General features: G+C 38.0%; 5 protein-coding genes and 1 long non-coding RNA gene across 6 annotated transcripts; 5 read left to right on the plus strand and 1 right to left on the minus strand.

Annotated features, from left to right (window-relative positions):
- Positions 1-11,245: 11,245 nt before the first annotated feature.
- LOC118488398 lies at positions 11,246-13,342 on the plus strand. Its single transcript, XR_004884589.1, has 4 exons — positions 11,246-12,645; positions 12,786-12,975; positions 13,076-13,138; positions 13,245-13,342. It is a non-coding gene; the product is annotated as an uncharacterized LOC118488398 (long non-coding RNA).
- Positions 13,343-33,184: 19,842 nt separating this feature from the next.
- On the plus strand, positions 33,185-40,624 carry LOC110915785 (putative ABC transporter C family member 15). The gene is made up of 12 exons (XM_022160541.2): positions 33,185-33,402; positions 34,467-35,884; positions 36,024-36,947; positions 37,051-37,137; positions 37,203-37,841; positions 37,954-38,118; positions 38,194-38,488; positions 38,851-39,065; positions 39,187-39,492; positions 39,623-39,686; positions 39,782-40,021; positions 40,305-40,624. Exons 1-12 carry the CDS (start codon positions 33,387-33,389, stop codon positions 40,412-40,414), a joined length of 4,479 nt encoding a protein of 1,492 aa, XP_022016233.1. The 5' UTR covers positions 33,185-33,386; the 3' UTR covers positions 40,415-40,624.
- A 673-nt stretch (positions 40,625-41,297) lies between these two features.
- LOC110919117 (receptor-like protein EIX1) lies at positions 41,298-43,361 on the plus strand. The gene has a single exon (XM_022163396.1). It carries the CDS (start codon positions 41,298-41,300, stop codon positions 43,359-43,361), a length of 2,064 nt encoding a protein of 687 aa, XP_022019088.1.
- A 184-nt stretch (positions 43,362-43,545) lies between these two features.
- Positions 43,546-44,232, plus strand: LOC110919119 (receptor-like protein EIX2). The gene has a single exon (XM_022163397.1). The coding sequence runs from the start codon at positions 43,546-43,548 to the stop codon at positions 44,230-44,232; it is 687 nt and encodes a 228-aa protein (XP_022019089.1).
- Positions 44,233-45,478: 1,246 nt separating this feature from the next.
- LOC110915796 (probable carboxylesterase 6) lies at positions 45,479-46,703 on the plus strand. The gene has a single exon (XM_022160549.2). It carries the CDS (start codon positions 45,654-45,656, stop codon positions 46,581-46,583), a length of 930 nt encoding a protein of 309 aa, XP_022016241.1. The 5' UTR covers positions 45,479-45,653; the 3' UTR covers positions 46,584-46,703.
- Positions 46,513-48,986, minus strand: LOC110915797 (protein BUNDLE SHEATH DEFECTIVE 2, chloroplastic). The gene is made up of 5 exons (XM_022160550.2): positions 48,851-48,986; positions 48,705-48,775; positions 47,909-47,975; positions 46,983-47,079; positions 46,513-46,793 (listed from the first exon to the last, which is right to left on the minus strand). Exons 1-5 carry the CDS (start codon positions 48,906-48,908, stop codon positions 46,715-46,717), a joined length of 372 nt encoding a protein of 123 aa, XP_022016242.1. The 5' UTR covers positions 48,909-48,986; the 3' UTR covers positions 46,513-46,714.
- Between the last annotated feature and the right edge of the window lie 23,103 nt (positions 48,987-72,089).

Genomic DNA, 72,089 nt, shown 5'->3' on the forward strand with positions numbered 1-72,089 from the left:
GATGACTTATTTTAGTAGGTTTATTACGTGAACCAAAATTCTTTTAAAATATGTATTTGATAATATTCTTTATATTTTGTGTGTTGTCAAGCATGTAAATAAAACTATAAAAAATGTTATTATTTATTTATGATAAAACTTATATGTACGTAATGTATATTTAATTTGTCATTGTTATACAAGTAAAAAATTATACAATAATTATAATAGTGAAAAAGAAATGTATTTGAAAATTCTAATTAGTATCTTTTAACAAATTAACGGATATATCTGATACCTGACGGGTAATTATCTGAGAAGTATCCGATGGGTTTACGATCGAGGTATGTGACACAATTTTACAACAAAGTATGGGTATGAAATTATTAATATCAGGTCCAAACCCGACCCATTACCATCCCTATGAAACAATAGTAGTCCATTTTTTTTTTAAATTTGTATGTATATGGTTTTGAAAAGAACCTACTAGTTATGTTAAAATGAAAAAAACTATAAAAAATAATTCATTCAATTTAATATAAGAGAAATAAATCACAAATTATTATACCTGCGGGTATACTTGATACCCGACAGGTAATTACCTGACAAATATCCAACGGATTTACGATCGGGGTATGGGACACGATTTTGCAACCAAGTATGGGTATGAAATTATCAATACCAAACCCGAACCCGAACCCGACTCATTACCATCCCTATGAAAAAATAGTAGTCCATTTTTTTTTAAATTTGTATGTATATAGTTTTGAAGAGAACCTACTAGTTATATTAAAATGAAAAAAAAAAAACTATAAAAAAACAATTCTTTTAATTTAATTCTAAGAGAAATAAATCACAAATCATTATACCCACAATTTATGTATATTGATATTTAACTAGTAAACTATTCTCCACCGTAGAAGAAACCATCCAAAATCCAAAAGATAAAATCTACATCGCTTACTCGTGTTGTCTCATCCATTGTTTGTTTGTATTATATATATAGAGAGAGAGGGGGGGAGGGGGGCCGGTTATCATACAATATGCCTAATCGTACATTGTGTACGTTATAACCACGGCTGTCGGATCATTTCAAATAACCCCGTGTTTAATTATTAAATTAATCAAATAAAAATATATATATGAAACCGCCAAGGTTAAAATCGTCCTTTACGAAATCAAAAAACCCTGATAATCAGCAAATAAAACCTCAAAATCATATTGTAAGATTCTAATCAAAACCCTGTTCGAAAATAGAACAGTTAATCAAAAATCGATCGATTCCTATTCGACAAATCCTTCTGCGAATTGAACTTCTGCTGAATTTGAAAATTCAGAACTGAAACAAATCGATGGACCAACTATTGAAGAAGATGATGCATGGTGAAAATCAAATAAGAATATGCGAAATACATAACAAACCTGCGAAAAACACATCAGACAAAAAGAAAGGATGTGTTTTTTGTAAAGTTTGCGAATTGTTTTCGATTCAAATGCGATTTTGAATAAAACACTGCAAATACTTAAGATGACATATAATGTGCGAATTCGTGACATTACACATGTGATTTCAATAAAAAGTTAATAATCTTTGCAATTTCTTATAGTTTGCGAATTCATGCTTTTACACATGCGATTTCAGAAAAAAAAAAAAAAAAAAAGTTAATTATCTTTAGATTTCTTAAAGTTTGCGAAATTGTTTTCGATTCAAATGCGATTTTGAATAAAACACTGCAAATACTTTCAAATTACTTTGTCCTAAAAATGCAAAAAAAAAAATAGAAGTATTTTATGTAAAAAAAATTAATTTATTACCGATGTGACTGTAATTTGACATGTAATGATCAATTTTACAATAAATACTACTGAACTTACCACCCTGCCTATATAATAAATTTACTATTTTAATATAAAAAAACCCCGATAAAACTATCTTCCATATTAAGACATAGAACACGAAAAAAACACAAACAACAGACCAACAAAAATGGCATCTGAAGATTTCAAAAAAAAATCAAAAACATTGCAATAAAAGAGCTATTGTTAACTCGCACGTTGACATAAATAAGCACCGATGCCACCTCTTCTCATCTAGTTCTTGATGTGCAGGGGAAAATTCTTGAAGAAATCAAGAAAAATCAAGATATGTGGGAAAGACTACTTGAAGAACCACCATCAAGCTTCAGAGACGCAGCTTTGAATCACATAAAGGAGCAATCTTGAGCTGATGACTTAGCCTTCTTTTTCCTGAAAGATGCTCTAAACACTGTGAAGGAGAAGATGGAGTTCAGCTCTGCTGAACGTGACAAAATCTTTGCTTCAAGTAACTAAAATTCTGTTTAATCGTTTTATGCTTCTAGTTATGTTAGACAATAACAACTATTTTATATTTTGGGTATGTGTTTTGAACAAATATTATGCTTGCTTATAATATAAAATCGCATGAATGATTCAGACATATTTGCCACAAAAAAACAAGATAACTCAAAATCGCATGTATTAAAAGTGAAATCGCAGATAAGTATAATTATAAACTGATGCATATAAAATCGCATGTTTATATACTAAAATCGCATGAAGATGATATAAACAGATGAATGTAAAATCGCATGTGTTCGTATAAATTCGTATGTACATTTTAAAAAAATTACTCACCTCATCATCTTCTGCAACCTCCTCCCACTGATCTTCTTCTTCAGATCCATCATCACAACTACCACTGTAATCATCAAACTCATCTTCCTCTTCGTCATCTTCGACCTCATTGTCTTTGTCTCTGCAATAATTTTCAATCTGGACGCCCTTCATCTTCTTTTTTTGCTGTTTACCTTGTTGTTTGGCTTTCAGAATCTCGCAAGTCTGAATATCATGACCTTTTTCATTGCATACACAACATGTCCTTGACCTTTTCCCTTTGCGGCTGATCATTTGTTCCTTCTTGGATTTAATCCTTTTATGTGAGCCACGAACTTTGTTTCTTATACCAGTCGGCACACGGACAGTAGGAGGAGCATTAGTCACCGGTTGTTGAAAACCAATCAACTTTGAAAATCAGTCAAATTTTGGATCAAGTTGCTTGGTTATACGACTCTGATGTAACACCCCGAAAACGGGTTTGGTAATCAAACCACGTTAATAATTATGAATGGGTAAATTACCGTTAGAGGTATAATTAACCCGGTAAATATTAGGATTTGAATAAATAAGCCTAATATTAACTAAAAAGGTGAATAAGGGCTTTGGAGGAAATAAAGCTTATAAAAGGCCCGAGGTAACGGGGTGTGACACCCCGAAAACATAAATATTTATAATAAAAATTTAATGTTGGTAATAAACAAAATAAACTAACTAGGAATAAATAACCTAGTTAGTTACAAGTCTTGTAATAATAAAGAAATTGGTTAAAACACAATAAATGCAACTTGGTAAAGTATAGGGACCAAAGGTGACAAACTTGAAACAAGTTGTATTAAATAAAACATTTAACACCAAAACACACACTCTAAGTGTGTGTTCTGGTCGAATACTCCAGAGAAGACAGTAGCTCCCCATATCAAACCCTAACTAGCTCAAAATTGACAAATTGAAAGGGGAAATCTAACCCAAATCGAAATCCAAGTACAAACTCGTGATCACCTCAGTGAAGGGATCATAAGGTATGTTAAAATTCATCATTTAGTTCCATCTCAAATTCTTGATGATTTGTGAAATCGAAATCTAAACATGATTAATTGATGTTTAGATGAAATTAGTAATGGAAATATGTTTAGGAGTAAACTCTAGACAAGTATATATTAAAATCATGCCTAGCTTAAGTAAATTCAGATTTTGTTGATGCTAAATTCATGTATGAGATGTTTTTAGGGTTTTGATTGCTAAAAAATAGTGTTATGATGTCAAGAACATGCTTAAATTGAAAGCTGAATTCAAACAGCTCCTGATCAGAATTTACAGCCAACTTGTATTGGCTGTAACCTGAACAAAACACGACAAAAACATGTGTTTCTTGAGTCTAAAATGTAATTCCAGGAAATATCTTTAAAACCCCACTAGAATCGCATTTTTCGACAAAAATTGAGCGTTTTATAAATTTTTCCGTATCAAAGGTTCAAGCTGCGTTTCCTGGCAGAATTTGCAGCCCATTACGAATGTCATAACTCAATTTAGGAATTGAGTTATGATCTCAAATTCTTACTGTAGAAAGTTTTAAGGTGATTAAAAGAATCGCCAATTGGAATTTCGTCAATCGGATAAATGATGAACTTTTAAATGAATTTTTCCGTAAGTTGCAGTCAGAAGTGACGAATCTAATTGCAGCTTAGTAAATGAATTTTTACGAATTTTTGGTAAAGAGTTAGATCTTGAAATTTTAACACAAGGTCTAACCCTCCGAGAGGTACGCCACATAAAAAAATCATAATTTTTGAAGACTTGTAAACAGGTTAAACAAGTCACCAAAAAACAACTCATTTTTCAGGGATATGAAATGCGTAAATGAAATCGCGGTCTACTTGGTTGTGTGTAAAACGTGATTATATTAAGTGTTCGGATGAATGCATATAAATGTGTAAGGTGGAAGATCATATTAAATTATGGTTAATCTAACCACCTTGTGAACATTGGATAATAGTTTGGCGCTTAGAAAGCTAGGTGGAAGCTTGAGGATGAAGCGGGTCAAACGAGCGAGTATGGAAAGAAAAGCGTGGCATGGATGCAAGGTAAGTTAACCTTACACCCCCTTTTAATTACATTACATTTACTTGTGAACATTGATTGTGAATTATGTTAAGTATTTGAAATATAAAGTCCGACATGATACTATGCAAGTCGGAATAAGTAAAACTGGCGAGAAACCATAAGATATGGTAATAAGGGATAAAAGGGTAAACTAGTCGGGTGAAGACTAGTAAATAAGGGATTTTGAACAATACGTTATGGGGTGAATCATAACGGGTAAATGTGGTTAAATAAATATCTGGACACGAGTTGACGGACATTATAAAAGATGTGAAAAGACACTATTTGGTGTAAGTCTTAATGGGTCAAATGGTGTTGTTAACACCATTCGACTATAATAACTGACGGTTGCCTTATGAGTTTTGTGATCACAGGGAAGACCTATAAGGTTCGCGATGCTATTAATTGGTGATTAATAGTGAAGGTTATATTAAACGCGTTAATACTTTGACCCAAGCCAGGTATGTATAACTATGATTACAGCAAAATGTAAAATGGGTCAAATACATTGGTAGAAGTCCTTCGTCGTAAACGAGGGACCAAAGTTGACCAAAACACTCTTGAAGGGTAATTTGGGAAAACGACCCATATGGGTTGTTTAGAGATATGAATTATGGTAATGTAAGTCTTAGATGGGTATATAAGTTTTAGGCATAGACCTTCTCGGATCAAATGCCAAGAATAGTCCTTTTGCCGTAGAGTGCTAACCGAAGGGTAGATTTCGAATAAATAATTGCTACACATAAAATCCACTACAATAGTAGTCTTGGTGGAAGATCACTCTATGAATAATGTGAAATTATGATGCTAGAAAGGAATTAGAGTGGTTATGCGTAAAAGCGCTTAAATACCCTTAACGGGTCAAATAAGCTCATAATTATAGATGGGTTAATGATGCATAATAATCCGTGATTTAAATCTTGTGTCATATGAAATAATTGAAATGTGATATTCATAGGAATTTTGGAATAGCAAACATGTTCGTTTAATGAATTATGAAACGGGTCAAAAATGTTAAAAAGGGATTTCAAACCGAGAGTTTGAAGTGCGAATTTTGAAAGTAGTTGAATATCAGGTTTTAATTCCCTAAGATTGGGAATTAAATTATGAACGCGTAGGAAAAAGAATCGTGTAAAACGGATCTGTAGACTAAAAGTTATGGTCCTTGAAAGTTTGATTTTTGATAAGTAAACATAGCTGGCAGAAGTGCAGGTCCCAGCTGCGGACCTGCTGGAAAACGACCTCCCCCGCGCCACACGAAGGGGAACCATGGCCCGGGGGCGACACGCGAGAGCGCTCGCGGCCCGCGAAAGATTAAGAGAAGTCTGTCGCGTGGCGCGACAGACGTAAATCCGGAAATTTTACTTTCTTTTCAATTGTGTGATGTTAAAACTTGGTTATACACACTTCTAATCTACCAACACTAACTTTTATATTGGTTTTGGATTTAGGTGATACTAGCAAGCTTTCGGATGCGGATCAAGCAATGGTCAAGAACCGAACACACGCCCGAACAAAGCTTCCGCGTTAATTCAATATGTTTCTAGTTTTAAGTGAATTATGTTAAACACTTGGTACTGTATTTTGAATATTATAAACATGTAAGTACGTCAAATTGGAAAGGCTTTTATAAAGTCGCATTTTAGCATTAAAATGCGTGTTACATTATTAAATTTTCTGATTAATAGACATGGATGTTACAAGTTGGTTATCAGAGCTCAATGTTAAAAGAATAAAGTGTTCGGTTCGAGGCTTGATCGCAAATCCGGTAAGTACATGTATGTTAATAGTTTAGCATTCTAAAGTGTTGTAAACAACACATAGGGCTATCGTGTGATACACGTTACCTCAATTAAATGATAAATATAGTTGACGAAATTGCGCGCGTTGACGCGTATAGTAGAAAAGCCTTGTATTATAATACGGGTGATTATTGAAGTTGATGTTACTAATTCTTGTAAATGTTTTAATTGAAGGACACTCGCATCTGAAGATAGCGAGAGTTTAGCAAATTGCGGATATGGTGGTAGAACGGTCCAAGGTATGACAAGCAGAGCATACTCATCAAGGACCTAAATCGCGTGACGATCGCGAACAAGGTTAACGACATAAAAAGCCTGTTAGGGCAACCATTTACAGGTTTGCATTTTAAATTATTACGTGAATAGTAATACGCAACAAATATGTAGAGATTGAAAGTTGCATATGTAGATTAAAAACTTGGAAAAACCCGAATAGAAAATCTATCCGGGATATTATTTCCAAGAGAAACAAATAGAGGCATTACATACATGGGGTGTAATGTGAAAATTATAAAAAGGTCATGTATACCAGGTATTGATCGCTTACTCTGGCCAAGTAAGTGGTGAGCACGTGGTACCAGGAACTTTTTATGATGGACATGCTTACATCCAATGTAGTAAGGACGGGATGAGTGGGACAAATTAAAAAGTACCCAAATGAATCAAATAAGCAAAATATTTGATAATAATGTAAACGCACAACCGAGTGACGGAAGCGTATTATACTAGGATAATGAGCCCGAGTGAAGGGACAAAGAAAACGATTAAGGTATGCACTGGGAGGGGGTGTACTTACACTCGAACACGGAGAATGCAAACATGTAAAACGATTAAGGTATGCACTGGGAGGGGGTGTACTTACACTCAAACCCGGAGAATGCAAACATGTAAAACGATTAAGGTATGCACTGGGAGGGGGTGTACTTACACTCGAACCCGGAGAATGCAAACATGTAAAACGATTGAGGTACAAACTGGGAGGGGGTGTACTTACACTCGAACCCGGAGAATGCAAACATGTAAAATGATTAGGATATGCATTGGGAGGGAGTATACTTACACTCGAACCGGGAAAATGCAAATATGCCTCTTAACGGGCCGTTTTTGTAAAACGTCAAACTTGAGGACAAAGTCGGAATATAAAAATGAAGCGAGGTCTTAATGTATACTGGGAGGGTTGCAATAATAACGACTTCGGTTAAACACCCGGTTGATGGGTAAGAATTAAACACATGCGTAGACCGAGAGACGGGAACGCAAAATAGAAAGATAAAAGACTCGGGTTTTGAGTCATAACTAAAAGACGACAAGATAATGTAAAAAGAAATTTTGAATAAATTATGTTCAACTATTTTAAAGTTGAACGGGTAAAATATAATATCATGCCGGACGGCATGAGTAAACGCAAGCGGGATAATGGTAGCGTTAAAAGCAAAAGAATAATGAGCCCGGTAATGGGACATAATCAAATACGAATGTATGTAAACTGGATAATGGTGAGCATAAGATAAACCGACGCATAAATGACGTGAGAAGTCATAAGGTCAGAAAATTTGTCCGAAAGGAAATGAATGTAGCCTTAGACTACGGTCAAGGTCAAAGAAAATACCAAGGTGAAAATAAATGATTTTAAACAAAAAACAGGATGCCTTGACACCAAACATGTATTTTAAGAATGACATGAGTAAGGAATGATCTACGGGATCACCCTAACCTTTGGGGTTATAAATAATGTTAAGGTCTACGGGACCAAGAAGACCCTTGGGTCATAAATAGAAAGAAACGAATTGTTGGGGTCTCACCTTAATAAGGTAAAAATGTAAAAATACAAAGAAATAGCTTACGAGGCTAAGCGAAAGAACCTACGGGTCAATAGTATAAAACAAGGAAACTGGTTGTAACTTCCCGTGTAAAATAATAACGGGAGATAAAATTCGTATAAAAGCGATGGGTTTCGCTAAGTTAATTAAATGAGTTATAAGCGAAGAGATTGTGAAAGGTCTAGTTGACAAAGTGAAGAATTTTCACTAAAACATTTAAACGGGCAAAAATGACAAGAATTCACAATTATTTAAATTGTGATACGTCACTAAAGTGGATGAAGTCATTACCGAAATGACAACGGAAGGGAATAAATCCTTGGACGTAAATTCCTTGGAATTCACATGAGCTCAAGAGAAAAGCGTTAAACTAAAATTCAGTATTAGTGAGAAACAACGCTTTAACAAACACGAATATTATGAAACAAATTCAGAAAATGATTAATATCAAGGAATATGGATCTTGACACCGGTAGGTGCAAAACGATACATTTGAAAGAAAGATTTTCAACAATGAAAAGTCGACATAGACTTAAACAAGATGTGATGTGATTACGGTCACTAAAAGTGACATAGAATTTAACCACGTTGTAACATGAGTTACGAGTTATGAAATCAGAAACACGCAAAAGGTCGGGATGGCAATATGATATACCCGAGTAACGGAGTATAAAATGACGGCGACAAATCAGTCTAGCCGGTAAAAACCATTCGAAGTCAAAATAGCTTTACGACTTACGCAAGGCGCTTGTCAATATAAAATTAGTTAGAAGAAAAAAAAATGCCGAATAATAAATACGAACGAGTAATCTGATGACAACTCGGTCAAACAAGTGACCAGAATAAGAAATACAAGCTGAAGGTAATGGGGACGAAACCTCTTTAAGAAGGGTAGACTTGTAACACCCCGAAAACGGGTTTGGTAATCAAACCACGTTAATAATTATGAACGGGTAAATTACCGTTAGAGGTAAAATTAACCCGTTAAATATTAGGATTTGAATAAATAAGCCTAATATTAACTAAAAAAGTGAATAAGGGCTTTGGAGGAAATAAAGCTTATAAAATGCCCGAGGTAACGGGGTGTGACACCCCGAAAACATCAATATTTATAATAAAAATTTAATGTTGGTAATAAACAAAATAAATTAACTAGGAATAAATAACCTAGTTAGTTACAAGTCTTGTAATAATAAAGTAGTTGGTTAAAACACATTAAATGCAACTTGGTAAAGTATAGGGACCAAAGGTGACAAACTTGAAACAAGTTGCATTAAATAAAACTCTTAACACCAAAACACACACTCCAAGTGTGTGTTCTAGTCGAATAATCCAGAGAAGACAGGAGCTCCCCATATCAAACCCTAACTAGCTCAAAATTGACAAATTGAAAGGGGAAATCTAACCCAAATCGAAATCCAAGTACAAATTCGTGATCACCTCAGTGAAGGGATCATAAGGTATGTTAAATTTCATCATTTAGTTCCATCTCAAATTCCTGATGATTTGTGAAATCGAAATCTAAACATGATTAATTGATGTTTAGATGAAATTAGTAATGGAAATATGTTTAGGAGTAAATCCTAGACAAGTATATATTGAAATCATGCCTAGCTCAAGTAAATTCAGATTTTGTTGATGCTAAATTCATGTATGAGATGTTTTTAGGGTTTTGATTGCTAAAAAATAGTGTTATGATGTCAAGAACATGCTTTAATTGAAAGCTGAATTCAAACAACTCCTGATCAGAATTTACAGCAAAATTATATTGGCTGTAACGTGAACAAAACATGACAAAAACATGTGTTTCTTGAGTCTAAAATGCAATTCCAGGAAATATCTTTAAAACCCCACTGGAATCGCATTTTTTCGACAAAAATTGAGCGTTTTATGAATTTTTCTGTATCAAAGGTTCAAGCTGCGTTTTCTGGCAGAATTTGCAGCCCATTACGAATGTCATAACTCAATTTAGGAATTGAGTTAAGATCTCAAATTCTTACTGTAGAATGTTTTAAGTGATTAAAAGAATCTCCAATTGGAATTTCGTTAATCGGATAAACGAGGAATTTTAAATGAATTTTTCCGTAAGCTGCAGTCAGAAATGACGAATCTGATTGCAGCTTAGTAAATGAATTTTTTCGAATTTTTGGTAAAGAGTTAGATCTTGAAATTTTAACACAAGGTCTAACCCTCCGAGAGGTACGCCACATAAAAAAATCATAATTTTTGTAGACTTGTAAACAGGTTAAACAAGTCACCAAAAACAACCCATTTTTCAGTGATATGAAATGGCTGAATGAAATCGCGGTCTACTTGGTTGTGTGTAAAACGTGATTATATTAAGTGTTCGGATGAATGCATATAAATGTGTAAGGTGGAAGATCATATTAAATTATGGTTAATCTAAACACCTTGTGAACATTGGATAATAGTTTGGCGCTTAGCAAGCTAGGTGGAAGCTTGAGGATGAAGCGGGTCAAACGAGCGAGTATGGAAAGAAAAGCGTGGCATGGATGCAAGGTAAGTTAACCTTACACCCCCTTTTAATTACATTACATTTACTTGTGAACATTGATTGTGAATTATGTTAAGTATTTGAAATATGAAGTCCGACATGATACTATGCAAGTCGGAATAAGTAAAACTGGCGAGAAACCATAAGATATGGTAATAAGGGGTAAAAGGGTAAACTAGTCGGGTGAAGACTAGTAAATAAGGGATTTTGAACAATACGTTATGGGGTGAATCGTAACGGGTAAAAGTGGTTAAATTAATATCCGGACACGAGTTGATGGACATTATAAAAGATGTGAAAAGACACTATTTGGTGTAAGTCTTAACGGGTCAAATGGTGTTGTTAACACCATTCGACTATAATAACTGACGGTTGCCTTATGAGTTTTGTGATCACAGGGAAGAGCTATAAGGTTCGCAATGCTATTAATTGGTGATTAATATCGAAAGGTATATTAAACGGGTTAATACTTTGACCCAAGCCAGGTATGTATAAGTATGATTATGGCAAAAATGTAAAATGGGTCAAATACATTGGTAGAAGTCCTTCGTCGTAAACGAGGGACCAAAGTTGACCAAAACACTCTTGAAGGGTAATTTGGGCAAACGACCCATATGGGTTGTTTAGAGATATGAATTATGGTAATGTAAGCCTTAGATGGGTATGTAAGTTTTAGGCATAGACCTTCTCGGATCAAATGCCAAGAATAGTCCTTTTGCCGTAGAGTGGCTAACCGAAGGGTAGATTTCGAATAAATAATTGCTACATATAAAATCCACTACAATAGTAGTCTTGGTGGAAGATCACTCTATGAATAATGTGAAATTATGATGCTAGAAAGGAATTAGAGTGGTTATGCGTAAAAGCGCTTAAATACCCTTAACGGGTCAAATAAGCTCATAATTATAGATGGGTTAATGATGCATAATAACCCGTGATTTAAATCTTGTGTCATTTGAAATAATTGAAATGTGATATTCATAGGAATTTTGGAATGGCAAACATGTTCATTTAATGAATTACGAAACGGGTCAAAAATGTTAAAAAGGGATTTCAAGCCGAGAGCTTGAAGTGCGAATTTTGAAAGTAGTTGAATATCAGGTTTTAATTCCCTAAGATGGGGAATTAAATTATGAACGCGTAGGAAAAAGAATCGTGTAAAACGGATCTGTAGACTAAAAGTTATGGTTCTTGAAAGTTTGATTTTTGATAAATAAACATAGCTGGCAAAAGTGCAGGTCCCAGCTGCGGACCTGCTGGAAAACGGATCAATGACTATCATATTTTTGGGTAAATATTAAATCTAAATTAATTCTTATAGTACATAAAGTACAAGTGGAGGGGCAATTTAGGTATTGGAAAAGGGGTTTTTCGGGGCTTTGGAATACACAGAGTACTGCACAATGCAGTACATGTCTAATCAAAATAGAAAATTTTCATTTATCAATATCTTCTAACTCACCTTCTATATCATCAAAAACAAATTCATCTTCAAACCTATCTATGAGTTCCACTTTCTTTTTCTGATAATACCCAGGTTGAGTAGGATCACCATCTTGCATAAAAACACCACATCCGGGACAAACAAGCCCTAAAGCTTTGTCATCGTCTCTTCCCTCACTTAAAAGTGGTTGCTTTTTATATCTTTTTCTTGAACTTTTACCTGAATTGTTGATTGTTTGTGTTGTTGATGAGCTAGAGTTTAGTGATGATGTAATATATGGGTTCTTGTTCTTGATGGGTTCATTGTTTAACTCAAACGCTTAAGGAAGATGAAGGGGTCGAGTAAAAGGTAAGTTGTTGTAATTGATTTCGCGTTCAATGTAGTCGTAATATTTGGTTAGGGTTATAGTTCTTGTGCAATCGTCCCTGTAAAAGGGGTTTTTGGCTACGAATATGGAAACTGATTTTGTCTTGCTTTTTACAATATAGGAAGAGAAGAAATAAATTAGGGCAAAAAAGTACCAGACGACATAGTGTTGTTGTTATATCCGATGATAGGAACACGGATTGTGCCCAGGAAGGACCTTCAAAGCATCAACGTGGATTTGGGCCAACACAAAGAGCGTTGGGTAATTATTGATGTGTGATTGAGTCGTGAAGACAGTTAAAGGTTATGGATGTATGTTCTATTTTTTTGTATGTTTTCCTTTTTTTTGGTATTACACACATATAGTATCTGTATTTTTTTTGTCAAGTTATAACTATGATGAAAAGTACAGATGTGTAGACTATGATTGAATCTGCTCGGGCTGGTAATTATGAAAAGGGCTTTTCTTTGCTTGGTAATTACTTGGTTTTCGTTTTGGGTTTATGTAATTGTTATGGGTCATTTTCTGAGTATACATATCCTGACTAATATCCCGCTTTTAATTGTTTATTTGCGATCAGGATACTGGATGGGGATATTGTTAACATCCTGGGCGATATCCTAAGGTTGAGTGAATTAAACACGTGCAGGTTAATGGCTGTAAGTTACTAACGGTCATCAGGACTTCTTCTCCTCAAGACTCGGGCGTATTTGTTATAAGGAAGCCGTTGAACCCGAAAGACTTGGTCCTCAACGTTTGAGTGGGAATATTTGCTGGATCCCGGACGTTTAGGATAGTTTGTTACATTATCTTTACTATAAATAGATGGGGGCGGATCAGTTTAAGGCACGCAATTTTGCACTTACACTCTCGAACACTTTTACTCTCTAGCTCACCGCAAACACCACACTCAAACACTTGTATTCAAATTACATTGTAACACATAGTCGATCCGCACCACATCCTGCACTGTATCCTCATATTTGAAGCAATAAGAAGAACAAGGCAGCTGCGATTGTCAGCTCCCGAGGTTTTATGCCGGCGATCTAAATTGATCAAGGGCTTTCCTCGTACATCACGTGTCAACCTTTACTTTTTTGCTCATTGTTTGATCATTGATACAGCTCTATATCCCGGACTGTATCCTGAAACTGTTTTCATATCTAATTTGGCCAATACATTTTTCACATATAATTTTAGCACACTACCTCACCTAACTAATTTGATCACTTAATTGCTTAGGTAATTTTTGACCAAAACAATTTAGCGCCCACCGTGGGGCAAGTGGTGCTACTTTTACTAAAAATCTTTGTAAAATCATTAATCGGTTTTCTATTTTCAAAATTTTTTGCCACATTGTTTACAATGGCCTCCAGATCAAACATGAGCTCTTCCACTATGTCTGCTACGACCTCTGCTACTACTGGTTCGGTGCTTCCACCACCTCCTCCAAGGATGCCGTTTTCTTCACAATCTCAAGATGTTATCCCTACTCGGAGTGTCCAGGGATCTGCTCCCGTTTTAGCCTCTAACGATGAAATTTTGACTTTATTTGGAAGTGTGCAGGAACAAATGAGGCAGCAACAGGAGACTAATCAAATGCTGTTAAGAGAAATACAACTCTTAAAAGCTAGCTCGAGCAGACCTGTTGAGGAAACTGTCACTCCTATACAGCCCAGGGCTTTGAACTTCAGTTCCGCAGTTTACACTGAGGATAATAGGGGGTATCGTCTCAAGCCATTCTCAGAATCATACCCCTGAGATACCCTCTTCGGTCAGGATATCGACTGTGAGAAGTTCAGGATATGCTTCAGGATATGGCCAAAATCCTCAGAACGGTAATGTGTCAAATAATAATACTCTTGCTACTAACAATAATGGCTCTTTGCAGGATGCAGGTATGACGTCAACATTTACCAGGGAGCTCCAGAAATTGAAGGACATGATATCCAGTGTACCTGGAGTGGTCCAGCCAATTTCGGAAGTATCCCAAGACAGCTATAGGATATCCCGCTTTGCATATCCTATCTGTGATGCTGAAATCCCAAAAAGATTTCAAACTCCCAACATGAAGCTGTATGATGGGACTACGGATCCTGAAGAGCATATTGCCCAGTATAGGGAAAGAATGGAGATTAACCCTATCCCTCCGGAGCTCAAGGAAGCATGCTTATGCAAGGGATTTGGTTCTACTCTGACAGGATCAGCCTTAAAATGGCTGTTAAACGTTCCTCCTCACTCAATTACTTCGTTTGCTCATTTGGTTAATTTATTTAACAGTCAATTTTCATGTAGTCAGAGTTTTGAGAAACTAACCAGTGATCTTTACAGGATAACTCAAGGGCCTCAGGAATCCTTGAGGAATTATGTGAACAAATTCAGTCGAGAATCCTTGGATATCCCACATCTTGATGTTGCAACAGCTGTGCAAGCTTTTAAGATGGGGTTACAAAAGGATTCTCAGTTTTATCAGGATCTTGTAATGAATCCCTTCAGGAATCTCGACGAAGCTCGTAACAGGGCTTTGAGATATATCCGTTTGGAAGATGACAAGAAGATGCAGGAGAGGATGAATTCTACCTCAACCTATGAATCAACTAACAGGAAATCAGAAACCTCATATAAGCCATATCGCTCCAAGCCATATGGCAGAAATGATAACAAGAAAGTGAATGTTGTTGAAGACGAGGATCCTGAAGAATATCCTGACTTATCTGAATACTGCTTTTCTGTTAATATACCTGAGTTAATGTATGCTATGTAGGGTTTAGGGGACAAAGCTAGGTGGCCTCGAAAGAACCAGCAGAAAGTTGATTGGAAGGATAAATCCAAATGGTGTGCCTTCCACGAAGACTTCGGACATATGACCGAGGATTGCATTGCTCTAAGGAAAGAGATAAGTTACCTGTTAAGCAAGGGGTATCTGAAGGACTTGCTGGGAAAAAAGTAGAATAAAGGGCAGGATCCCGAGAAGAATCCTGAACGAGCAGCATCACCCCCAGCAGATGCCAAGATAATTAACTTTATTTCAGGAGGATCCGATATTTGTGGAACTTCGTATTCGGCGGCCAAGAGACATGCAAAGGAAGCTAAGAGTGAGAGGGGAGACAGACCAGTCAGGATGACTACCCTCACAACTGATAAAGTGATCACTTTTGATAGTGATGACAGGGATACTGTTCAGGATCCTCACCATGATGCTTTGGTAATAACATTATATGTGGCTAACCATTTTGTACGCAGGGTACTGGTAGACAACGGTAGTTCTGTCAATATAATTTAGCTGGAAACATTGAAGAGGATGAATGTATCTCCGATGGACATTACTTCGAAGTCCACTGTGCTCGTTGGTTTCAGTGGAGAAGCTAGGAATACCGTAGGGGAGATAAAGTTACCAGTATATGTTGAAGGGGTCAACTCCATACAACCCTTCTGCGTGATGGACTCCTTATCCTGCTATAACATCATACTGGGAAGACCATGGATTCACGATATGAAGGGTGTGCCATCAACATATCACCAATGCATCAAGATCCCTACCCCTTGGGGAGTTGTCAAGGTTGAAAGTGATCAGCAGGAAGCGAAAGAGTGCTACTCATCCTCGATGAAATCCTCAACTAAGCCTAGTGCAGCATAGCAATTAAAGATGCGGGCCCAGGATATCGTGGAGGATTCGGAGCAGGACGTGAAGAAAATTATCCTGGATCAGGATAATCCTGATATCTCGGTGCTCGTAGGAACCAATATCCCTCAGGATATTGAAGAGCAGTTAACTAACTTTTTGAAATGCAGGATGTCAACATTTGCATGGAAGCATGAGGATATGACAGGCATATCCAAAGACATTATCACTCACAAGCTTGGAATTGACAAATCATTCAAGCCTGTTCAGCAAAAAAGAAGAAAATTTGCTCCTGAGCGGAATAAGATTATCCAAGAGGAAGTTGAAAGATTGTTGAAGTCCAGGATGATCAGAGAAGTCAAGTTTCCAAGATGGCTAGCAAACGTAGTTGTGGTACAGAAGAAAAACGGGAAATGGAGAGTCTGTGTAGACTACACGGACTTGAACAAGGCTTGTCCTAAAGACCCATTTCCTCTCCCTCATATCGATGCAATGGTGGATGCTACTGCTGGACATGAAATGTTAACGTTCATGGACGCATCCTCAGGATTTCAGCAGATTCAAATGGAGCCTTCGGATCAGGAGGATACTGCTTTCATAACACCAACAGGTATATATTGCTATACTGCTATGCCTTTCGGTTTGAAAAATGCAGGTGCAACATACCAGAGATTAGTGAACATGATGTTCAAAGATAAGCTGGGGGACACCATGGAGGTATATATCGATGATATGGTGGTGAAATCTAAAAAGGCTGAGGTTCACCTCCAGGATATCAAGGGAGCATTTGATATCTTGGATCAGTATAACATGAAGCTGAATCCTGCTAAGTGCCATTTCGGAGTGGGGGCAGGAAAGTTTCTAGGATATATGGTAACAAAAAGGGGGATAGAGGCAAGCCCGGAGCAGATTAAAGCTATCCTGGATATAAAGTCACCCTCGAATATGAAGGACGTACAACGGTTAACAGGCCGAGTAGCAGCTTTGAATAGATTTATTTCTAGATCCTCGGAAAAATGCAAGGAATTCTATGATATCCTCAAGAAGAATAAGAAATTTGAATGGGGAGCAAAGCATGAAGCAGACTTGCAGGATTTGAAGCGATACCTCTCAACTGCACCTCTATTGATGAAGCCTGAAAATGGTGAACCACTATCCCTATACCTCGCTGTATCAGGGAATGCTGTAAGTGTCGTTCTTATAAAAAACCATGAAGGTCAGCAATATCCTGTATATTATGTTAGTAAAAGTTTGTTAGATGCTGAAACTAGGTATTCTCATTTAGAAAAATTGATATTAGCTCTAGTCATGGCATCGACAAAGCTTAGACATTATTTTGAAACACATAGGATCCATGTTAAAACGAATTATCCTGTCAAAAATGTGCTTAGGAAACCAGAGATGTCAGGCAGGATGGCCAAGTGGTCAGTAAAGTTGAGTGCTTATGATTTAGTATATGAACCTAGAAATGCCATAAAGTCTCAGGCTTTAGCTGACTTTGTGGCTGATTTCAGTAGTGATATTCAGGATGAGGTAGACCTAGAAGTTCAACAGTTAGGAGAATCTTCAGGATCCTGGACATTATATACTGTTGGTGCATCCAATATAAGAGGTGTAGGTTTAGGTATACTACTAAAATCGCCACAGGGGGACATATTACCCCAGGCCATTAGGTGTGAATTTCCTGCTACTAATAATGAGGCAGAATATGAAGCTTTAATTGCAGGATTAGAATTGGCTAAGAGTATGAGTATCAAGAATTTGCGAGTATATGTTGACTCCTTGTTAATTACTAACCATTTTAATGGATCCTATGCAGTTAAGGGTGAGAAATTAATCGAATACCTCGATATTCTCAAAAAGTTAGCAGAGTATTTCGATGTTTTTACACTTGAACAGGTACCAAGAGAGGATAACGCCGAAGCAGATGCCTTAGCAAATCTGGGATCATCGATCAGGATACCAGAAGGAACCCAAATACCAATAATACATGTCTTGTATCCTGCAACGAATCCTCGGGGTAAAGAAGTAGCGGCTATTCAGGATCCTGGAGCAGAGTATCCTGAAGAGGATCCTAAATCTTGGACGGCTCCAATTGTGAGATATCTCAAAGAAGGACACATCCCCGGAAATGAAAATCCTAAGGCATTTAGGATGAAGGTATCACGATTCACTATTATAAATAATGTTTTATACAAGAAATCTCTTGCAGGACCGTATTTGAGGTGCTTGGAGGATCCTGAAGCCAAAGAAGTACTTCAGGATATACATGAAGGGGATTGTGGTAACCATACTGGGGGCAGGTCGTTATTCTCAAAAGTGTTAAGGAGAGGATATTATTGGCCAACAATGAGAAAAGATGCCGCAGAATATGCTCGAAGATGTGACGCATGTCAAAGACATAGTAACATATTGCATCAGCCTGCTGAACCATTATATCCTATTGTTTCCCCTTGGCCATTTATGAAGTGGGGTATGGATATAGTGGGAAAGCTTCCAAAGGCTCCAGGAGGGAAGGTTTTTATGTTGGCAATGACAGATTATTTCTCCAAATGGGTTGAAGCCGAGGCATTTGTTCAAGTTAGGGATCAAGAAGTAGTATCCTTCATAAAGAGAAATATCCTGACCAGATTTGGAGTACCAGCCGAGATAATCTGTGACAATGGTTCTCAATTTATAAGCAAAAGGACTACTGACTTTTGCAAGAGTTGGGGAATCAAAATGATAACATCTACTCCAGTACATCCTCAAGCGAATGGACAAGCAGAATCCTCAAACAAGATAATTGTCAATAACTTAAAGAAGAGGCTTGGAACCAAAAAAGGAAGATGGGCAGAAGAATTACCCTTTGTTTTGTGGGCTGATAGAACAACGGTAAAGAACGCAACAGGCCAAACCCCATTTTCCTTAGTATTTGGAGCAGAAGCAATGATTCCAACGGAAATGACAATACCTACTGCAAGATCTACCCTAAGTGATCCTAAACAGAATCCTGAAGCCTTGAGTCAAGATTTGGATACTATAGATGAAAAGAGAGATGCAGCAAGGCTAAGGATGGCAGCATATCAACAAAGAATATCCAGAGCATATAACAAAAATATCAGGACCAGAAGATTTAAGGTTGGAGATTGGGTGTTAAGAAAGGCTTTTCAGAATACCACTAATCCTGCCGATGGCAAGCTAGCCCCAAAATGGGAAGGACCATATGAAGTTGAATCAGAAGCAGGGAAAGGAGCATATAGACTCAAGAATATGAAAGGGGATATGCTACCGAGATCTTGGAATGCTATACACCTTAAGCTTTATTTCAAGTGAGTTTAGAATTTAATTTCTAACTCAGGATGGTATGAATTCTATCTATTTTAAATATGTTTGGTTTAATTTATTCTTTGAAACCCAATACTAACTTAAGCATTGGAGGGGTGTTAGCCAAGCTAACACCCACCTTAGTGTAAGGATGTTTTGCAGTATATGCTTCGGGATATAGCTCCAGGATGCTCACTCGGGATACTTCAGAAGATTAGATGATTGGCCCCCTCTCTCACATACAAGGGATCCTGATCCCTTCACAGGTTTAAAGGTATTCACCTCTCTTCCGAATTGGGTTTAAACACTCCGCCTGGAGCGCAAGTTATTCAGGGATAGTTCAAGGTGGCGGGACCAGTCCATGTAAAAGTGGCTGACAATTTCGTTACTGTTGGCTATATCCTGAATCCTAAAGGTATATGAGGATTGATCACCCTCTCTCATGAAAGGGTATTTTCATACTCTCTAAGGTTTAAAGGTTTTCACCTTTCTAAGTCTTGGAGTTTATACACTCCCGCCTGTAGCGCATGAAAATTTGGGATTTTCCCCAAGATACAAGGAATTTATCTCCAGTACATTCTTGGGTTTTACCCCTGTAACATGAAAAATTGTCTATACAATGGGAACTGATATCCAGAAGATTTTTAAGTGTTTGAAGACATTGTACACAGGGGACATTCCCACTAAAGCAACGATGTAAAGCTCAAAGAGTAAGGCTCGGAACTAATGCACTAAGTATCTCACACATGGGACATCTTCATTGGAAAAGTTGCAAAGGAATTGAGGTTTGATAATAGGGTTATATCCTATTCCTGGTATAATCTTTCCTTTGTAAACGTCGTTTGAGTTTTTGATAATACTAGGTTGGGTAAAAGGTTAAACATCCTGATTAGGATCAATTCTCGGGATATATTCTCAAAATATATTTTCAAAATACTTCTCAAAATATTTGAAGCTAATACTAGTTTGAAACTTTGATCACCCAGGTATTATCAAAACAGGTTTTGGGAAGTGGACTGTTTTTCACTCTTTAAAAAGCTTTCTACAAAGTTGAAGGAATTATCTAATAACAGTTTTTATAATATATTGCTAAGCATATTGATCAGGATATTTCCATAAGATAACAATACAAAATTTTTGCAAAGCTAAGATTTATACTAAGAGAGACGGTAGATAATAGCAAGAAAAAATGAAAGATGAAATTATTCTTGAAACAATCAATACTAGTTGATAACCGAAGGTTTCATCCTGAAACCCAGGACCCATCCACCTTCGGCTATCAAATTGTTTCGATACAAAAATGAAAATTGTTCATAAAATAGTTCAAACAATTTAAAGGAAATAAACTTTAGGGGGCAGTATCTTCTTCGTCCATAATGATTTCAGCAGCATCCGTCTTGGGATCCTCCTCAGCATCCTTCTCAGTATGGGTTGCTTTTTCAACTGCTTTGGAAGATTCAGCGATAGCTGCTTTAGAAGAAGTGCCGCCAAGGTTCTTTAGCTTGGTCTCCCAAGCACCGACGTCCCAAGAAGGGCATTCAAAACCTAATGCTTTGGCTTTATGGGCCATCTTCAACCTGGCTTGGAGAAGAGAAATGACGACGGAACTCTTAAGGCTTTCCCGGTAGCTGACCATATCCTGTTCATGTTGCATATGGACAGCTTCAAGATCGGCCTGGGCTTGAAGAGTAGCTCTGTTGAGAGCAGTCTGGTGTTCTTGAGTCATAGCTTTGAATTTCTCCTCGTAATGACGGGATTTGGCGGCTGCAATCATGCCTTGATCAGAGATTGTGATTTCTGCTTCCTTTAGCTTGGATTCAAGCGTCTTGTTAAGCCTGCAGGATTCTTGATATAGGTGAACCAGACGCTCAAGACCTTGCGAAGGTAAGAGGACAGGTACTAATAAATCTTTGTAAATGATGTAAGCCGCAGGATATAATATGAGAATACTAACCTGGTTAAGAAAGGAAGTCATAAACCCGCTAGCTTCAATGAACCCGTGCTTCTCATAAGGAAAGGTGTCAGAAATAACAGGGGAATCAGGCTCCTTCCTTTTGCGGGAACTTGAACTCCGGGGCTTGGTAGCCGGTGAAGGTTTAGGAATAATGATGGCTTTGGAGCTGCTGGGTTTGGATGAGGCTGTGGCCTTGGGACTAGGTTCCTTCTTGACCTGAACCTGATCAGAATAACTGTCCAACTCGTTGAGGTCAAAGACTTCAGGGATCTTGGCCGGTGCTGCATAAAGGGAAAAGTTTTACATCATTATTACTCTTCATTTTATTATTATACTGTGTTAGCTAATTATTTTAAAAGTAATCCTTACCAGACATTTCAGATGACGAGTATTGACTGGAACTCGGGACGTGTGTGGTGAAGGTCCTGTCTATTGCAGGTAATTGGTAAACAGTGTTGACTCTTTCTTCTGATTCGGCGGTAGGGGGAGCTACTTCCTTGAAATTCACTGCATAGGGATAAAAAAGAAGGATATTAGTAGAAGATAAAAACCAAACGGTCCATGAGAATTTTTATAACCCTACCGGTGGTTAACCACTCCACCGGAAGATTGACACCCTCAGCAATGGAGTCTCGTTTGACAAAGAAAAACTTGCGTTGCCATCCGTCTTCGTTTTTGGTGGCTTTAAGAATAAGGGGTTTGCTAGAGGTCGAGAAAAGCAAGAACCGGCTAGAACCGTGAGATCGGAGGCGATAAGCAATAGGCAAATCCTCAATGCAGAGGTCGGGGCAATGAAGGTTTTTGATTTGGTTAAGTACAATTAATACTCTCCAAACCATGGGCATGGTTTGAGCAAAAGAGATGCCGGTGGTTCGAAAGAATTGCATCATGAATTCAGGAAAAGGGTATCGAAGACCTAGCAAAAAAGGATATGCTGGAAAGCAAACCCATTCAGCGGAAGAAACATCCGATCGAATTGACCGATCGAACGGTCTAAAGACCGTGTTATCAGGGAAAGCGCCGGAAGCTCTCAAAGCTGCAATGTCTGCGTTGTCAAAGGCACAGACCTCCTTTTCGGGATTTTTGAGGAGATTCTGCTGGGTGAAGGTTTCGGCATCCATTACGAAGAAGGCAAGGAAAATTGATAGAAAGTAAATAAGAAATGAAGAATTACCTGAAAGCTCTGTTGAAGATATCTGCTTTTCAAACAAGAAGAGAGAAGATATAGGGGCATTATGGATCTCCATTGAGCAAAAAGCGTGTTGGAAGTTACGATGTGATCTCGACCGTTGCTTTGTTTTAAATGCCTTGAGTTATGGGATAAGACTTTTGAAATATATCCGTTGGATTGGTATACCAACCGATATATTTGGGGACAATTGTTATGGGTCATTTTCTGAGTATACATATCCTGACTAATATCCCGCTTTTAATTGTTTATTTGTGATCAGGATACTGGACGGGGATATTGTTAACATCCTGGGCGATATCCTAAAGTTGAGTGAATTAAACACGTGCAGGTTAATGGTTGTAAGTTACTAACGGTCATCAGGACTTCTTCTCCTCAAGACTCGGGCGTATTTGTTATAAGGAAGCCGTTGAACCCGAAAGACTTGGTCCTCAACGTTCGAGTGGAATATTCGCTGGATCCCGGAAGTTTAGGATAGTTTGTTACATTATCTTTACTATAAATAGATGGGGGCGGATCAGTTTAAGGCACACAATTTTGCATTTACACTCTCGAACACTTTTACTCTCTAGCTCACCGCAAACACCACACTCAAACACTTGTATTCAAATTACATTGTAACACATAGTCGATCCGCACCACATCCTGCACTGTATCCTGATATTTGAAGCAATAAGAAGAACAAGGCAACTGCGATTGTCATCTCCCGAGGTTTTATGCCGGCGATCTAGATTGATCAAGGGCTTTCCTCGTACATCACGTGTCAACCTTTACTTTTTTGCTCATTGTTTGATCATTGATACAGCTCTATATCCCGGGCTGTATCCTGAAACTGTTTTCATATCTAATTTGGCCAATACATTTTTCACATATAATTTTAGCACACTACCTCACCTAACTAATTTGATCACTTAATTGCTTAGGTAATTTTTGACCAAAACAGTAATCACTTGGTTTTCGTTTCATATTTAAGAGGTTTGTTTTGATGGAGACGTCGAAAGAACGTCTACAAGCCCAAATGGATTGCTCGATGGACAATGATTGACCCTTGAATAGGTCACGTTGTACCGGGGGAGAGTTGTTAGTACATGTATTACATGTGTTAGTGGTGCACGCAGCAGCAGAAACACCAAAGCTGTAAACTAACATGTGTTGATTCATAAACATGTGTTATGCCCCTTTTCGAACGATATATAGCGTGTGTTAACATCTGATCATGCAGAAACACCAAGTTGTAAACTGACATGTGTTGATACATAACATGTGTTAAGCGGCTGTTATAATTTTTTGTAACCTGACATGTTATTTATTGTATACAGGCATGTTACTATACAAAACCCCGTTTAGCAGATATGACATGTGTTGAGACTCTATTATAACGTGTGTTAATACTACTAGAAATGGATGCGTGGGTCCCAATAGTAACTTAATAAAAGCAGAGTTACAGAAGAGGTCGACTACAAGACCAAAAACTAAAGTGGACTTCAACACGCCGAAAAAGTCTTAACAACACCTGACGGACAAAATAATTAGAGTCTAAAATTAATTTGGAGTTGGTTGTTTCTCTTGGTTATTAGTTTTGGGTTTATGTGATCACTTGGTTTTCATTTCATATTTTAAGAGGTTCGTTTTGATGGAGACATCGAAAGAACGTCTACAAGCCCGAATGGATTGCTCGATAGACAATGACAGACCCTTGAATAGGTCACGTTGTACCGGGGGAGAGTTGTTAGTACATGTATTACATGTGTTAGTGGTGCACGCAGCAGCAGAAACACCAAAGCTGTAAGCTGACATGTGCTAATTCATAACATGTGTTACACCCCTTTTCGAATGATATATAACGTGTGTTAACATGTGATCATGCAGAAGCACCAAGCTGTAAACTGACATGTGTTGATACATAACATGTGTTAAGCGGCTGTTATAATTTTTTTGTAACCTGACATGTCATTTGTTGTATACAGGCAGGTTACTATACAAAACCCTGTTTAGCAGATATGACATGTGTTGGGACTCTATTATAACGTGTGTTAAAACTACTAGAAATGGATGCGTGGGTCCCACTAGTAACTTAAGAAAAGCAGAGTTAAAGAAGAGGTCGACTACAAGACAAAAAACTGAAATGGACTTTAACACACCCAAAAAGTCTTAACAACACCTGACGGACAAAATAATTAGAGTCTAAAATTACATAGTACTAGTCAACGAAAACACAGAGCAGTAAGACAAAAAGCTGAGGTGGCTTCCATTAACGGCGTGCCTTCGCTGTTCAGCGGCTACCTTTGTTGTCTTATATGTTGGCTGAAAATTTTAAAGTCAACAGAAGTCCCATTAACAATGTGATGACCAACTCTTGGTGGCACGGGACATCTATACGCACTGACGGGTCGTATACAGTTTATACTCGTGTTGTGAATGAATTGCTTGCAAGGGAATGAAACACAGAGGGTGGTGGCGTTGTTTCTGCATAAAGATTGTTACAGGTTTATAAAAATGCGTATGCATGGAAAGTTATAACAACATGTAACATGTAACACGTGTTACGTTGAAAAAAGTGTTATAAAAATGTGTTTTCATGTAACATCCAACACGTGTTATGAAAATGTGCTTTCATGTCACATTTAAACACATACATGTTACTATGGTTTAGCTGTGAAAAAGGAGTTCAGACTATAACACGTGTTACGTTGGTTGTGCTGTAAGACAAACTTGGCTTTTCGTTTCTAAAAACAGATGTGCTGATTATTAGACGTCTAAAAATAAAAAAATCGAGCATGTGTTAAACACGTCATAACTATAATAATTTAAACTGTATGGCTATGTCTAATAGTATAAAGTGTAACATGTATTAGGGTATGACGATGTAAACCAATATAATTATCAACAAAACGTGCCGGTTTTATAAACATGATGAAAAACACGTTCTTCATTGTTTTGTGTCGGGCTTGTCATCATGTAGAACCAGGAAAATCAATAAAAAGAAAAGAAAAAACAGACAAAGATACAACCATCAGAAGGCATTTGATTAGACCCCGAACCATCACAGGGCAGTTGATTAGATCCAGAACCATCAGAAGGCATTTTTGGATAACGGACTTCATTGGAAGCAGCATGTGTATCGGCTGAAAATGAAAAAACAACATCAACTAAGGATACAATGAAGAGAATAATGAAAAAAAAGTGTTATAAAAATGTGTTTTCATGTAACATCTAACATGTGTTATGAAAATGTGTTTTCATGTAACATTTAAACACATACATGGTACTCTGGTTTAGCTGTGAAATAAGAGTTCAGACTATACAAATACTAAGGCTACACTCAACGATACAACTCTCTAGTCGAACCGATTGTCCTAAATATATACGATTTAACACATCAAATGCACAAATCATAGCCAGAAATGACCAGTGTCATTATTAAATGCACAACAGCCATCACTAAACATTAAACAGCTATACAGAAAAAAAAAACATCATAACACGAAATCCTAAAAAACGATACAAATCTACCTTCAAACAACAAAAATCAAATCAACCGGAACGAACTACAACCTATAGATCCGAAACAGCTATCATTAAACATTAAACAACCATGAAGAAGAACATCATAACACAATAGCATAAGAAATCACGCTAATCTACCTTCAAACAACAAAAACTACTTAAAATCAACCAGATCAAAACAAAATCAGTTACCTGCATGTTACATTTCACAAGATCAAGAGGAGTAACCGTCATATGAGTGAGTCCACGGCTGAGAATACCTCCAACAGTACAAGCAGCATAAAACCGAGGAGAATACATCTCGATCTTGCCGAGAGGCTCGTTCGGAGCAGGAATCACGAAGCTATTTTGCTGTTTAGCTGGTGAAGTTGAAGGAAACAAACTAGTGTTTGATGTTTTCGTCATTAACAGGCTGCTAGGAGAACTGGAAGAAGTGTAGATGAAATTAGGGATGAGAGATTGACGAGAGTTGTCAGAAACCGCCATTGTTGTGGATCAGAGAATGCGATTTGAGTGATGATGGAGACGACGACGACTCAAATCGCTGAGATGGTGTTCTCTGTTACGAGAATGGTGATGGAAATGGTTGCCTTTTTATTTACCAATGCAGACATGATCAAGGTGGTATAGAAGAAAGGGAGAAGAAGATTTGTGATTTTGATTTTCAAATGGATTTGAAGAGGGAGAGAGAGAGAGACATCAGGTTTTAAAAGAGAAATGACATGTTGACAGTGGAGAGAGAATGCTAGGTAAAATGTCTAAAATGCCCCTCCAGTTTAAAGGGTTGGAAGGTCTAAGATGAAGATGGCTGGGACACGTGGCCAATTGTAGGCCTTGTGATGGGTTTCCAAGGTTTTCTCAAAATAGAGGGTTTTCTCCCTAGCATTATCCTATATATATATATAGAGAGAGAGAGAGAGAGAAAGAGAAAGAGAGAGGGAAAGAGAGAGAGAGAGAGAGAAAGAGAGAGAGAAAGAGAGAGAGAGAGACGGGATCAGGAGAAAACGCCCTAAAGTGTGAGAACGGTGAGAACGCATCCTGATGGGATACGTGGTGCGCGATATTATCAGGGCGGATGGGCTTTTTTGTCCTTTTATCTTCCCCTTTTCCATTTTTCGTGTGTCACAATACAGCTTTATTTTTGGCGTATAAGATTTGTTTGGCGTTTATTTATATTCAATAACTATCTAGCGTTTCACTGGTCTTTTTAGATCCGTCTCGTTCAATTAATCGTTCTTGTGTCACATAGATAAGAGTTTGGCGTTTATGGTGTTCCCAATTTCAATAAAATTAATTAATAATTCTAACATTTTTGGCATCCATGGCATCCATGGTGTTACCAAAATCATTATATACATTTAATAATTCAATCTATACATTTTTTGGCGTTTTGTAGATTTTACCTGTTGAAATAATCCCATACATCTTATAAATGTAATTTTTTTGGTGTTCATGGCGTTCTTAATAATTCATTAATAATTCAAAAGATTAAAATAAGACGAGATCAAAACAAACTAATAGTCTTCTGTGTATGGGATTACATCAAAGATGTACCCATCGCTTTGTTTATTGCTTTCTTCAGATTCATCATCATCATCATCATGTCGTGCATTGGCGTATAACGCCATTATGTCGTCTCGTCTTTGCTGCAGGTTATACTTAAATATCATAACAACCCTGGATCTTGCATCGTTCGAAGGTGCTAAATCACAGAGTTGTTCAAGAAGATGTAGTATCTCTGTCTTCAGCATTTCTTCCATCGGCAATGAGTACTCGAACCCGTGTTGATAAGACACTTTAACCGTTCTTGTTTTTTCATCCAAACTCCAACTGGTAACTGTTGGTAGACCAGTATCGTCAATATCATCATCAACATCATCATCATCATCATTTGCTGGAAATTTTCTCTTCAATCTTCTTATTACCTTTCGAGTTCTTTCACAATCGTCAGCCATTGGAACCCGAAGGGCCAGAATATCCCTCTGAACGGATTCATCCATGTTAAGTATGGCTTTGATTGTCTTGATTTTCACTCTTCTCTTGTCAGAGAACTTTAGGATGAAACGTTTCTCTGACCTATCAAACCTCCATGCAATAACTTGAACCATTTTTTTAGTTTTTTTGTCGTTTTAGTCAAGGTGTGGCGCGTTAGAGAATATGTGGAGTATTAAATTTTGTTTACCTGTTCTACTTATATAATGACTTTTTTTGTCACCATGTAGGATGCAGTCCTATAACGTCAGGTAATTATGACGTTTTTGAAAAGAAAAATAAATTCAAGTACCGATGTAGTGGGTTTTAATTATAATGTTAGTAATAAATTTCCCGTCGCTTCAGTTTACTGTTTGTTCTATTTCATATGTTTTATGGCTGTAACACGTCCCATCTAAAAAAATGCTTATAAACCCCAAGATGCCACAAATTTTATTATAATTGTAGAGTTTGGCATTTGTGGCATCTTGGTGTTTTACAAGTAATTTTTAGATAAATAATGTATTTTTTATTGGAAAATTAGAAAACAAGCCACAGAAAGAAAAAAAAAAGAAGCGAAAAAAATAATTTAAAAATCCTAATCGAATTTTTCTTCCAAATCTTCACTGCCACCAGTCTCTTTCTTCTTTGAAACAACAAGAACCGTCACAAATATATGGCGTTTCTGACTTTGGTATGATTCATTTGTTTTTTTTATGTTGTTGAAGTAGCTTTTTTGTGGATGTTTTGGACACAAAATGACGTGGGCTTTTTGTTTGGTCTTCATCTTTATCTTCATCTCACTCTTCAGTGTCATCGGTCTCTTCATACCATTCAAATATTCATCAAGAACAAAGCACAGAAAATGACATATGTCTGTCATCAGTCTCTTTTTCTTGAAGATTTGTCAATCTCATGCAGCAAAATGTTATTGAGTTACACCTCTCAGCTAACAATCCATTCGGTGAAACTTCACGCATAACAATATTGAATATCCAATAAACGATGTTTGCCGTTTCTTATTTTTTAACTTTTTGGCGTTTTACAGTGAGTGGTTTTTGGGGAACCATGGCGTTTGTTTTTTGGTTGAATCAATAGAAGGTGCTGAGACGTTTCTGTTTATAGGATGTCTTTGGAGCGTAGTTTAGGCGGGATATTATTAATAAGTGCAATTAATAAAATATGCGTCGTTTTCAGTTCTAGTTTGTATTTCCTGTTTTGCTCAGCTTTATCTTTTAAGTCTGTGACACGTCCCATCTTTAATGGTGTTTTATCTTTAATGGCGTTTTATATTTATTGGGGTTTTATTAGTTGACGTTTTGTATTTTAGTTGGCGTTTTATATTTAACGGTGTTTTATGGGAGAAACGATGTTTTACCCTTTTTACTCTTAATGAAGCACGCTCCAAGTAATAAAATTGATGTTATTTACGAAAACGCCACCACGCCAATCTTGTCCATATATTGTTTTGATCTGATAATCCATAAGTGTTCTAACTGTTCTCACATTTTTCACTGTTTTCCCTAAATCCTGACCCTATATATATAAAGGGTAGTAAGTAATCCTAATTATTGATCTCACTTCTTTATACAGATATAAATAATACCAAGTTAGAGCATTCACATCCAAATAATCAAATTGTGTGTGTGGTGTTTTTAAAATATAAAAAGTATAAAAAGTGGTTGTGAGTGGAGGAGAGAGAAAATGTTATTGTTCATCTGTATATTTGGGGGGACACTGTTCACCCCCTATAATTTTTTTAATATATTTTGAAAGTGGTTGTGAGTGAAGGAGAGAGAAAATGTAATGATAAAGGTATAAAAAAATATTATTTAATTGAAAAGGAGAGAGAAAATGTAGTGTTTTTTAGTGTAATTTAGAGTGAAAATATAGTGGATTGGATGTGAATGCTCTTACAAATAACTAAAGTGGCGAAATGTGTAATATCATTAATTGTTGATTTTTTTGTTATTTTAAAGTTTGTTACGTCGTTTATTAAATTCAAATAACTTTCAATTCGGAATGAATAATTTGCTGATAAGGGTGTAAGGGTGCATGTCTAATGAGATTAGGCAAACTTTTTTTCTACCGAATTGTGTTGTGCCATCATTTCCATTCTTATTCTTCCATCTTTCCAAAAAAAATATAAGAATTGCATACCTAAAATGAGATTAGAAAAACTAATTTAAAAAAAAAAAAAACAGAACATGTGATTGGTTGAGAAGTAGTGGGCCCCACTTTTATTCCCTCTCCTCATTCTTGCCGTAGTTTCCCCGAAAATACTATTACCGATAGGCAAGTTGATGTTGGCGGTGGACATTAGGGATGAGCAAATACCGATACCGTCCCAATACTGTCCCGATCCCAACCAATACCGATCCCGAATTTTGTGTAAACTTGGTACCGATACCGATACCAAAATACGTCGGTTCGGGACGGTATCGGTATTTTAAGGGTAAAAGTCGGTATTTTACCGATACCTACCGTACCAATACCGAAAATCACAAAAATGAATACCATTTCCGGTACCGAAAAAGGATCGGGATCAGGATCGGGATGAGATCGGGATCGAAACGGTATTTTATACCATTTACTCATCCCTAGTGGACATGTCGTGCGACAAGGGGATTGCCTAACCTACCCCGCACATCGTAACTACTATAAATCAAATAATATGATTAATTGCCTCACTTTCTCTCTCTTATCAATTCATAAATTGATTTGTATAACGTGTGTGTATTACATTAATCCCACAACATTTATTTCAAATAATATTCATGAATGAAACATTATTTAAATTGTACTTTAGTCTAAAATGACCTTCAGTAAATCAAGATTTAAGAATAAAGCTATTGGGGTTGCTTTTATAATTTTACCTGTATGAAGTCATCTCATAAAAATTAGAATATAATTTATGAATAAGACACAGTTGTCGTTCTTTCCCTATATATGTACGGGCCCATCTCATTTTTAAACGTAATTTATTCTTTTTTAACATTATAATAAAAAAAAAACATTTCTGCTCAAACGTGACGTAACATGCTGTCTATTACGGAAAATGATTTAAAGTTCCTTCCTGTTACTGTTACTTTAACTTTCAAGAGAAAATAATATTATTAGCTTTTTATTTAAATAAATATATGCATATACACAAATTCACATTTACATTGTTATATTTCAAAAAAATATATATATATATTAGGAGGAAGAAGACAAAAACAAAAAAAAAAACAAATAACGGAAATAAAGGAATAAATCATTAAATTAAATTATTATAACTTAATGACATCTTTTAGAGTGGGATATGGTTCGGGGACCATTAGATTCTGGGTTTAATTCTCACAAGAGGTTTGTCACAGATTTATTGAGTTTCCTTCTGAATTGATGTATAAACATTATTCTCCTAGTGGAGATGGATATGATCGACTGGTTTCACTCGTGCCACGATTATACTCCAGTGGTCCAAATTTACCATTAAAAAAACATTATTTCAATTTTATTGTTTTCATTTAGGCATTATTTACATATGTTTATACGATTCATATTCATAGCATAATAAAATGTGAATGCATCCATATATCAATATATTAGTTAACTAGTTTATAGACCCGCGTATTACACGAGTTTGTACAATATAAATGATATAGTTATATAATCTTTAAAAAACTTTATAATACTAACGACCTATGTTAATTAGTAACTAAACTTCATATATACGAATTTCCATTACCATATAATGGTTCACACAACTAACTTGAATTTATCACAAAAACTGACCCATCTTAATTAGTAATATTGAAAATACCATAATAATTATGTATTACAAAAGTTGAATACTGAAAAACATGTAATAAACAAATTTATATATTAATGAAATTAGGTATTACGTTACATATAACACGTATAAATAATCATAATAATTTATCATTGTGTCTCTTTTAATATAACTTTTATTTAAAATAAATCTCTAAGACATCAATTCTGTTTACAAAATTCATTATTTAAGTTGTTCTTTTTCTCTTTATTGGTAGAAAGCCAATTTTATTGGTATGACATATATTAGATTTGTTATTCTTCCTCATAAATTGTTATGCAAATTTAATTAATAAATAGTATTTGTAAAGTTATGATATAAGTTAAAGGTTTATATATGATGAATAAATCTTTTAATTATTAAAGGTTAATTGACTATGTCACAAATGAGTATAAAATGAAATTAATATATTTCTTAGCTCTATTAAATTGAAAACACACCATAAATCAATATAGCTACAAATCTTAATATTATCTCATCTATAAAACTTCAAAACGTTAAGTTCTCTCCGTCTATCATTTTAGAACCGAGTTCCATAAAATTTTAGTCTTGTTGTGAGATAGTCCTCTGGTTAGTTACTCTTTTTTAGCTTTTATTTATATGTTATAAAAACTCATATATTGATTTTATAGATAATCTCATATATGGATAATAGTTTTTGTTTATCTTATTTTGTAATTTAAAACTATTTTATTTTAAGTACTAAAATCATAGTTTTAAATATTATATATCACTTATGTATATTTTTTAATCATAAATTAGAAATAGATATTAATTATTATATATTATTAATGAATTATCATAAATTAGAATTAGATATTAATTATTTATTGTTATATATTATAAATGAATTAAAGATGAAAATGCCATGTGGCATTAATTAGAAGAATGTTGGAGGAGAAAATGTCATGTGGCATTATAAGTATTCTTTTATTAGTATTAGATTAGAAATAGATATTAATTATTATATATTATTAATGAATTATCATAAATTAGAATTAGATATTAATTATTTATTGTTATATATTATAAATGAATTAAAGATGAAAATGTCATGTGGCATTATAAGTATTCTTTTATTAGTATTAGATTAGATACAAATCACTTTGATAAAGTTATAAAAACCTTTCCTCCCACGTCGATCTATCTTTTAAGAAAGAATTCTTTTTTCTTTCAAATCTCACTTTCTCTCAAAGTTTAATTTAGACGATAAATTTATAATGCTTGGTGACCTTCGTACGTATATACTTATTTATATATAGTGGATCACTAACAAATGTTATATAGTTCAGAACCTCTCTTTAAGTTGGAAAGTGTTGAGCTGGAGAAGAACCAACGATTCAGATTCTTTCCAACGAAATGCTCATCTCCACAGGTTGGCTTTTCATCTTCATAATCATCAGTCAGTTGCACTTGTTTTTAGATAGTATTAAAGTCTTTGAGCCACAGCTTTGTGTTAAGAACAATTTATGTTGTTCTAGTAATATAATATCACACAAACATTCTAGGATTCTTGTTCTTTTTTCTTGAAAAGCTTATATCATCCCAAAACTACCTAGTTTTACGAAATGACCATAACGCAAAACATAAATGATATAGAAGTCGTATATCGATCTGGATTGGAAAACCAGGTTTTTCGTATCCTTACCTCATCCACACCTTTAAATCCTTAGAAGTTTTCAACCATTCATACCTATAGATTAGGAACTAGGAAATAGATCTAAAAGCTTATATTCATGGGTAGCTATTTTTAGTAATTATATGACCAATACAAAGAAGAAAAAGTGTTGAATGAACATACTGTGTTCACTACTTCTCTATGTGCACACATGTTATATCCTTTTACTTTCTTTTATTTTTTATTTTATTGTACAGAGTGAGTGTGTATATCTTCTTTTTTTTTTTTTTTTTTGTCCTATTTGCTTTGATCATTTCTCAAGTACTATTTGAAGAATATTGTGATGTTTTAACAAAGAAATGTCTGATTTCTTTAAGGGCATATAAGCTATAACATAGTTTTTGACATTACAATATCTTTTTATGAAATCAATGCAATCTCTTGAAATTTGCAACGGTGTTCAAATTTCTCAAACTTTAATTTGTCTTGTATGTACATAATGCCATCTCTCTTTAGTGTACACGATTTTAAAGTATATATAATTTGGAATCATGTGTGTCACTTTATAATAAAAAAAAAATTCATATGTAAAGATTGATAACCATTATGAGTGACGAGTGATGACGACCTAATAAACCTGTTTTGTTCACTACTCTCTTGAAAATTCAATTTTATTTTGTTTTAAATATCATAATCATAAATCGTCACCAACGATTTTCTATGAGTATTATTCGTAAGAACATCAAGTTACCAAAATATTCTCTAATATAAAGTATTTCACATCGGTGTTGAAGCGTCAAATTTGTAATGGTGCATAACAGGTTTGAAGCTATTTCATTATTGGGAGCCTTGGCTGCAGCCAAGCTCACCCTGCTTGTGGGAGAGTGCCAGCATTATACTCCAGCTTGGGTTCTTTGCGGTCCTGTTAATCAGCTTTGTTATTCGGCTCATCAAGTCATGGGGCATCCAAGAAACAAAAGTCAAGAGCCGAGAAACTTACCCAGCCAACTTGAACATAGGCGTCTCTTACAAACTGAGCGTAGCTTGCTCCATTGTATTACTCAGTACACATATTATGATCCCTCTAACATTAAAAACAATAAACAAAAACCATTGTCAACTCGAAATTCGGATACTATCCTCGGAAATCATGCAAATTGTTTTGTGGATTATGACTTTGATTGCATTATACTTGATTCCAAAACACAAAATTGTTAATTTCCCATGGATTCTAAGAACTTGGTGGCTATGCACTTTCGTGTTAACGGCCTCCCGGTTTACTCTAGACGTCCTCTTTCTATTTTCTCATCATTATTACCCAGGACTACCCGAATATATCGAGTTCGTTGAAACTCTAGCCTCAACCTCCTTGTTGTTTCTTGCATTAAGAGGAAAAACCGGCATAGCCTTGGCTGATCCTAATCCGGTCACTGAACCATTTCTAGACAGTAACTCGAACCCAAAACAACATTTGGGGTCAGAAAGAGAGTGCCCTTATGGAAAAGCTTCGATTTTTCAACTAGTGACATTTTCTTGGCTCAATCCGTTGTTCGTCGCTGGAAATAAGAAACCTCTCGACCAAGATGAAGTACCGGATATCGACACCACTGATTCGGGTCATTTTACATCACAAGTCTTTGATGAATGCTTGAAGCAAGTTGGTACAGAACACTCTTCTATCTACAAAGCAATCTATCTTTACACAAGAAAGAAGATAGTAATCAATGCCCTTTTCGCCATTTCGAGTGCTGCAGCATCATACGTGGGGCCATATCTCATCAGTGATTTAGTGAGTTATCTGAACGAAAAGAAAACCAGAAGTTTAACTAGTGGGTATCTTATCACACTCGGGTTCTTGGGTGCAAAAGTTGTAGAGACACTAACACAACGACAATGGATCTTCGGTGCGCGACAACTTGGGCTGCGACTCAGGGCTGCTTTGATATCACAGATATACAAGAAAGGGCTCGTGTTATCGAGCCGTTCATGCCAATCCCACACGAGTGGGGAGATAATCAACATTATGAGTGTTGACATCCAACGAATAACGGACTTCATGTGGTACATTAACACATTCTTTATGTTACCTATTCAAATCACATTAGCAATGGTTGTACTTCACATAAATCTTGGAATGGGAGCCTTTGTGGGGCTGGCAGCAACGATCATATTAATGTCCGGGAATATACCTTTGACAAGAGCTCAGAAATGGTATCAATCAAAAATAATGGAGTCGAAGGTATGAGACACAATATATTAGTTAGAGTTTATTTTTATATTATTACCATACTTGTATCCTTACTAAAACCATATATATAGTTGATCAATAACGATAATAATACATGATACCTGACGGGGTTTTGATTCTTCTATACAAGGATGCACGAATGAAGTCCACTTCAGAAGTCTTACGAAATATCAAGACACTGAAACTTCAAGCGTGGGACACACATTACCTTAAAAAGCTCCAAGGTTTCAGGAAAGTGGAGTATGACTGGCTATGGAAATCACTCAAACTCAACGCTGTTGGGGCTTTTATTTTCTGGGGTGCGCCAACTTTCATCTCTGTGCTGACTTTTGGAGGGTGTGTTTTGATGGGTATCCCACTTACAGCTGGAAGAGTTCTTTCTGCTTTAGCTACATTTCGAATGTTACAAGATCCTATATTTAACCTACCGGATTTACTAAACGTAATTGCGCAAGGGAAAGTGTCTGCAGATCGTGTGGCTTCCTTCCTCCAAGAAGAAGAGATTAAATCCGATACAGTCGAGTTTGTTCCAAGAAGTCTAACAGAATTCGACGTGCAGATCGAAAATGGAAGATTCAGCTGGGATCCAGATTCAAGAAATTATGCTAGTCTTGATCAGATTGATCTACAAGTTAAAAGGGGGATGAAAGTAGCCATTTGTGGAACCGTTGGGTCCGGAAAGTCTAGTTTGTTGTCATGTATACTTGGTGAGATGCCTAAGTTATCTGGAACTGTGAAGATAAGTGGTTCAAAGGCTTATGTACCTCAGTCTGCATGGATCTTGACGGGGAATATTAGAGAGAATATATTGTTTGGGAATGATTACGATGAAACAAGGTACGAGAATACCATCAAAGCGTGCGCGTTGAGTAAAGATCTTGAGCTTTTTTCCACTGGAGACTTGACAGAAATTGGAGAAAGAGGGATAAATATGAGTGGAGGCCAAAAGCAAAGGATTCAGATTGCGCGTGCAGTGTATGATGATGCTGATATATATCTGCTCGATGATCCGTTCAGTGCTGTGGATGCGCACACAGGAACCGAACTCTTTCAGGTTTGTAAATTCTTACAGACCTTTTATCTTTATATCTTCTATGTTTTTTATCAAGTTCAACCAAAAAACACAAGATTATAACTAAATTACAAGGATTATGCAGAAATGCCTTCTAGGGATGCTCAAAGAGAAGACAGTGTTGTACGTTACACACCAGGTCGAGTTTCTTCCAGCTGCGGACCTCATTCTGGTAAGCTGAAAATATCTTAATTTCTCAAACATTATCTTGAGCTTTCTAACGATAATTAAATATAGGTGATGCAAAATGGAAGAATTGCTCAGTCTGGAACTTTTAAAGAACTTTTGAAGCAAAACATAGGATTTGAAGTTCTAGTTGGAGCTCATAACCAAGCTCTAGAATCAGTACAAGCAGTGGAGAGTTCAAGTAGAGAAACCGAACAAACACCAACCGGAGATGAAGAATCAACTTTGATCACCGAACTCGCACAAACTAGGCAGGATTCAGATCACAATCTATGTGTAGACATGTCCAAAAAGGAAGGGAAATTGGTTCATGAAGAAGAAAGAGAGAAAGGAAGCATAGGAAAGGAAGTTTATTGGTCATACTTGACATTAGCCAAAGGCGGTGTTTTAGTCCCCTTCATACTCCTGGCTCAATCTTCTTTCCAGCTTTTACAAATTGCTAGTAATTACTGGATGGCATGGGCTTGTCCAACCGATTCAACTGAAATAGTCAACGGGATGGCCTTTATTTTACTTGTTTATACACTTTTGGCAGTTGGTAGTGCATTTTGCATATTGCTTAGAGCCTCCCTTGTTGCTATAGCGGGTCTTTTAACCTCAGAAAAACTTTTCAACAACATGCTTAACAGTGTTTTCCGTGCACCCATGTCCTTCTTTGACTCCACTCCAACCGGAAGAATCTTGAACCGGGTGAGTAGCGACTGCAAGCATTACCAGATCATAGACGAGACAAATATATAATTCGTTTAGCAGTTTTAAAGCATATTGTTTTTTAAACAGATCTTGACTTGTAAATGCGCAGGCATCCACAGATCAAAGTGTGATAGATTTAGAGATGGCAAACCGAATAGGATGGTGTGCATTTTCAACGATTCAGCTTCTTGGAACAATGGCAGTTATGTCACAGGTAGCATGGGAAGTATTTGCCATCCTTATTCCGGTAACAGCCATCTGCATATGGTACCAAGTAAGAAATTTTTATTCAAGATTGAGCATTAATGATCAAAGACCTTTTTACCAATCATTTATCTCATAATTTCAGAGATATTACATACCAACTGCAAGAGAATTAGCACGGTTAGCAGGTATAGAACAAGCTCCAATCCTTCACCACTTTGCAGAATCGCTCACGGGTGCAGCAACGATCCGTGCTTTCAGACAACAAGACCGGTTTATTGAGAAAAATCTTGGTCTTATTGACAATCACTCAAGACCATGGTTTCATAATGTGGCAGCAATCGAGTGGCTTTGTTTCAGGCTGAACCAGTTATCAAATTTTGTGTTTGCATTTTCATTGGTTCTCCTTATAACTCTTCCTGACGGAATCATTAATCCAAGTAAGTTCATAAATCTGTTTGCATAGGTGGAAAATTTGACTATTTAATGGGTTGGTTTGGGTTATGTTAAATGGTTAAATTAAGCAAATTAGCTCAAACAAAACAGGTGTATGGATCGAACAGTCTGATAATCTAACATAGATAATGGCATTTTGTCTATAATCATACACTCTACATAAATACGATCAGGAAAGATCTATTCAGTATTACTTACACGCTGGTGAAAGTTGAATGGGGAATGTTCCGGGTGGGCTAAAATTGTCTACGATTTTGTATTCTTTATTATTTCTATTAGTAAAATTTTGCTGGGTACAAAAAAAAAAAAAACTGAATGGGATGTGTTTTCGCATTTGTTTTATCAGGCATTGCAGGACTGGCAGTAACTTATGGAATAAATTTGAATGTCCAACAAGCTTCAGTCATATGGAACATATGCAATGCAGAAAACAAAATGATCTCGGTGGAAAGAGTGCTGCAGTACTCGAAACTAACTAGCGAGGCGCCTTTGGTGATTGAAGACTCACGACCACCTAATGAATGGCCAGAAAATGGAACCATTTCCTTTACAAATTTGCAGGTCAACTTAAGTTTTTAAAAAAGAAAAAAAAACTAGAGGGTTGACGGGCCAGTCCCGGTCGGGTTAGGTTGACTTGTTTACATAAACGACGTAGTATTTCTGATTCAAGTTTTGGTTGCAGATTCGATATGCAGATCATCTCCCGTCTGTCTTGAAAAACATTACCTGCACATTTCCAGGAAAAAAGAAAGTTGGTGTTGTTGGTAGAACCGGAAGCGGAAAGTCTACACTCATACAAGCCATTTTTAGAGTTATAGAGCCTACACAAGGATTCATCACAATAGATGGGGTAGATATATGCAAAATAGGCCTCCATGATTTAAGATCAAGACTCAGCATCATTCCTCAAGATCCAACCATGTTTGAAGGAACAGTTAGAGGAAATCTCGACCCTCTAAACCAATATCCTGACACAGAAATCTGGGAGGTAATTCCCTTTCTATTTATTTTTAAGGAGATGAACAATCCATTGATATTATATATGGTAAACCTTTTGTAATTGGACCATATATATTATTCATTCATCACTGACTTCAAGTTCGAAAATATCATTTCAGGCGTTGGATAAATGTCAACTTGGAGATATAGTTCGTGGGAAGGACGAAAAACTAGAATTTCCAGGTGAGATTTTATTTGGATTTAAACTTTGGAACCAAATATTTGTAGGAAAATATAATAAGAAAAAGAAAAAGAAGACACTAATGTGATTTTTGCAGTGGTGGAGGGGGGAGAAAACTGGAGTGTTGGACAGAGGCAATTGTTTTGTCTTGGTAGAGCATTGCTTAAGAAATGCAGCATTCTTGTTCTTGATGAAGCAACTGCATCTATTGATTCCGCAACAGACGGAATCTTGCAAAAGATTATAACTCAAGAATTTAAGGAAAGAACTATCGTTACAATAGCACACAGAATCCATACAGTTATAGATAGTGATCTCGTCTTGGTGCTTAGTGATGGTAAGTATGATCACATACTCATTTCTTGTAAGCTTTGACTTTTAAGGTCAAAATTAGTTCTCCTAAGTTTAAAGTGTAGCATGAAAGACTCATGATTTTCAATAAAGAATTTGAAAATATTTAACTCTAGAAAAATATGTAAAAAGGGTAAGATTAGATATACAGATTGTAGATTTGTTCATTTTCTTTTTTGGTTTGGATTATTTCAGATTTGACCCGCTTATGGTCAAAGTATATGCCAATGAATGGAAACTGAACTACATTATCTGTCATTGTTAAACAGGAAAAATAGCGGAGTATGACACGCCTACAAGGCTATTGGAAAGAGAGAACTCCTTCTTCTCAAGACTCATCAAGGAGTACTCAATGAGATCAAATTTCGACAAAAAGTGAGCTAGCTAAAAGCACCTACACGACGACGAGGGGTTTATTTGGAGGAAGTATTGAAACCTAACATATAATGTAGTTGCTTTGTAAAAGAAGATATCTTAATATTTATACTTCATTCGAGCCCACACTACTCCTATCAAATAAATGAGATGAAAATATATGCACCTTGAAATATAAATGACAGTTTAGTCAAATGAATCAGCAATTAATTTATATTTTGCCTGACAACTAACAAGAAGTAGTTGTAGCTGATTCTTGAAATATGAAGACAAAAATGGATTCATGGTATGTAACATTTACAATTAGGAGGTTAGGCAAACAGGACATTATGCAAATTAGCATAGTGTAACATACAAATGTTCAAACAGGTTTGTTAAGAAGCTCATCAAGTCATGGTGCATCACTTCATCCAGGAAACAAAAGGCAAGAGCACTAGTATAATGTATTGGGCTTAATGTATGGACCTGGGTCTAGAGAAGTTCAATCTATTGGGCCTGGTCCAGCATATAGGCAACCACCAGCCAAGAGGTCATCGACCATTATTAACTCCAAAAGTAGACCAACAAATGTTTTTTGAAATATCACAAAATACGGAATATCTTGTATACCAAGTCATATATAATAGTTGTAATCCATATGAAAATTACTTTTTGTTATACGCCGCCTCTGAATTATGGAATTAGAATTTCCCTGGTCAAACGTATCTTGCCATTATTAGTAATTAATGCATATTTTTATTCGGAAGATAATGTAGCCCATACCTTTAGAGTTGACTTAATTTTCAAAGAAAAATTATCTTATAACTACAACTGTATTTAATAAAATAAAGATTGGGAGCTTTAATATATAAGAAGGTGATATTTTGATACAACCAAATTCAAGAATGATGGATTTATATAGAAGGGTTCTTTATTTACTTGTAATATTTTTATGCAACAAGAACCATGTTTTAGGCATAACAAGGTGCGTTGAGCATGAAAGAATTGCACTTTTGCAATTCAAAACTGGGCTCATTGATGATTACGCCCTTCTCAACTCATGGAAGAATAGCTCTAATGTGCGCGATTGCTGCCAATGGAGACGCGTAGGCTGCAACAATGCCACAGGCCGAGTCGTGTTACTAGATCTTTCTGCCATTATTTCTGAAGAACTTGAACAAACACTTGGTTTTAGTGGTAAAATCGACTCTTCGTTGCTTTCTTTAAGCTCATTAACATATTTAGACCTCAGTGGAAACAGTTTCACCCGGATCCCTGATTTCATTGGATCCTTAAAAAACTTGCAGCACCTCAAGCTATCTAACATCGAATTAACATCACCCAAATTCCCATATCAATTGGGAAATCTTTCAAATTTGCAGACTCTTGATCTTGCATCCACATCAGTTGTCATCAAGAACACTGACTGGCTTGCTCACCTTTCATCGCTCAAGTATCTAAATCTTAGTTATATAGATCTCAGTGAGTCGGGCGGGTTACTTTATACTGCGATCAAATTGCCTTCCCTTGTAGAGCTGCAACTTATAAACTGCATGCTTCCGAATAACACAGCCAAATCATTTCTTGATCCGATGACCAACTTGTCCAAATCTTTTGCTGTTCATTCTAACAATCTTCCTTCCTCTATGATATACTCTTGGTTATTCAACTTCAGTGGGAGTCTTACTGACATCTACCTCTCTGACAACGCGTTACTTGATACGATTCCCGAAGCTTTTGGGACAATTACAAACCTCAAAACCTTAGACTTGACCAACAATGGCCTTGAAGGTGGTATTCCTAGTTCGTTTAGGAACTTGAATCATTTGCATTCACTTCATCTATCGGCAAACAATCTGGCACAAGATCTTCCCAGTCTTTTCAATAATCTCCCCGTTAGATCGTTACAAGTTCTTGACTTATACGCGAATCAACTAAGTGGTCCTTTACCTGATTTTACAACATTTACAGCTTTGACAGAACTGTACCTTAAATTAAATCAGTTAAATGGATCTTTCCCAGAAAAATTCAAGCAAAGTTCTAATCTTTGGATCCTCGATTTGGCCGATAACCATATTACCGGACCGCTCCCTGATCTTTCTGTTTTCGTTTCATTGCGTGAGTTATATTTCGAAAGAAACCTTTTGCATGGAACTCTAAGTGAAAGATTGGGATCTCTTTCAAAGCTGGAGTCTTTGGGTGCATCTTCTAACTTCTTTCAAGGTACAATCTCGGAACAACATGTTACCAATCTTTCTCGTTTAGTATACCTCGATCTGTCATATAACTCGCTAGCTTTAGACCTCAGTCCTGACTGGTCTCCACCTTTTCAGCTCGATGTCATCTGGTTGTCATCATGTAAACTCGGGAGTTCTTTCCCGGAATGGCTGAAAACTCAGACGAATCTCTCTGTGCTTGATATCTCTGATGCTGGAATCAATGATACAGTTCCAAGTTGGTTTTGGGAATCGCTGAATCCAAGTCTTCGTTACTTAAATATGTCTTCAAGCCAGATGCATGGCATGGTTCCAAATTTGGTGTTTGGTAAACAACCTTTGATAGATATGAGATCGAATGACTTCTCGGGCAGTTTACCTTTGTTTCCTCTGGATACCATTGCACTAATTCTAAGCAATAACATGTTCACCGGGCCTATTTCTTCCTTGTGTAACGTGACTACCTTAAACCGACTCGATCTTTCCAACAATAAACTGTCTGGAATGCTTCCAAACTGCTTGAACAACCTTGATAGTTTATACATTCTGAATCTGGAAAATAACAAATTTACCGGGACAATTCCTGCTTCAATAGGAGCCCTTCAATTGCTTCATATGATGAGCATGCGTGGCAATAGCTTGACCGGAGAGATACCGTTGTCCTTAAGAAACTGCAAGGAGTTGCAGCTGCTTGATCTTGGAGAAAACCAACTGTCGGGTACTGTTATGTCATTTATCTTTCACTTTGTTTGTTAGTCACTATTTTAGCTCTAGTTTGAATATTATGACAGTCAATAATGTTTTACTGTTATCATTTGTTTGTTAGCTTTATAAAGAGATCTGGTTTCCAGTATTATTTAATATACAAAAATTATTATTCACCGAGTCCAATACAGGTTTTCAGTTCTTCTGAATTCTTTTAGGTACGATACCTGAATGGATGGGTGAAAGCTTGTCGTCGTTGCTTGTTCTAGCTTTACCATCGAACAGGTTTCATGGGACCATCCCAACAAGCTTATGCAAACTCAAAAAGATTCAAATTTTGGACCTCTCGGTTAACAATATTTTGGGAAACATACCAAAGTGTCTCGACAACTTCTCGGAGATGACTATGAGGGAGAAAGGGACTCCGGATGCAAGTATCGAGTACAATGCAATCGGGTTGGAACGAACCCGGCTAGTTTCACGATCCAGGTATGTGTTTAAAGTATTACTACAATGGAAAGGAAGGCAATCAGAGTACCAAAAGACATTGGGTCTTGTGCTCAGCCTTGATCTTTCTAGCAATAGCCTAACCGGTGAAATCCCAGATCAAATCGCGGCTCTCGTTGCCTTGAATCTATCAAGAAACAGCCTAACGGGACGTATTCCTGAACACGCTGGTCACCTGAAACGGTTGGATTTTCTTGATCTATCGAGAAATAATCTAGTCGGTGGAATCCCATCAAGCCTTTCGCAGTTGACCAATCTCGGAGTGTTGGATTTATCCTTCAACGACTTGTCAGGAAGAATCCCAAAGGGAATCCTGCGCTTTGTGGGTCTCCATTACCGAACGGATGCCCTGGTGACGGGCCTCGAGCAGGAAGACAAGAAGATGTTGCAGAAGAAGAAGTTAATGAAGAGTTGATAAGTAAAGGGTTTTATGTTAGCATTGTGGTTGGTTTTGCTTTCGGGTTTTGGGCTTTCAGTGGCACATTGATTGTCAAAGATTCATGGAGACATGCCTATTTTGAATTGTTTAACGTTGTCAAAGACCATGTACTTGTAACAGTTGAGATATGGTTCTCTAGGCTGAAGAGGTGAATACCTACTTAGTTGTTGTAAATGAGGTTTCATACACATTGATCGTTTAAAAAAAATAAAAAAATACATAGACATAATAGCAGTTAGATGTTCATGTTAAACAGATTCCAAACATCAAAATCAGATGTTCTTTTTCTATAGTTTTAATATTTTTTTTAATTAGAGTGTTGAACTTCGGGGAAAAAGAAGGTATGCGCGCATCAACAGTGGACGCCACCATCTCATCAGTGACGGTATGTCACTATTGAAGCATCGAGAGTGTATCAGCCGCTTATTTCACCGAGAAATCAATTCCGAATAGTTTTTAGAATACCTTCGTATTGTTGGTTTTAAATTAACCGATGAGTGTATCAGCCGCTTATTTCACCGCCATCCATCTCAGCCCATAACAACAACAGGCAAATCAAATGGCCGGCGCCATGGGTACCTCTGCCATTGGCTTGGCTGGTGTGGGGAGAGAATGAGTGGGGTCATGCTTTTTCTAACCAATCTCACATTATTTTATTTATTTATTTAATATTTAGAGTAAACTTCCGTTTTGCTCCCTGTGGTTTGGTCACTTTAACGGTTTTGCCCTAAACCTTTAAAAATAGCCATTTTCCTCCAATAGTTTGCTATGGTTTTTCCATTTTACTCCTCGCCTTTAACTCCATCCAAATTGTCTGTTTTTCCGTTTTGCTCCTCGCAGGGAGCAAAATGGAAAAACCATAGCAAACTATTGGAGGAAAATGGCTATTTCTAAAGGTTTAGGGCAAAACCGTTAAAGTGACCAAACCACAGGGAGCAAAATGGAAGTTTACTCTAATATTTAATTTTTCGTCAAAACCCAGCACACCAATGTGAACGCGTGGTTTAGTTAGAGGTCCATTACCTACGTGACAATGAAATGACACTTTAACAACAATGTATAGTTAAAACTACTTAACTTAGTCTAATGATAAATTAGAGAGGGGTGTATTATCAAACCAGCCCTTTAACATAACAATTTGCCAAACATTTGACATCAAGCAGAAATAACGCTGCTATCAATATAAAAGAAACAGCCAACCTAATTGTGTGATGGAGTGGTTAACATTCTATCTGATAATCTTTCATGTTTTAAGTTTTAAATTGATATTAGTTCTTTATTCTATGAATTAAATACATTAAACTATACAGGAACTCAAGCAACATGATCAACCTACCTATTGAAATCACCACTCTATTTAACCCACTCATTCCACACTCACTACCACCACCACCATCATGGGCGCCAGCGTAATCGAATCCTCCGAGTTCATCAAAGTCCTCTCTGACGGCTCCGTAGAGCGGTTCACACCCGAAAGGGCTCCGCCCTCCCTTGACCTATACAATGGTTACAAGTGCAAAGATGTTACCATAGACCCTTTAAAGGCAATAACCGCACGAATTTTCATCCCCTCCACTGCTGCGACCACCATGTTACCGGTCTTGGTATATTTCCACGGTGGCGGTTTTTGCATTGGCTCCACCACATGGCTAGGCTACCACCATTTCCTTGGAGACCTTTCAGCCACTTCCGAATCCATCATCCTATCCGTAGACTACCGCCTAGCCCCAGAAAATAGGCTACCAATTGCATATGAAGACTGCTACACTTCTCTCATTTGGTTGAGCCAGCAAAAACCAACCGACTCTTGGCTCCAAAATGCCGATCTTTCTCGGGTTTTTCTTTCAGGAGATAGTGCCGGAGGTAACATAGCTCACCATGTAGCCCTTAGAGCAATTCGGGATCAAGAATGTCCGGTTAGAATCATTGGAATAATACCGATTCACCCTTACTTTGGTAGCGAGAAGCGGACTGAGTTAGAGACGAGAAAGGGGTCAACTGATGAGGTGAGGTCCAATGATATGTTTTGGAGGCTGAGCATACCCGAGGGCTTGAACCGGGACTATGACGGTTGCAACCTCGAACAGATGAAGGTGTCTATGTCCGAATGGAGCCGGTTTCCTAACGTGCTCGTTTTCGTGGCGGAGTTGGATTTCTTGAAAGAAAGGGGAGTGACGTATGCCGAATTTCTGAAGAAAAAAGGCGTAAAGAAAGTGAAACTCGTTGAGACAAAAGATGAAAAACATGTTTTTCATGTCTTTCGCCCGGATTCTGAGCCGACTAGGTTGTTACAGAAGCAAATGAATGACTTCATACACAGCGTTTAAGTTGACTCATTACAGAAAAGCCTTGAATCACATCTTTTCCGATTCGAAGAATAAATACAAAAACTGAAATATGTAACTTATTTACATATTATGCACCTATGATTGAACTTTTTACATACCTACAGATGAATCTAATGGTCAAAACCACTCAAGAAACCACCTACAAACCCGGCTCCATTGCAACTTCCACATAGCATTTCTTGCCTTCCCCTGCAAAAAGAAATAGCACAGGGTCTGAATTAGACCAGACCTAAAACAACTTCCTTATTCAAGTTTAAAAAAATAATTTGTAAAGAAAAGATGGTTTGGTTCTATTATGAAGTAGACCAGACCGAACCAGAAATGACTCCATAAAAACTAGAACCGAGAACCAAACCGAAATGAGGATGGAATTAGTACCCGCAAAGCCAACACGAGTCCCCGGCTTTAAATTGTCCATTAAAGAAATCTTCAGGGTTAACACCAGTACCTTTGCATTGTGAACATTGAACTGCACCTAAAAACCACACCATATATAGGAGCATTAAATGGGTTGTGTGCATGGGCGAAGCTTTTAAGGGGCGGCCGACCCCCCGAACTTTTCGTTCAGTGGTGGAGAGTATGTAGTTTTCATATATAAATTTTTGGGTATATACGTTTTCGACCCCCAGTTTTATAGAAATTTTTAGGTCCGGTGACTTCCGCCCCCACGGTCGAAAATCTCAAGCTTCGCCACTGGTTGTGTGCGTGTGTTGGGGGTCGAGCCTAAAGATCTTACACAAACCAAAACACGAGACGATCTTGAAAATTGTGTCAGACATGCGAACCCAAACATGACACAAATTTTTGCTGTTTGACACGACCACGCCCATTTAACCCAAAAACTTTATTTTGTTACATTCTTTTGCATGTTAGTACTCTAAAATAACAATTTACAACAAAAAGTAAAATTGTATAATTTTTTTTTGAACAGCGGAAAACAAGAACTGTATAATATAAACAAATACGTTTAAAATATAAAACCAGATCCGCATTTCTTTTTATCTTTTAAATTCTAAATCCATGCATAAAATACTTAATCACTTAAGTTGCGACATGAAGTATACTTTCAGAAATTTATAAAAGATAAATGGGGTAAAGGGTCAACCCGCCAAGTCAACGTGAACATGACCCGTTTAGCTAAACGTGTCCACAGGTTCGACCCAAAACTCAACCAAACCAGCGAATTCCGTGTAAGGTTCGTTTGTCATGTCAGAAATTCACGCCCCGAACCAAATCTATGAAATACATGATGCAATGTCTCGAGAAATACTCAAGGAAATTGAAGGGGAATTCAACAAACTTACCATTTCCATCACAATCTGTACATATGACACTCTTTGTTTTAGGCTTTGATTCCTTGTCTCCTGTCGCCTGCATAGTGCATAGTTTCCAGTAATATGAGTCATCTTTCAATGGTGCCGGCAAGATATATACATTCACTAGACACACGATGACAAACAAAACGCGTAACCCGCCCTCTGACTGGTGTCAATACCAATGTGGAGGATGTAAACCATCTAAAACCGAAACGCTCTAACTAGAGTCTAGAATAGGCATAGGTAAATACAGGGACATATCCCACAGGGGATTAAGAACCATCTGTTCTAAAGTTAGGAATACTTGATAAATAATAATCAATTCTTTGAACCCCTTATGATTAGAATAACAATCGAGCTACCCAAACAATCCAACTTATAAGTAAGAGGTGTAATAATCAATTTAAAAACACATCCACACCCCCCCCCCCCCCCCCAAAAAAAAAAAAAGAATTGAAGCACAAACACAAGTAGTACCACTGAATCAAGAAAATAACTACACTTTATTTTGAATTTTTCGAGTCAAACTTTGTGTTTTCAACTGCAAAATTAATACGGATTTCCCTACAAACTGAAAAGTCAGCCTGTTACCCAGTTCAAGATGGTAACATAGGTTGTTAAATTTACAAACTCTTTGTTAGAAAATGAAAAGTGGTGAACAATCTTGAGGTCAAAAAACTCAACCACTTGACTTTTAAAGTCAAAATTGTTTTGAGGCAAATGAATAGACAAATACAATACAATCATGAACAGATATGGAGCAGTTGGTGAGGAAAGAGTTGACCTTAGGCTTCAAAATGTCAAAATTGACTGTTCGAAGAAGCTTGCGATTGGTTTGATTGGTAATAAACACACCTACGAATGAAACTCATCGAGATTAAAAAGCAAGAAAGTAAAGATAATTTGCAGCGGTTTGAGGGAGATAATTACCTGGATGGTGTATAGGTATGACTGAAAAATATGGAGATATTGGCATTGACATTGGCATGGAGAAGTGGGATGACGTTTGATGATTTGCAGTGGTTTTAGGTGCGGAGTGTATGGTTATGAAACATGGAGATAAGGGGGGTGTTTGGCCAAGCTTTTATTTATTTATTTATTTATTTTTTTTTGCTTATGTTTATAGTTTAAATGTTTATATTTTAAAGTAGCTTATGCTTATTTTGATAAACTATTTTTAAGTGTTTGAATTAGCTTATATTCTACAAGTTGATAATTAATAATTAATCTTTAGTTGTTTGTTAAGTTATTTTGTATTATGAGAAGGGGTATAATATCATTGTGTGTAATGAATAAAAAACCATCTTCTTCAAATAAGCTTATTCAAATAAGCTAAAAAACCATGTTCCCATAGGCTTCTTAAAATTAGCTTATATAAGCTAATAAACATAAGCTTAAAAAGTTAAACCAAACACCCATTAGTGCTTATTTTGTAAAAAAAAAGCTAAAAAAGCTATAAGCTTAGATAAAAAAAACTAGGCCAAACACCCCCAAAGTTGGACGTTTGTTTTCTTGCAAAACGAGCGTGAAAACTAATAAGGAAACGAGAAAAAGTGTTTGGTAATACCTTGGGGGGTGTTTGGCTAAGCTTTTCAACACCTATTTATAATTTATGAACTTTTAGAAAAAGCTAATAAGAAGAAAAAGTGTTTAGTAAACTCATAATCAGTTTTTAAAATGACTTTTTGTATTTTGAGGAAAAGTTAGGACATGTTTGGCTAAGCTTTTTAAAACAACTTATTGACTTATTGGCTTTTTAAAAAATCATAAGCTCCAAAATAATGTTTGGCAATGAGGTTTTATGTGAGAGGAAAAGTGACTTTTCCAAAAAGTCATTCTATACTGACTTTTCCAAAAAACCAATAAGTCAATAAGTTGTTTTCAAAAAGCTTAGCCAAACATGCCCTTAGTTTTAAAAAGTTAGTAAGACTAGAGAGTATGGAGAGCCACATCTCCATGAGGATGGGCCGTCATGTAGGCACCACATCACCATCCCATGGAAGATGGGCCTCCTTGCATTTTGAGAGGGGTGGAGTATGGGGCGACCCCACATTACTTTTATTGTTTAATTTATTTTATTTGTTTAACTTTATAAAAACAATTCAAAATTTAAATAAAAATAAGACATAAAAGAAGATAATAAAATCTATTACATAACATAAATAAAAATTACATAACCTAAAAAAAATATTACACTACCTAAAATTTATAAAAAAGACTAGATTTAAAATTTATAAAAATTACACTACTAGCTATCGTCTTCGTCACCGTCCCCGTCGTTTGCGTTGTTCCATATATGTTCTACCAAATCCTGTTGAAGCTTTGCATGCGTGAAGTCGTTGGTTAGCGAGAACGAGATTAAATCCTGTTGAGCCAGATCTACCGGGACAGTATTCCCGATAGATGCATCTCATTATACTCACAAATCGTCCGACCTTCGTCTTCAATAATCATGTTATGGAGCAAAATGCAAGCGTACATACAAAGGCGCAACCTCTTCGGTGTGAACGTACGTGCCGGTTGTTCAATGATGGCCCATTTTTTTGTAGAACACCAAAACAACGTTCGATGTCTTTTCTTGCAGCTTCTTGACGCTTGGCGAATTTTTTCCTTTTTTCGTCCTGGGGATATGGAATAGTCTTGACAATTGTAGAGTAAGAAGGATATATTCCGTCAGCAAGATAATACCCGCGTCTATACTCAACCCTAGAAACTGTAAAACTGGTGTCCGGACCGGTTCCATTAACGACATCGTTAAAGATCGTCGATTGGTATAGCACGTTGAGGTCGTTAAGTGAACCAGGGAGGCCAAAGAAAGAATGTCAGATCCACAAATCTTGTGACGCCACGGCCTCAAGTATTAAGGTTGGATGGCCGTGATCACCTCGCGTATATTGGCCTCGCCACGCATTCGGGCAGTTCTGCCACGCCCAATGTGTTGGACCCAGTATGGCCTTAACAACTTCTTTTTACGTAATATGGCAAGTGATTTCAGTATATGTGAAAAAGATGTGCGGAAATGGAAATCAGACTTTCAAGAAACAAGACCTACAGAATTATCAAGTTTATATCACTTTGAAACAAATTAGTTTAACAAGGTGATTGTAAGATTATTATCTAATACAAATGAATCTTGAATTCTGTGGGTGAGAAGAGCAGTGGAGTTTGAGTGTTTGTATATGAATGCTAAGCTTCAAACTCAAGTATCTTCTGCCTCTCGAGCCTTCTATTTATAGACGGTTGTGTACATGAATAAACAATTGTTTATTCATGCAATAAGTCATGCGTAAAGTAGCAATTTGACATATTCATTGAATCCATCGTTCAAATTGCATTTGTAATCATGATAACCAATAATGTCATGCTTTGATCATTGGTGGCAGGATAGAGTTGTGATTTTTAGACAAGTGGGGCTTTCATCAGAATTTCTGATAAACCACTTCATCAGAAATTCTGGTCAACGAATCATCAGAAAGTTGATGATCAGAATCGTCAGAAACTGATGATATTTCATCAGAAATATCATCAGATCCATCAGAAATGACCTTCTCTGATAATCCAAATCAACTCTTGATCAACTTGTGATTCTTTGAAGTAGATACTTTGCATTTCAGTTGTCCTATCTGATCTTCTTCTTCTTGCTGTGATCTTCAGGACTGTTATCTCTTTAGAGATCCAGTTGATTGAGATTTTCTTCAATACTTACAAATAAAGTTTCCTAACAGTTTCCCCCTAAGTATTGTAAGAAAATGAACTTCTCTATATCCAAATGTAAACAACTTTTAACTATTTCTTGAAAAGAAAGATCAAGCAACTAAGTTTCACAGACATAAAACATAAACCAACCATTGTTCAAAAACAGAAAAACAAAATCTAAATATTGTTCAAAAACAACATTATCTTATCAATTCATTTAATTGATCTTCACTCCACCTCTGTATTTATCTCCTGGTTTCAGCTTCTTCTTGTGATCAATTGCCTTTTGAGTTGCCTTGTACATTGACTTGTACCATCCTCTTGCTTCCATCCAGTTTTCAATACACTCTTCAATTGTTTTTCTCAGCTGTTCATTGTTCTTTCCCTTTTTCTTAAGCTGCTCTTGTTTATCATTTATGCAGTTTCTTATATATTTTAGAGTTTGGTTTGAATACCTGCAAATTTCACTGATTTTGAATAGAGCTTTCTCTTCATGGGCATCTTTGAAGACTGCACATATTTCTGGTGTGTCAAAGATTGCTCCAGTTCTTGCTAACTTTGAAGGAATTTCAGCTGGAATCGATGTGTTGGGAGGAGGTATTAACACTTTGGTGCTATACTCGAAATTGATACATAGATCAAAGTCTGCTAGTGCTGCTCTTTTGTATAATTTTGCTCCTGCACTTTTAAGACTGTCAAGGGCTCTTCTGATCACTACTGAACTACCTTTCCATTCATCAATGATGTTCTTCATCTTAACTATATCCATTGGGTGAACATCATCTGCCAGATCTGCATTAGTAACCTTTTGAACATCTTTATCTTTTCTAATCAGGGTATACTTGTTTTGACTTTCATTCCCTAATATGCCTCCTCCAGTGGTCAAAGTATCAATTCTTTCAATAGATACTATTGGATTGGTCAAGTGTTTGTGCAATGTAACCCAGCTGCCATTGTTTCTTTCTTCAATAATACCTTTACTCATTGGTGAGAGTGGCCTTGTTGGGTTGTCTTCTGGACTTTTCCAATAGTAGTGCTTTAGATGTTCTTCTGGATACATGATTGTGTGTAGATCACCTTCCAGCACTGCTGATTCTTTGATGTTGCCTTCTGAATCTTCTCTCATTATTTTTCTTGGCCTTTTTGAAGAGGTCACTTCATGTTCCATTCTTCTCTTCTCTTTTGTATCCATTATGTTAAATTCTGTTTCTCCAGTGATGGTTGTAGAAGATGGTTGAGCTGGAACATGTTCTTTCTGTTGGATCCTTGAAGTGTCTGGCTTTGGTATGTTTGGTGGAGGACCCATGGGTAACTTTTGCTTATCTGGTGGTGGACCCATGGTCTGCTTCTGTTTTTGAGCTGTTGAAGTTTCTGTTTGCTTGGTTTGTTCTTGTTGAATGGTTTCTGGTTGATGTTGAGAAGTTTCTGATCCTGTTGCCTGTCTTTCTTGTGGAATTGGAGCTTTTAGTTTATGAAGATCAACTTTTGCCAGTGTGGCAACATTGTACTGCAATCTTTTTACTAACAAGTGGATGTTAGTAAGAGCTTGAGTATTTGTTTCTTCTTGCTTCTTTATCTTCTGAAACTCCTGACTTTCCTTATTTCTTGTGCGGTTAATTCCATTAATAATTTCTCAAAAGCCTCAGTCATGCTGCTGCTGTTGGCTCTGAGAAGTTGTATTTCTTCAAGGATCTTTCCTGAACTTGAACTTTCTCCTGCAGTTGCAACCTCAGTCATCTTTTTCTTGATATCACGTAGTTCTTTAAGAGCTTTCTCCATTTCTGATGAACTTTCTTTGTTTTCTGATGACTTTTGTATTTCTTTGAGAGCTGCATTATTTTCTCTTGTTTGTTTCTGCACAGTTTTGACAGTTTCTGATAAAACTTTGAGTTCTGATTTTTTATTTCTGATTTCTTCCAGTATCAGATCAAGTTTTTCCTCCGTGGCTGTTTTCATAGTAGCAGCTTTGTCTTCAAGTTCTTTGTGAAGTTGTTTAGGGGACATAGATTGACGTTCTTGGGAAATAGGAGAAACAACAGATGTTTCTCTTCTAACACCAGCAGAAAACACATTTTCTGATGTTCTGAGGTTAAGAGGATTGGAAGTATCCAAATTCTCTGTTCCCTCACCAGAAAATTAAAACAAATTCAAGTCCTGGTTTTCCTCATATCCTTGAACCTTTTCAGGTTCTTCATGAGTTGTTGAGAAACTTTTATTTTTCTCATCCAGGTTTCCTTGATCAATAGACTGATCTCCACCTGTTGTCACCACATTTTCCTCCTCATAATCTGATTCAGAAAATGGGTCTTTTGTTTTACTCACATTTTGTTTTGTAAAAACAGTGCTTCTTTGTAAAATTTCATATTTTCCTTGAATTGATTCATCAGAATCACTCTCAAAATTATAAAATATATTGAGTTTAGATTGTGTTGCACCTGTTTCTCCCATATGTGAGCCTTCAGCATGATGTTCTTCTGCTACAGGAGTCATATGCACATCTTCATCAGCTGGATGAGGATCAGATTCATCCTGCTGCTCTATTCTTGGTGTGCTTGATTCTTCTGCATCATGCTCCATGGGTGACACATTTTCAAACCCTTCTTTGGTTTCTGCCTGTTTGCTTAACATCCTTAGATATTCTGCTCTGTATGATGAGTCTTCTGGTATTAGATACATCATTCTTTCTGACATAATAGCTACATCAAAATCTGACTTCCATGACCCTGTAGCACTCCAAGGTCTCATAATTTCTGTTTTCCACATAATTTTTGATTTTGGAATTTGTAGATTCCTTTCAGAAAAAGTATCAGAAATTATGATGGACAGAAATCTGGGGAATGGTAGATGTGAATCTATCTTTCCAGTTTTGGTCAGAATTGATCTTTTGATCACATTAAATATTTCTGTTCCAAAATCAATATTCAACCCAGTTATGAGGCTGAACATGATTGTTAGAATATTCATATTTATCTGATCTGTACCTCCAATCTTCGATGATAAACACTTGTTCAGTATCTCCATTAACACTTGCCAGAAGGCAGGTAGCTTGTTCCTATTGAATCCATTGATTTTTGAAATCTTTGCCTTGCAGCCCATTACAGCATCAAGTTGTTCAAACATGTCTTCTTTTTGTGGTGCTTCTTCATAGTCTTGATTTAAGGGTAGTTCCAAACATTCCCTTATTTTCTCCGGTGAGATTATGATGAAGATATTTTCCCATACATGTGTTGTTAGCTCCATATTTGTGCTGTGAGCATGGTTGCAGAAATCGGCCTAGGCGGCCGATTAATCGGCGCCTAGGCGCTAGGCGGTCACTTACTGCCTAATTTTGAGCTAGGCGGTCAATTAATCGGTCATGGTCAAAAATCGGTCAAAATCGGTCCTAGGCGGTCAAAATCGGTCCTAGGCGGTCAAAAATCGGATTAATCGGACAATATTAGTCGGTCAAAATCGGTCCTAGGCGGTCCTACGCGGTCTTAGGCGGTCAAAATTGGTCAAAATCGGTCAAAATCGAACCATACTATCTGAAACTTGATGTATTTACGTGAATTTTGAAGTATTATTTTTATATTATTGGGTATATATACATAATTTTGAAAAAATACATATAAAAATCCCATTCCGATTAATCCCGATTAATCCCTAGGCTGTACCTCACTGCCCGACTAGCGCCTAGCGCCTTCTATAACATTGGCTGTGAGGTTCGAGAGTTTTTACAACTTGTTGTAGTAGTCTTTCTGGTACCTCTCTGGTCTTTGTAAGAGCATGAGCTATAGGGCTTCTGATCAGAAATTCAATGAGAATTTGACACTTTACATCATATTGTTCAATGTTAGTATTCATTGTTTCATTGTTGATCTTCAAAGGAAGATATTCAGCTTCAGTGATTAAGGGAACAAAGTGTTCAATTGGAGGTGAACTGATGTTGGTAGCAGCCATTTAGGATTTGGCTTTTTTGCTTTGAAAAGGGTTTTTAGGGTTTGAGAATGAAGGTTGAAGATGGACGTCTCTGTTTTGGATGGGATATTTATAGTGAGTTAAGACAAAGATTTTTGAGTGTTTTTCGTGGGTTGTTTGTATTCAAGGTGTTTTATGACACCTTAATGATGTTTTAATCTTTTAAAGAAGCAACCGTTTTTGAAAAACCTTTGGTTTATCTCTAATTTAATGTATATCTCATTAAAGATAATTAGAGATTCCAACGATTTTAAAAGGATAAACACTAGTATCCAACTTGCACCTTTTCTTCATGTGGGACCCCTTTTGATTTCAGACATGGTCCAATCAAAACCTTTTCTTCGATTATGTGCTTTCCCATGTTGTCCTTTTAATGATATATATTAGAAAGTCTCTAAATAATTTGGAGAGTTGAATTTCTCATATATATCATCAGAAAACATTTGATTCATTTATAGAGGTTTGAATCAGTTATTTTATTTTATTTTTTTTTAAGATGAGAAGGAATGAGTAGAGTTTGAAGAATTTTTACTTACCTTAATTTTGTGAACTCCACACCTTTGTTCTGATGTATCAGGAAGTCTTTGTCATATAGCCTGTTCCAATCCTCAGAAAAAAAATAAATTTGAAAGAAACTTATCTAAAAATAATCTAGATGTTTTGTAAGTTCCTTTGTATCTGATCAAAGTTATGTTTCTTTTCTGTTTGAACAATCGAAGCTTCCCGTTTGTCAAGAAAAATTTGCTTTTGATGTTTTCATCAATTTTTCAGTTTATCTGGTGATTTGAATCAGATTCTGATGGTTTAATGAGGTTTCTGATAAATCTTATTAGATTCTGGTGATTTACTAAACCCTATAAGATTTCATTTGATTTTTACCAGATTTTCCTTGTTTTTATCAGACAAGATTTCTTAGTTCCCCTAGACCTATTGACATATATAACTAACATGTATTTAAGACAAACTTAATATATTACTAAACGAAAGATACCCAAACACACATCTAAAACAAAAACAAATAAACCTAACTACTCATCCTCCTCATCCAACACGTTATACATGCACTTCACATATAACCAGAGACTGGTTATCCTTCCTATGTGATTGGTTGATGGAACCAGAGAAGCAACTCTTAAGTTTTCTTGAAGTGCCAGCTCAGCTCTTGTATAACAACTTCTCACACCTCCAAAGTCCAGCTGACTTGTGATTACCTTGGTTACAAAACAAGGGTAGATCAGAAAAGGATTACGGTCATGGACATTTGCTTCTAAGTCTCTCATGAGAAACTTAGCATAGTTGTAAGGTTTTTCCTGTACAATAGCGTGAACCACTTCCATCATCCTATGAGACAGCTCATTAAAGTGTCCAGTCTTTTTAGATGTGACACCTGTGTCACTTCAACCATCAAACAAATTCCAAAACAATGAAATATTGTATCTCATACTTGGGATTCGTAAAAAATATGTGTATCATTTGCACACATCAACTCTTGTTCGATTTTAAGCTTTAAATCGCTCTCTAGAAGGTTATACGCGCTCTGATGCGTAAAAATAACCAGTTTAATCCAACGAACACTCCGGAATAGTGACATAGGCTTAACATACCTTAAATAACTTTTACATAACTTAGAAATAAGTTTTGAAGGCTTTGGTATGGCAAAAACAAGTTAATTCGCTTACAGGGACTAAACTTGACAAACTGCGAAAGTATGCCAATTTGAACTGTAACGAACATTCCGGAACATGTCCATAAGTTAAACATACCATAAATATCCTTTACATAGCTTAGAAATAGGCCTTGAGGTGTTTGGTATGCTAAAACAAACTTTTGGATCATTCAGGGGCTAAAAGTGTCAAAAAGTGCACAAGTTTGCACTTTCGCGCATAACTTACATTCTGAATACATCCGGACATCCAAAAATTTATGTAAGCATCCTAATATTATGCCTTAGTATTTGGCATGAGAAAAATCCATTCGTCGCGTCATTTGGATCGTCTTTCGCGCTTATGCGCATTCCGTCGTAATTAAGCGAACATCGCGATCGTACGGCCAAACGAACCAACATCCGACATATTTTTGGGCATGTTTCATGTCTACAATGTTTAGGCATCATTTTAGGGCCTTAAAGTTGGCTTTACGGGCCTTAGAAGTGTCGGAAATGGCTTAAATACGCGACAGGGACCAAAACTGTAAATTCTGCAAGTGGTGCAGATCAGATAGGGCCAGGCGGGGCGCGTAAGGATTGCCCAAATCCTTACGCGGGGCGCGTCAGACTAGCAGATCAGATAAGATCGATTAGTCAGCGAATCTCAGCTGATTAAACCTCGTCCACATGTTTTCACTTGCCCTTTCAGCTCACTAAGGGGCATTTTCAGTAACCACAAGTTTGCGACAAGTGTACGCACGAGATTCGATCACGTTTTTCAAGAAACAATCCTAACGGCTTTGCTTTTCCTATAAATACCCCCCCCCCTTTTGGTTAAAACCCACAAGAATCTGATCTAAGCTCTAAGTTGGAACCTTTGTTTCATACCTGAGCTATTTTGATCTAGATTAGCATTCGGGGACCCTCCGTAAGTGTTCTTTCGTTCTTTTATTCGCTTTTCGAGTCCGAAAGTCAACGTTTTGTTGACTTTCTGCATTGACCAGCCTATGGTCAACACGAAGTTCATGGAACTTCATAACGTGAGCGTGATCACGATGGTTATAGTCCGTAGTGACTATACCTACTGATTACCACGTTATCTAGGCTCAGTGACGAGTCGTAGTTTCGGCCAAAATGCGCATTCTTGCGTATTTTGTAACCAAACTACTCGTGGGCATCAAAGCCGTTTGTTTTGATGCCAAACCTGTTTTCTAAACTTAGTTAAGCATGTTCTAACATGCTTAGCTCGTCACTTTAGGATGGTGCTTATATAGGGTCGTAAGGTAAGCGATCTAAACCATCGCTTATACTTTCGAACCCGACCCATTTGGTCGATCATTAGGATCCGACCAAACACATTAGGTGACCATAGCTACAACCTTCCGAGGTTATACCTTGTGGTCACAACATTAGGCGTTCCGAACGCGTTCTACGCGAACGACGCGCTAAGGTAGCATAAGCTACCTAAACGGGTCGTAATGGGCCGTAAGCACTTAGGTTAGGTTTCATTTTAGTATGTAGGCTTTGTTAAACCATATTACACGAGTCTCCATACTCGTTTGGTTTACGAACCCGCATACTATCCGATCCTCCGATTTAGGTCCGGTATATTAACATAACTACCTATTAGGTGCCGTTTGATATTCCGTGATCTCTAGCATTGTTTGGTTATCATACAAGAACTTCTAAGCAATCTCAGGTGAGTACATAGTTCCCCTTTTTTACTGTTTTCAACTGTTTTGGGGTGTAAGCATGTGTACCTATCTGTTATTTTCATGATTTCAAAGTATAATTGATTATGCATGTTAGTATTTATCTTTTGACAAACTAAATGACTATCTATGGTTTAAACACTGATTTCTCAAAGATTACAAAAGTAATTGTTGGAATAGTACTTATTTTGTTCACCAGACCGATTGGTAGTATGATATAGCGCTATAGGACTAGACACCCCATTCCTGTTGTCATGGAATGTCTGAAACCAATTTGTTTCTCCATCCAAATAGGGATTTCCTTTGTGGTATCCTTATAGTCTCAAAGGTGTAGTTTGATGCACTAGGTCTGAATGAATTCTTAAATCGCACCTTTAAAGTATATTTTGATATACTCCCAAAAAGTATAGTTTGATATACTCTCATGTGTGGTATTGTACAGAACCAACATAAGCATTTTATCAACAAACCAAAACATATTTTTAATATGTTATTTACAAATCCAAAGTATACTGTTAATATGCTGCTATAAGGTTATTCGATTAACTTTCTTTTTACAAAGCATAACTTTTGATTTATTCAAACACCTTGTTTTGTACATTTTTACTTGTGGTTTAAGAAATCTCATTTCACTTACCATACATAACTTTTGTTTATACATTACATGGTTTACATTTAACTTGAGTTATACAATAACCTTGGACTATTGGTTTAAACATGAACATTCTATATTGGTGGTTTGGTTTGCGTGTGACAACTCGAAATCCAGAACCTTTCGTTGTGTCTCGTTGTAGCTTGCTTGTACGTTATGTGATTAGTTGACTGATTAAACTTAATGATAAACGTGAACCTTTTATGTGATATGTGCTTTGTTATGTGTGCATTGTATATATATGTGTACGTGTTATATGTGAACCGAGAACCCAACACGAAACAACAAGGACCCGACTCGAGACCATGTGGTCTCGAGTGAACCGTAACCATTAGGCCGGTTCGGGCCTTTGGCCGGTTGGGCCATTTGGGCCGTAAACCCTTAGCCGAAACCCATTAAGGGTGCACCACTTGAACTAGCATATATATATACCACACCTTAGTTAGTTTTACCATTTGTTGAACAAGAACACACACACTCTCCTATCTTCTCTCTCACTAGAACTCTAGAACACAAACACATCTCCAAGCTCTCGGATCCAATCGGTTGGCACAAGAACTCTCGGATTTGGACTTTGGATCGGCACACACACACACACTTCACCAACCGGTTAGTATTTATCATGTTTATGGTTGATTGTTGGTGTGTTTTGTGATGTATGAATGAGATGATGTTTATTGTTAGTGTTTACATGATGTTCTTGATGAATATAATGATTTTAATGTGCACAAAGTTGATAACCGGTTAACATATATTATATGGTGAGTAGTGATACCATGTGTTTAAATGAAGTTCGAACTACTAGTTATTAATGTTCATGAAATCGGGTTGCACTTGTCATGAAATCGGACTTATATGAAAACCGAGTTGTGTGTTATGCTAAGTGTTTTGATGCTTGTTCATAGTTTTGGTTGAATAAGTGTTAAATATGTTATGAACTTGATGAATATGGGTTTGAATATATGAAGAACAATTTGAATGATAGTTGAAGATTGAAAACCCTTGTGATTTTGATCCATTTTGACTAATAGCCTGATTAGGAAAACTTGTTAGTGAAATTCTATTGGTTGTTTCCTGATTTGGGCCTGATTACATTGTACCATTAAGCTGACTATATCTGCATCAACACTGAACGTGAAAATGACAGCATACCGACTCGCAATCACCCGGTTGCGACTCGCAACCACAGCGTGACAACTCGAGACCACGCGGTTGCGACTCGCAACCATAACAGGACAAGCCGAGACCACAGGTTACGAGTCCCGTTGCGACTCGAGACCTCAGCATGATCAGCCGAAACCACGGTTGCGACATAGGTTGCGACTCGCAACCACCTGAGATCAGCACAAACAATATGACTCGAGACCATGCTTGCGAGTCCGGTTGCGACTCGAGACCACACTTATGGGCCCAAGTTAGTGGGCCGGACCTATGAACTTCTGTGCTATTGTTGATGTGTTGCTCGGGCCTGTTATCACGAGCCCAACTGTTTGGGCCTCACACTTAGACTTTGGATTATGTTTGACTGTTAACTGTGAACTGTTACTGTTAAACGTGTTTGCCATACGTGTTGAACATTCGTGCACTGCTTGGCTTGAATCTGATTATAAGTAATATCCGTGTTAGGACGTTATTGACTACTTGCGACTTGATTGACTTTCTGTGATTAACTGCCGAGCAAACCAAGGTGAGTTCACACCCTCTACAAAGCATGGGATTCCCTGGGTTGGGAACGGGGTTAAGGAACGTGGATTCCTCGTCCTCCTTGGGTAGGACGTCAGTGGTTCAGGAATGTGATTCCTCGTCCGGACGGACGGATAAACGTACTAGACTAAAACTCTATCACGAAGTCCCTCCTTTTTGTATCGACTAATCGCCGGGCCAATGGCGAGCGGGTCATTAGTTAGATAGCGCTATTTAGGTCTGACAAGCCTCACACCGGGCCGCAGAGGACGGGCGTGAACTAATGGATCTGGGGCACGTCAATGATGATAGACATTGATGTTTTCAGGGCACATAAACATGACTACAGTCAGCAGTCGATATGGTAACGAGTCTAGTGTACGCATGGGGTAGCCCCCACGGCCGAAATGCCTGATAACTAGCATGGGGTAGCCCCCACGGCCGGAGTGCCGGAGTAACTGGGAATGAACATGTCACGTTTTTTAAACTATGGGGTAACCCCCACGGCAGGATGCCAGTTAAAGGAAACTGTTTTCGGAATAACTAAAACAAACACCCAACCGTGAACTCACTCAACTAGTTGTTGACTCGTTACTACATGCTTTGCAGGACCATAGGTACTCAGCTGGAGCTTGCATGGAGGAGGGTCGTTGTGGGACACGGATTGCTGCGTGCTATGTTAAACTTGAAACTTTTGAACTTATGTTATAACTTTAAACTTATGCTTCCGCTTGCAACTTAACTTGTCTGTTTTGAAACACCAATCGTATTGGTTAACTTTTATAACTGTTTACATGCTTGTTCAGTATGATTGGTGGCTGGATCCTGGTCAGTCACGCCTCCAAGCGGTAGTACTCCGCAGGTGGGATTTTGGGGGTGTGACAGATTGGTATCAGAGCCATTGGTTATAGTGAACTTGGTTTTAATAAAGGAGAAACGTTTTTGTTAAAACCAGACTATAACCGGTTTAGTGCTCAACGGTCCACAACGACACTTCGCTCCTCATGCAAGGCTCGACATTCTAGGTAATATGATGTATGTAAATTGCCTACTTGTTAGTTACATAGTACATTGCTCATGGTATGCTTGATTAGTATAACTACTGTTGTTTGAACACGTGTGTGCTTGCTCTATCCTACTATCGTGCTTTCGCGAACCTCTCTCACTCGTATTACTCTTGTTATGAAGAATCATGTCTGGACGCGTTAACATGACACAAGCCCAGTTGACGGCTTTGATCAACGAACGAGTTGCCGCAGCACTCGCAGCTGCAAATGCAGGAGGTATATCCTGCAGTCCGAAATTGTTCTAGGATCATTTGGATCCTACCCTCGTGAACCAACCTTTGTGTTAAACTCTGTCTTTCTTTCACCTACCTTAGGTCAATATGCTCAGGCACCGGTGTGCACTTTTAAGACCTTTATGGACTGTCGACCCACAACTTTTAGCGGAACTGAAGGAGCAGTAGGTCTCCTACACTGGTTTGAGAAACTGGAATCTGTGTTCGAAATGTGCGAATGCCCTGAAGCGCGCAGGGTGAAGTATGCTACTGGTACCCTCGAGGGTTTGGCCCTCACGTGGTGGAATGCTCAAGTGCAGATGTTAGGGTTGGTTGCTGCCAACGCCACCCCATGGGAAACTTTCAAGGAAATGATCAGGGAGGAATACTGCAGTCGTGACGACATTCACAAACTGGAAGATGAGTTCTACAACCTCAAGATGTCGGGGTCAGAAATTGAGGCATACACTAAGAGATCGCATGAGCTTGCCTTGTTGTGTCCTACTATGGTGGATCCTCCGTATAAGCGAATTGAACTCTATCTCAAGGGCTTGGTGCCAGAGATCCAAAGTCATGTGACTTCAGCGAACTTGACTACTATCCAGCAGGTTGTACAGTTGGCTCACCGTCTCACTGACCAAGCGGTGGAGCAGAACAAGTTACCGAAGCGTATAGGTGCTGCAACTACTTCTGGTGCTTCTAGTGGGGATAAACGGAAATGGGATGGAACTTCAAGCAAGGGTTCAACTTCTGTGCAATCTCAGTCTCAGCAGAGAAAGACGGACGATCACAAGAGCCCTAGTCAGCAATCGTCTGGTGGTCAAAGTCATGGTGGGTACAAGGGGAATCACCCCAAATGCAATCGTTGCAACCTACACCACAGTGGGCCATGCACCAGGGGCAACTGTCATCGGTGCAACAAGCCTGGTCATGTTGCAAAGGATTGCAGGAGCGCATACCCCGCCAATCAGAATCGTCAGCAACCTCAGCAGAACCAGCGACAGCAGCAGGGTAACAACAAAGGGTGCTTTCAGTGTGGAGCTGAAGGCCACTTCAAGAAGGATTGTCCCCAACTGAACCAGAACAACAACAACAACAATCAGGGGAATGGTAACAATGGGAACAACAACAATGGTGCTAGGGGACGAGTGTTCGTGATTGGTCAAGGTGAAGCGAGGAATGATCCCAACGTGGTGACGGGTAAGTTCCTTCTCGACGACTTTTATGTTACAGTCTTATTTGATTCGGGTGCCGATACTAGCTATGTGTCACTAGAAGTTAGTAAGATGCTTAAGCGTATTCCTACACCCCTGAGCGACAAGCATACTGTAGAGCTAGCTAATGGTAAGAGTTTGGAAGCCTCGCACGTAGTCAAGGATTGCCAGCTTATTCTCGCTAACCAGACCTTCTCTATCGATCTTATTCCTATCGTCTTGGGTAGTTTCGACGTTGTCATTGGGATGGATTGGTTATCCCAACACCGAGCAGAGATTCTTTGCAACGAGAAGATCGTTCGTATTCCTGGTTTAGGTAGTGAACCTCTCATGATTCGTGGCGACAAGAAGAGTGCTGTTGAGAACATCATCTCTCTTCTTAAGGCCCAGAAGTGCTTACGAAAGGGCCATACTGCGATTTTGGCTCTAGTTACTGACACCACAGAGAAAGAGAGGAAGCTAGAAGATTTTCCCGTTGTACGCGACTATCCTGAGGTATTCCCTGAGGAATTACCTGGTCTTCCGCCCCATCGCCAAGTCGAGTTTCAGATTGAACTAGCTCCTGGAGCCGCGCCTGTAGCCCGTGCACCTTATCGTTTAGCGCCATCAGAGTTGGAAGAACTCTCCACGCAACTACAAGAACTCTTGGATAAAGGTTTTATTCGCCCTAGCTCATCGCCTTGGGGAGCTCCAGTACTATTTGTGAAGAAGAAGGATGGTACCTTCAGAATGTGTATCGACTATCGTGAACTCAACAAAGTGACTGTGAAGAATCGTTATCCTCTACCGCGTATTGACGACTTGTTCGACCAGTTGCAGGGGTCGAGCTACTATTCAAAGATCGATCTGAGATCGGGATATCATCAGTTGAGAGTTCGAGAAGAGGATGTCTCTAAGACAGCCTTTAGGACTCGATATGGGCACTACGAGTTTTTGGTCATGCCGTTTGGGCTGACGAACGCACCGGCAGTTTTTATGGATTTGATGAACCGAGTTTGCAAGCCGTACCTGGATAAGTTTGTTATAGTCTTCATCGACGACATCCTGATCTATTCTAAGAGTAAAGAAGAGCACGAACAACATCTACGACTTATTTTGGAACTCCTTCGGAAGGAACAGCTTTACGCAAAGTTCTCGAAATGCGACTTCTGGCTTCGTGAAGTCCATTTCCTAGGGCATGTGGTGAACAAGGATGGGATTCACGTTGATCCATCCAAAGTGGACTCTATTAAGAACTGGCCTGCGCCTCGTACACCAAAGGAAATTCGCCAATTCTTGGGATTGGCAGGTTACTACAGGAGATTCATTAAGGATTTTTCTAAGATCGCGCAGCCTCTCACCTTACTAACGCAGAAAGGCGTTGCTTATCATTGGGGAAATGCACAAGAGTTAGCTTTTCAGCATCTAAAGGATAGACTTTGTAGTGCACCTATCCTTTCACTGCCAGAGGGCACAGAAGATTTTGTGGTTTACTGTGATGCATCAATTCAAGGTCTTGGTTGTGTATTGATGCAACGGGATAAAGTCATAGCCTACGCCTCACGACAACTCAAAGTTCACGAGAAGAACTACACTACGCATGATTTAGAGCTGGGAGCTGTTGTTTTCGCACTTAAGTTATGGCGGCATTACCTGTACGGAACCAAGTGCGCCATCTACACCGACCACAGGAGCCTAGAACATATATTCAAGCAGAAGGAACTGAATATGCGGCAGCGACGATGGGTCGAATTACTGAATGACTACGAGTGCTCTATCAGGTATCACCCGGGCAAGGCCAATGTTGTGGCCGACGCCCTGAGTCGGAAGGACACTACGCCTAAGCGCGTAAGAGCTTTACAACTCACGATCCATTCTAGTCTACCTTCGCAGATACGAGCTGCTCAGATAGAAGCACTGAAACCAGAGAACGTTAGAGCTGAAGCCCTACGCGGGTCAAGGCAACGCTTAGAACAGAAGGAAGACGGTGCTTATTATGTAACAGGACGCATTTGGGTCCCACTCTATGGCGACTTACGAGAACTTGTGATGGATGAAGCGCACAAATCTCGCTACTCGGTACACCCTGGTTCGGACAAGATGTACCACGATATTAAAACTACGTATTGGTGGCCTAGCATGAAGGCCCACATAGCAACTTACGTCAGCAAGTGTTTGACTTGTGCGCGAGTCAAGACGGAATATCAGAAACCCTCAGGCCTACTCCAACAACCAGAGATACCCCAATGGAAATGGGAGCAAATTTCCATGGATTTCGTTACTGGCCTACCTAGATCACAGCGCGGAAACGATACTATCTGGGTGATCGTGGATCGACTTACAAAATCCGCACACTTCTTGGCAATTAAAGAAACAGATAAATTCTCCACTCTGGCGGAGATATACCTCAAGGAAGTTGTTTCGAGGCACGGGGTGCCCACTTCCATCATCTCTGATCGAGATGCACGTTTTACTTCGGAACTGTGGCAAGCAATGCACAAGTCTTTTGGCTCACGTCTAGATATGAGCACAGCGTATCACCCACAGACGGACGGGCAGTCCGAGCGAACTATTCAGACCTTAGAAGACATGCTTCGCGCTTGTGTAATCGACTTTGGCAACAGCTGGGAAAGACATCTGCCACTCGTGGAATTCTCGTATAATAACAGCTACCACACCAGCATTAAAGCTGCTCCGTTTGAGGCATTGTACGGACGTAAATGCCGGTCACCCCTCTGTTGGGCAGAGGTGGGAGATAGTCAAATCACTGGTCCAGAACATGTGGTAGACACTACTGAGCGGATTGCTCAAATACGACAACGCATGGCGGCCGCTCGTGACCGTCAGAAGGCTTACGCCGATAAGGGCAGGAAACCACTTGAGCTCCAGGTTGGGGAGCGGGTTTTACTCAAAGTTTCACCCTGGAAGGGTGTGGTTCGTTTTGGTAAACGAGGCAAACTTAACCCACGGTACGTTGGACCTTTTGAAATCATTGAGAAAATAGGCAAGGTGGCCTACAGACTGAACTTACCAGCAGAACTCGGTGCAGTTCACAACGTTTTCCATGTGTCGAATCTGAAGAAGTGTCTGTCAGATGAGACGCACGTAGTTCCTCTGACAGAACTCACGATCGACGAACAGTTGAAATTCATCGAAGAACCTGTCGAAATCACGGACCGGGATGTTAAGGTCCTCAAGAGCACTAGAATACCTCTTGTTCGAGTTCGTTGGAACTCACGTCGCGGTCCAGAGTTCACCTGGGAGCGCGAAGATCGGATGAAACAAAAGTATCCCCAACTGTTTGAGAACAGTACAAACGCTACTGAGGCTGAAGCTACGGAATTTCGGGACGAAATTCCAGATCAACGGGGGGTGGATGTGACACCCCAGGAAAACTAGGAAAACCATGCAACTTGACTAGCTTCCTCAGTGAGTGCCATCAAATTTCGGGACGAAATTTCTTTCAACTTGGGGATGATGTGACAACTCGAAATCCAGAACCTTTCGTTGTGTCTCGTTGTAGCTTGCTTGTACGTTATGTGATTAGTTGACTGATTAAACTTAATGATAAACGTGAACCTTTTATGTGATATGTGCTTTGTTATGTGTGCATTGTATATATATGTGTACGTGTTATATGTGAACCGAGAACCCAACACGAAACAACAAGGACCCGACTCGAGACCATGTGGTCTCGAGTGAACCGTAACCATTAGGCCGGTTCGGGCCTTTGGCCGGTTGGGCCATTTGGGCCGTAAACCCTTAGCCGAAACCCATTAAGGGTGCACCACTTGAACTAGCATATATATATACCACACCTTAGTTAGTTTTACCATTTGTTGAACAAGAACACACACACTCTCCTATCTTCTCTCTCACTAGAACTCTAGAACACAAACACATCTCCAAGCTCTCGGATCCAATCGGTTGGCACAAGAACTCTCGGATTTGGACTTTGGATCGGCACACACACACACACTTCACCAACCGGTTAGTATTTATCATGTTTATGGTTGATTGTTGGTGTGTTTTGTGATGTATGAATGAGATGATGTTTATTGTTAGTGTTTACATGATGTTCTTGATGAATATAATGATTTTAATGTGCACAAAGTTGATAACCGGTTAACATATATTATATGGTGAGTAGTGATACCATGTGTTTAAATGAAGTTCGAACTACTAGTTATTAATGTTCATGAAATCGGGTTGCACTTGTCATGAAATCGGACTTATATGAAAACCGAGTTGTGTGTTATGCTAAGTGTTTTGATGCTTGTTCATAGTTTTGGTTGAATAAGTGTTAAATATGTTATGAACTTGATGAATATGGGTTTGAATATATGAAGAACAATTTGAATGATAGTTGAAGATTGAAAACCCTTGTGATTTTGATCCATTTTGACTAATAGCCTGATTAGGAAAACTTGTTAGTGAAATTCTATTGGTTGTTTCCTGATTTGGGCCTGATTACATTGTACCATTAAGCTGACTATATCTGCATCAACACTGAACGTGAAAATGACAGCATACCGACTCGCAATCACCCGGTTGCGACTCGCAACCACAGCGTGACAACTCGAGACCACGCGGTTGCGACTCGCAACCATAACAGGACAAGCCGAGACCACAGGTTACGAGTCCCGTTGCGACTCGAGACCTCAGCATGATCAGCCGAAACCACGGTTGCGACATAGGTTGCGACTCGCAACCACCTGAGATCAGCACAAACAATATGACTCGAGACCATGCTTGCGAGTCCGGTTGCGACTCGAGACCACACTTATGGGCCCAAGTTAGTGGGCCGGACCTATGAACTTCTGTGCTACTGTTGATGTGTTGCTCGGGCCTGTTATCACGAGCCCAACTGTTTGGGCCTCACACTTAGACTTTGGATTATGTTTGACTGTTAACTGTGAACTGTTACTGTTAAACGTGTTTGCCATACGTGTTGAACATTCGTGCACTGCTTGGCTTGAATCTGATTATAAGTAATATCCGTGTTAGGACGTTATTGACTACTTGCGACTTGATTGACTTTCTGTGATTAACTGCCGAGCAAACCAAGGTGAGTTCACACCCTCTACAAAGCATGGGATTCCCTGGGTTGGGAACGGGGTTAAGGAACGTGGATTCCTCGTCCTCCTTGGGTAGGACGTCAGTGGTTCAGGAATGTGATTCCTCGTCCGGACGGACGGATAAACGTACTAGACTAAAACTCTATCACGAAGTCCCTCCTTTTTGTATCGACTAATCGCCGGGCCAATGGCGAGCGGGTCATTAGTTAGATAGCGCTATTTAGGTCTGACAAGCCTCACACCGGGCCGCAGAGGACGGGCGTGAACTAATGGATCTGGGGCACGTCAATGATGATAGACATTGATGTTTTCAGGGCACATAAACATGACTACAGTCAGCAGTCGATATGGTAACGAGTCTAGTGTACGCATGGGGTAGCCCCCACGGCCGAAATGCCTGATAACTAGCATGGGGTAGCCCCCACGGCCGGAGTGCCGGAGTAACTGGGAATGAACATGTCACGTTTTTTAAACTATGGGGTAACCCCCACGGCAGGATGCCAGTTAAAGGAAACTGTTTTCGGAATAACTAAAACAAACACCCAACCGTGAACTCACTCAACTAGTTGTTGACTCGTTACTACATGCTTTGCAGGACCATAGGTACTCAGCTGGAGCTTGCATGGAGGAGGGTCGTTGTGGGACACGGATTGCTGCGTGCTATGTTAAACTTGAAACTTTTGAACTTATGTTATAACTTTAAACTTATGCTTCCGCTTGCAACTTAACTTGTCTGTTTTGAAACACCAATCGTATTGGTTAACTTTTATAACTGTTTACATGCTTGTTCAGTATGATTGGTGGCTGGATCCTGGTCAGTCACGCCTCCAAGCGGTAGTACTCCGCAGGTGGGATTTTGGGGGTGTGACATTGCGTAAGTGACTTAAGTAACGAGGCAGGTGTAATATGATACAAGCATGGTGGATACGCCGCTGGTACTTCCTATATATAAGTGTTTGTATGGTATCACATATCGTAGCGTAATTTGAATCATTTCAATTTAGGTCATATAACATTTTATACAAATAACACACTTTTCACAAGACAATGATTTACAAACGACTTATCTTATACAAACCCATTTTACATGGTTATCCATTTAACCACACAGTGTTCTCTTATTTTTACATATCATCTGATATTATCGTTTTTCAAATGGTTTACAAAGCGAGACAAATTACAAGGTTCATGACTGACTGTTATTAAACGTTTTCTTTAAACTCAAGTCATGAATCCCATTTTCACAAAACCTATGTATCTCACAGGCATTTTTATGCTGACGTACCTATTTTTACACATGTTTCAGGTGCCGTCTTGAGATGATTGTTGATATATGCTACATTTAGGATGGACTCGTGCCTTAGCAACTTTAAAACTTGGAAGATCCTAGTTGTACTTATTTGATTGTATTAGAACAATGAGTCCATTTAATCAATAAAACAATATTTCAATTTCCATGTGTTATGAAACAATGATTCTGTTACGACACTCCCCGACGTTTCCGCCACGTTTTGTATGTTATACGTGGTCGGGGTGTGACAGAAAAGTTGGTATCAGAGCCAATGGTTATAGGGAATTAGGTTATTAGTAATGCTTTGACCTAGTCTATAACCTTCCTAGGACCCTAACGCGAGTTCACTTGCGTTTAGTCATAAAACAATACCGTCACCTATCCTTAGGCGACGACCACAACAAGAACATAAATTTCAAAACCGCTTTGAAAACTAATCATCTGTTCTAGGATGATTGATTACTAGGTTTTGAACCCTCTGTTATAAGGTTTTGAACCCCTTTGAATTTTCAAAATCCTGTCAAAGTTGGTCTAAATAATGTGAACACATGCAAACTGGAAGGGTGGGTGCCTGTACCCTGAGTTTTCTGTCTAAGGCTAGAGTGTTCGTACAAATCCTCATGATCGGACCAGTCACTCTTACCTGGGAACTCTTGGGGTGAGTGTCCACTTATAGGCGACCATGTCTTCACGATACATTATTTTTGACCTATTTGCTTTGATTAATCACCCAGGTCGTTTGTTGCTTTGTAGTAACAAACAAATGACCACTATCCTTGCTTTCATCAGATTTGTTTCATCTCATTCTTTTCGTCTAACTCTCTCACTCGTTTCCTCTCATGTTTCCTCTTTTAGAATGCCTCCTCGACGCGACAATCAGGTGGCGAATGCCGAACTGGCGGAAATTATCGCGCAGCAAATGGTTGCTGCCTTCCCAAATCTTTATGCTCAAATAACTCAAGCCATCAACAACAACAATGCTCCATGTAATTTCAAGATTTTTAACTCGGCTAAACCACTCAAGTTTAGTGGTTCTAAGGGAGCAGCTGGGCTTCTTCAATGGTTCGAGAGCATTGAGAATACTTTCCGTCACGTTCAGTGTCCTGAAAATCGCAAGGTCGAGTTTTCTTCGAGTGTGTTTCAGAAGAGGGCTCTTACGTGGTGGAACGGGGTTATGAGAGACCGCGGTGCCGAGGTTGCATTAGCACAGACTTGGGCCGAGCTTAGGGCTCTTATGATGAAGGAATTCTGTCCTCGTCATGAGCTTAGGGCTCTAGAAAGGGAATTTGATTATTTAAAGCAAGACAGTGGGGAACGTCGAGCCTATACTGACCGCTATGAGGAATTGAGCTTGTTATGCCCTACTATGGTTACGCCTCTGGATAAGGCGATTGAGAAATACATTGATGGGCTTCCTGACGTAGTTCAGTATATCGTTATTGGCAGCAACCCTACTACTGTCAGACAAGCCATTGAATTGGCTGCCACTCTGACTGAATCCCATATCAGGAAGCGCAAGCTGTTTCGGAAGGGCGACTTAAGACCATCTGACAAGACTGCTCATGTGGAACCAAAGGAAGAAAATGCTGAGGTGTCCAAGAAGAAGAAGCGCAAAGCCTCTCAAAGCTACGCTGTAACTGCTCAAGACAAATAGATTGCACCAAACCAGCCAGCACAACCTCGTAAAAGACAAAACTATGTTGGTACCGCACCTTTGTGCAACAAGTGTAACCGTCATCATCTAGAGCAAGAGCAGTGTCACAAATGTACCCACTGCGGGCGGTTGGGACATTTGATCAATGTTTGTCGTTATGCAAATCAAGCTGCTGCAAACCCTGCTGCTGTTCAAGCACGGTTCCCTCCGGGGTCATGTTATAACTGTGGTGACCTTACCCACTACAGGAACAATTGCCCAAGGCTTGTTAACATACCTCCAGCGCGTGGACGAGTGTTCAACATCAATGAGGCAAACATGAACAATGA

Source organism: Helianthus annuus, chromosome 16 (genome assembly GCF_002127325.2).
Source record: "Helianthus annuus cultivar XRQ/B chromosome 16, HanXRQr2.0-SUNRISE, whole genome shotgun sequence".
In the NCBI taxonomy this organism is placed as follows: Eukaryota; Viridiplantae; Streptophyta; class Magnoliopsida; order Asterales; family Asteraceae; genus Helianthus; species Helianthus annuus.

Bases quoted from the DNA above. Each gene is read 5' to 3' on its own strand.
- LOC110915797 (XM_022160550.2), bottom strand. From the start codon at position 48,908: ATGCCAATGTCAATGCCAATATCTCCATATTTTTCAGTCATACCTATA. The intron at 47,976-48,704 runs GTCAACTCTTTC...TGCACTATGCAG, and splicing joins TTGACATTTTGAAGCCTAAG to GCGACAGGAGACAAGGAATC. The intron at 46,794-46,982 runs GTACTAATTCCA...TTCTTTTTGCAG, and splicing joins GACTCGTGTTGGCTTTGCGG to GGGAAGGCAAGAAATGCTAT.
- LOC110919119 (XM_022163397.1), top strand. From the start codon at position 43,546: ATGGGTGAAAGCTTGTCGTCGTTGCTTGTTCTAGCTTTACCATCGAAC.
- LOC110915785 (XM_022160541.2), top strand. The intron at 35,885-36,023 runs GTATGAGACACA...CTTCTATACAAG, and splicing joins CAAAAATAATGGAGTCGAAG to GATGCACGAATGAAGTCCAC. The intron at 39,687-39,781 runs GTGAGATTTTAT...TGATTTTTGCAG, and splicing joins CGAAAAACTAGAATTTCCAG to TGGTGGAGGGGGGAGAAAAC.
- LOC110915796 (XM_022160549.2), top strand. From the start codon at position 45,654: ATGGGCGCCAGCGTAATCGAATCCTCCGAGTTCATCAAAGTCCTCTCT.
- LOC110919117 (XM_022163396.1), top strand. From the start codon at position 41,298: ATGGATTTATATAGAAGGGTTCTTTATTTACTTGTAATATTTTTATGC.